At 43.2% G+C, this 72,089-nt stretch overlaps 2 protein-coding genes across 2 annotated transcripts; both read right to left on the reverse strand.

The window, feature by feature from the left end:
• Nucleotides 1-13,102: 13,102 nt before the first annotated feature.
• On the reverse strand, nucleotides 13,103-47,006 carry slc25a10b (solute carrier family 25 member 10b). Its single transcript, XM_060899209.1, has 11 exons — nucleotides 46,641-47,006; nucleotides 28,918-29,037; nucleotides 27,190-27,298; nucleotides 25,763-25,811; nucleotides 25,404-25,445; nucleotides 22,637-22,680; nucleotides 22,467-22,537; nucleotides 21,922-22,014; nucleotides 19,926-20,003; nucleotides 17,129-17,185; nucleotides 13,103-16,826 (listed from the first exon to the last, which is right to left on the reverse strand). Exons 1-11 carry the CDS (start codon nucleotides 46,728-46,730, stop codon nucleotides 16,725-16,727), a joined length of 855 nt encoding a protein of 284 aa, XP_060755192.1. The 5' UTR covers nucleotides 46,731-47,006; the 3' UTR covers nucleotides 13,103-16,724.
• Nucleotides 47,007-62,654: 15,648 nt separating this feature from the next.
• Nucleotides 62,655-65,632, reverse strand: cldn31 (claudin 31). The gene is made up of 2 exons (XM_060899592.1): nucleotides 65,573-65,632; nucleotides 62,655-63,714 (listed from the first exon to the last, which is right to left on the reverse strand). Exon 2 carries the CDS (start codon nucleotides 63,520-63,522, stop codon nucleotides 62,851-62,853), a length of 672 nt encoding a protein of 223 aa, XP_060755575.1. The 5' UTR covers nucleotides 63,523-63,714; nucleotides 65,573-65,632; the 3' UTR covers nucleotides 62,655-62,850.
• Nucleotides 65,633-72,089: the final 6,457 nt, after the last annotated feature.

Raw genomic sequence — 72,089 nt, forward strand, 5'->3', positions numbered from 1 at the left:
TCCCAACTTTTTTGGAATTGGGGTTGTAGTTTAAAGGTCATAATGAATTGCCAAGAGACACCAATATGAAGAGGACAGGAAAGGGTACTATGAGCTTGTGAGAAGTCCCAGTACGCCAGGGGTTAAAATCTAGAAGTGACGGTACTGCGTACCGATGCGTACTGGCCCACTTAAAACACTGCTGATACCACAGCTGTGCACATCCCTGAACTTGTGCCGCTCTCTGACCTCCAAGCTCACTACACCAGAACTTTCAGTGAAGCCCCTGATTGTTTGATATTCTCCACGGTGGTGAGAAAACATGGAACAACTCCTCATCCAACTCCGAGATGCTCGATTCCTTTCTTCCATTTCTCAATTCAGCACATTGTTCTCCACACTTTGAACAGAAGATCAAGCTCTTCCCATCATCCTTGAGTCATGGTGGCGCACAGACACACACACTCATAATTCAGGACCGACTTTATTAACTTGGAAGCCACTCACTGAGCTCCAGTCTTCTTCTTTTGTATGATGTGCATGTGCTACAAAACCTACAAAGTCAAATCCAGGCAAGGGCCGCATCGGTTGGCTCGTTGAAACCCCCAGTGAAAAGCTGTATGTGGCAATCACCAGAGTGATCTCCAGTGACCTCCCAACATAACAGACCACTGTGTTAAACGTGTTAGTCTGGTTCCTTGCATCTTCAAGTCTGCTCAAGTCACAACTGTAATTAAAGCAACGGTCAACTTCTTTTCATTTTCAGTCTTGTCGGCTTTTTGAATCAGAGGGTTTCGGGTCATGCAGCTTCTTTTATCATTGATATGCTGATGACTCAGAAATTCTGTTTTCCTCCAGCCACCATCCAAATCTGAAGATATTAGAGCCATATTCTGAAATGAAACACAACCAATGTACCCTGCAGCTACCCGAGGCTTTATTGATGGCAGCAATATTCCTGGACTTTGTCTAAAAACTCCAGTTTAAATGACAGGTCTGTGGTGTTTGTTGCTAGAAATGAAGACACAGATGAAATGTTCATCAGAGCGGCTGGAAGAGAGGAGATGCTCTGAATGGGGTGATCAGGCTTGGAATGTGTTTATTTGAGGATCTCAGTGTAATATTTTCTTAGAAGGTCAAGGATTCCTATCCTCAGCCCTGCCGGCTGGAGCTATAGGTTTCAGGACTAATGTTATTGGCCTCTGTTTGGTTCTGCTGCTCACGGCATTTTGGACAAGAATAACAAAAACAGATCAAACTCATACGTCGTATTTTGATGTGGTGGTATGTTGTTAACTTTTTTCTTCTTTTAATAAAGACCTCCTGACATTATCAATTCATCAAACATCTGTGCAACACGAGAATTTATAAGCATTGTACGTATTGTACATACCGTATTCACCCCTTTATAACAACACACTTGTTCTAATGCATTTTTGCTTCTATAGTAACAGCTCATTCACGGGAACATGTTCAGCAGATGCTCCACATAAACATATGTAATTATTGATCAAGTGAAGTTTTCTGTGGGTGGCACGGTGGTGTAGTGGTTAGCACTGTCACCTCACAGCAAGAAAGTTCTGGGTTTGAGCCCAGCAGCTGATGGGGGCCTTTCTGTGCGGAGTTTGCATGTTCTCCCCGTGTCCACGTGGGTTTCCTCCGGGTGCTCCGGTTTCCCCCACAGTCCAAAGACATGCAGGTTAGGTTAACTGGTGACTCTAAATTGACCGTAGGTGTGAATGTGAGTGTGAGTGGTTGTCTGTGTCTATGTGTCAGCCCTGTGATGACCTGGCGACTTGTCCAGGGTGTACCCCGCCTTTCGCCCGTAGTCAGCTGGGATAGGCTCCAGCTTGCCCGTGACCCTGAACCAGATACAATTATGGATAATGAATGGAAGTTTTTCTGTCATAATTGTATCCGGTGCAGGGTCACGGGCAAGGTCCTTCCCGTGCCAGGACCTGGTCTTTCCAGGCAGTCTCCTTTCTCAGTACTAACCAGGCCATTAAGGCACATTGAGCAGCACCAATTTCCACTTCTATAGCCCTCGGTCTCTTGCCTGTACACCTAGGGTTACAGTGTGTGTGTGGTATGGGTGGTGGGGGAGTCCTCTGGTAACCACGAGAGTTTGACTCCCCACTCGCATCTGTATTGCAGCGTGCCTTGCTAGATGGCAGTAGGTACCATTTTTATGATGGTCTTTGGTAGGACCTGCCCACTAATAGAACTCACGATCTTCCGATCGAGAGGCGCACATGGTAACCGCTAGTCCAGCTCGCGGTGAAGTTTTCTGTAAGGAGATGTATGTTTAACATTGATGGAAGGAGTCTCCAGTGTCAGGTATATTCAAGACAAAGGGGTTTATGCTTTGGTTTCCTGAAACACATGACATGTTTTAACTTCTAAGGAGAATAAAAAGAGAGACTGGTGACGACGTGACTGGTTATAGGTACTGTAATGTAATCAGGTATATCAGGGTTCTCACTGCAGTCAAACTGTTTCAGGGTTGAAAGCACACTACAGAGCCTCTCATGGGGATTTCATAATTGACAATTTCACACCAGCACAGAATGTAAAATTGCATACCAGAGTTTGAGTCAAACAGACTAAAGTCCTCAAATATAAAGGTTACAACAGGGTTATTCAATTACAAATTTAGTTGGGCCAAATTTTCAAACCAAGATATTGAGCTGGGCCAGATATTCTCGGCAGCCAGTAAGCAGCAGGTAATAATACGAATGAATGTATTGAAAACCAAGTAATATTTATTCATTGTTTCTGTTAGGACTGGGACTGTTTTGGCCTCTAGAGGCCGCTGTTATTTCCTTTTCATGTCATGTTTGTTTTGGCCTCTAGAGGCCGCCACTGTTCCTGTGTCTTGTGTTTGTGTTGATTGTCTTCATTAGTGTCACCTGTTTCCCATTTATTGTGTGTATAAATACCCCTCTGTTTGTTCCCTTGTCACGGAGTCTCTTTCCTATGTTGTGCTGTTATGTTTAGCTCCAGTTTCCTCTGTACCGTGTTCCTTTTCTTTTTGGACCGAAATATTTACTGTTTTTTTGGATCTTCTGAGCGTCCAGCATTTTGCCTTTTCTTTTGTTTTTGGACTTTGCACCTTTTTGGATATTTTTATTTTTGTTATCTTCTGAGCTTTTGGATTTTTTTTTTTCCAATCGGATTGTAAATATTGTACATAGTGTAAATAAACTGTTTTTTTTATACTCTACTCATGCCTCTGCACTTGAGTCATCCCCCTGGTGGCCTAGTGGGTGTTTGCTGGATTATCACACCAGTGACCTGGGTTTGAATCCCAGCAAAACCTTAACAGTTTCCTTCTTAAATGTGGTCACATCTAACACAGGCACATCAAAAGTACATGCAAAAATAAAAAAGCTATAACTAAGCAAAATCTTTGGCAGTAGCAACCCTTTTTTCCACTTTTGAAATAAAATAAACATTTTGGTCATACCTGACCGAGGAACATCTCAAAGTGCATAAAAGCAAACTAGCGCACATTAACAGTCACGGTTGTTTCCCTTTTGGAATAAAATAAAAAATGTGCTCACATCTTACCCAGGAACATGTCAAGGTACATATAATTAAATAGTGCAAAGTATTACAAATAACACCAGTATCCATTTTTAAACAAAATAAATATTTTGGTCATATATGACCCAGGCACATCACAAAGTGCGCGGAACAGAATTAAAAGGAACCATCAATTCTATCAAAGCTATCAGTGCATAAACCACAACAAGTGATAACAGTAACTAACAGTAACTAACACATGAATACAACATCTGCTACTGCACACTGAGGGAACACGTGATTAGGCGTGGCTTTGTTACACATCCCACATACACTGATCAGCCATAACATTATCTCATCTCATTATCTGTAGCCGCTTTATCCTTCTACAGGGTCGCAGGCAAGCTGGAGCCTATTCCAGCTGACTACGGGCGAAAGGCGGGGTACACCCTGGACAAGTCGCCAGGTCATCACAGGGCTGACACATAGACACAGACAACCATTCACACTCACATTCACACCTACGCTCAATTTAGAGTCACCAGTTAACCTAACCTGCATGTCTTTGGACTGTGGGGGAAACCGGAGCACCCGGAGGAAACCCACGCGGACACGGGGAGAACATGCAAACTCCGCACAGAAAGGCCCTCGCCGGCCCCGGGGCTCGAACCCAGGACCTTCTTGCTGTGAGGTGACAGCGCTAACCACTACACCACCGTGCCGCCCCCCCATAACATTATGACCACATTAAATTAATTTGGTGATTACTATTGTCTCTATATGTAATCTATATCTATAATCTGATTACCTTCTTAGTGGGAGAAGTGACATTTTTTGTTCTGAACAAGAGCATTGACTTTTGGCTCATACCATATGATGTTAATGCAATCCGAAGGCATTGGTGAAGAGTGCTGTCAGTCAGAGAGCAGCGAGAGCAGCTTTTTATTGAGTTCATGTGTGAAAAACTTGATTCACAGGTGTATGTTGATCCAAACATACTGAGCATGATAACTGCTACTCTCCTAACATTAGGGAACTGATGGACGTTGACATCAGTCCAAAACTTCGCAGGCCCGTGAGTGCGAAGCTCCCGTGCCATGGTTATGGGGGACTGAATGTCAACTAGCTCGAGAATGAATTTCCCCTCGTCGATGGAAGGGACCACTTCCTTGGCTCTGATGGATAAGTCCCGTCCTGTTGCAGCGGTGAACGGGTCTCTGGCAAAGTCCATCACCTCTGTGGGCAGAGGAAGTTCATCAAATCGACTGACAAAGTTCTCTTTCAACCTCGCAATAAATTCTTTCATCGTATCCGGGGATGAGATGCAGTTGCAGAGTGTCGGAAAACACAGCATTCGGCCTGTGGTCAAGTCAGTCGTGAAAAGGTCCAGTTTGACTTGGAATGCATGCGTCTGTTCCACAAGTTCAGTGAGTTTTGTCTCTGCCTTGTAGTCCCAGATTTAGGTCGTTGAGGTGTTTGAATATGTCGCTCAGAAAGCAGACATGGGCCATGAAGTTGTCGTCCAGTATGCGATTTAAGTGTTTCTGCCTTTTTCTGCTTGCTGCTGCGGAGAAAAGTTGTGATCTCCTCTCTGAGATTGCAGAAACGCTCCAGTGCTCTGCCTTTGGACAGCCACCTGATGTCATTGTGGAGAAGCGGGTCGTGGTGCTCAGCGGACATTTCTGACAGCAGCATGCGGAATAAGCGGTGTTGGAGGCTTGATGTGGAGTGGATAAAATGTGCAATGCAGTGCAAGGATATCATCCTTGGTGTAACAGCAGACCAACGTGCTGCCAGACCATTCACTTTTCCTGCCATAGATGGTGCCCCATCAGTCACAAGCATACACATGCGCTTCATATCCAGACCACTGTCTTTGAAAAAAGCTGAAATTTTCTCAGACAGTATCTTGGCAGTTGTGCGCCCTTCTAGCAGCAGTAGACCAAGCAGTTCCTCTCGGAAGCAATTCCCATCAAAAAAACGGACATATATGCACAACTGTGTGGTATCCGTTTTGTCTCTGGACTCATCTACAGCTATAGACATTACCTCAGGTCTTCCAACAGTGTTTCAAACACATCTGCGGCAAGAATTTCCACCCTTCGAATGTTTGAGGTGTCTGACATGGGTACATTTTTAATAGCTGATGTCACACTCGTTTTAATTTTGTTGTCATTTATTACTTCATCCACTATGGCCAGCATGCAGTCTTTGGCAGTTTCTGAGTCTGTAAATGGTCTTTTCTTTTTGGCCGAGATCCAGGAGACTCGAAGGAAAGCTGCTGTAGCTCTCTCTTGGGCTGTGCATGACCGGACCATGGTAGTACAGCTCCGGTTGTACGATGCAACCAAGCTCTGCACTTTTGCCGCCCTCTCCTGGGATGCCTCGGGAAAGTTTGCGCGGAAAGTCGGGTGTTTCTCAACATGGTGCCTCCGCACGTTGTAATCTTTCAAAACCGTGACACACTCATTACAAACTAAACACATCGGTTTGGCATTTAAACTTGGTGGTAATATGAATAGATATTTATCAGTCCAGCCGGGGTTAAACCGACGGTTTTCATTTTCAGTTGTACATTTCTGCTTTGAGAAAGACATGTTGTTTGCTTCTACCGGTGACTACTACCATTTCTGTCAACAAAAATGCACTGACTTATGAGGTGAGTGTTGCTAGGATACGCGGAGTGTTGCATTCATGGTCTGTACTACTGTAGGAATTTTTAACGGTTCCCGAAATTTTTTTTTTTAATATGCGGCTCTCACTCTGCCTTTCTGGTGGGACCACGGGCTGGGCCACTCGGAGGTTGCCTCTGGGCCGCATGTGGCCTGCGAGCCGCCATTTGAATAGCCCTGGTGTAGCGGTTCAGTGTTGGTGGGTGGAGCACAGAGGACGGCAGGACAGAGATCAGGTTCAACACTAGCATTTATTGCTATACTTTTCAGTTTTAACAATCTTTTCAACTAGACACCCACATGACTGGCGTCTTGTTCGGGGATGAGCTCTCCTCTGCTCTCTGCTCTCCCTCTTTAAATAGGGTGCGGTCACTGGGAAGACACACACAAACACAGGTTAATTGACGTCAGGTGTAGTGATTCTGCCACTTACCTTCCCTGACTCCGCCCTCCTGTCACAGACCGGTGCTTGACCACACCCTTGCTGCCACACCTGGGTTACAACATTGATTAGAGCTTTAGTAGGAATACCAGAGTGCAGGGGCAGCACGGTGGTGCAGTAGTTAGCGCTGTCGCCTCACAGCAAGAAGGTCTGGGTTCGAGCCACATGGCCGGCGAGGGCCTTTCTGTGTGGAGTTTGCATGTTCTCCCCGTGTCCGCATGGGTTTCCTCCGGGTGCTCCGGTTTCCCCCACAGTCCAAAGACATGCAGGTTAGGTTAACTGGTGACTCTAAATTGACCGTAGGTGTGAATGTGAGTGTGAATGGTTGTCTATGTGTCAGCCCTGTGATGACCTGGCGACTTGTCCAGGGTGTACCCCGCCTTTCGCCCATATCAAATCAAATCAAGTTTATTTGTATAGCGCTTTTAACAATAAACATTGTCGCAAAGCAGCTTTACAGAATTTGAACGACTTGAAACATGAGCTAATTTTATTCCTAATCTATCCCCAATGAGCAAGCTTGTGGCGACAGTGGCAAGGAAAAACTCCCTCAGACGACATGAGGAAGAAACCTCGAGAGGAACCAGACTCAAAAGGGAACCCATCCTCATTTGGGCAACAACAGACAGCCTGACTATAATATTAACAGTTTTAACAGGTATAACCCTCAACTGTCCTCATGGGGCCGTCCTTCACAGGAGCGGTGCGATAAAACTCCGACCAGACACAGGGCACCAGGATGGATCAAGCAGGTCCGAGGGGCAGAAGAGGCCAGCATCTCAATCCCAGGATCAACATGTAACTCAGAGGGACAGATTGGGGGGGGGAGAGAGAGAAAGAAAACACGTTGTTAGGTATGCCCTAAAAATGACAAGTATTAAATCTGTGTGGTAGGCTCACAGAGATGAGAGTCTTTACATCAGGCATAACACACAACAATGGCATGTTAATATGGTAAAATATATCATGACCTGCTCTGGCTGGATGCTTGATTGGGTGATGGGAGCACACTCCTCAGCAATGATGAGATGCAGATGGGACCCTTAGGGCTGGCCAAGACAATTCAGTTACATTTCACCGGGTCTGGGACATGCGACAGAATGTCTGACGGCCGATTCCCTGCAGGCTACGATAGCCAGTCGAGGTCTCCACCCTCTCCACCAAAAGATTTCCTGTTGACTCCATGTAACTCAGAGGGACAGATTTGGGGTGGGGGGGAGGGAAAGAAAACACAGGTGGTTAGGTATGCCCAATGTCACCTGAACAAGTAGGAACAGTATACATATTGCACCGAGTACAAGCAGGGACTCCGGCAACTAACTATGACAGCATAACTAAAAGGGGAGAGCCAGAAGGTAACACAGGCATGAGGGGCCCCGGGACATAAAGCAGCCAGCCACTACACCGTCAACAAACTCGAGTGAGCAAGCAAGTGGGGACTGACAGCATCCATACATCCCAGTTTACCAAAACACTCTATGTCTGAGGACCCTCCAGATCTACTCCTTTACCTCATAAACACCATTAACAAAAGGCTTGACTAAACAGATATGTTTTCAGCCTAGACTTAAATGCTGAGACTGTGTCTGATTCCCGAACATTACTTGGAAGGCTGTTCCATAACAGTGGGGCTTTGTAAGAAAAGGCTCTGCCCCCTGATGTAGCCTTCACTATACGAGGTACCAGCAGATAGCCTGCACCTTTTGATCTAAGTAGGCGTGGCGGGTCATAGAGGAGCAGAAGTTCACTCAGGTACTGTGGTGCGAGACCATTTAGTGCTTTAAAGGTCAATAGTAGTATTTTATAATCAATACGAAATTTGATTGGGAGCCAATGCAGTGTGGATAAGACAGGCGTGATGTGGTCATATTTTCTAGTTCTAGTAAGGACTCTTGCTGCTGCATTTTGAACTAACTGGAGCTTCTTTATGCACTTATTGGAACATCCAGACAGTAAGGCATTACAATAATCCAACCTGGAGGTAACGAAAGCATGGACTAGTTTTTCTGCATCATGCAATGACATTAAATTTCTTATCTTTGCAATATTTCTGAGATGAAAGAAAGCTATCCGGGTGATGTTATCAATGTGAGTTTCGAATGAAAGACTGGGGTCAATAATCACTCCGAGGTCTTTTACTGCTGCACGTGAAGAAACAGAAAGGCCATCCAGAGTTACTGTGTAATCAGAAAACTTACTTCTAGCTGTATGTGGTCCTAGCACAAGTACTTCAGTCTTGTCAGAGTTAAGCAGAAGGAAATTAACAAGCATCCAGTGTCTAATGTCCTTAACACATTCCTCAATTCTACCAAGCTGGTGTCTTTCATCAGGTTTTGCAGAGACATACAACTGTGTGTCATTAGCATAACAGTGGAAACTAATACAATGTTTACGAATAATATCGCCCAGAGGTAACATATATAGAGAAAAAAGCAGTGGACCCAAGACAGAACCTTGTGGAACACCAAACTTTACCTTGGTACGTCTAGAAATATCACCATTTATATCAACATACTGATAACGATCAGTTAGATAAGACCTGAGCCAGGAGAGGGCCATTCCCTTAACTCCCACAACATTTTCTAGTCTATCCAGAAGAATGGAATGATCAATGGTATCAAATGCTGCACTAAGGTCAAGCAACACAAGTAGCGAGACACAGCCCTGATCAGATGCCAACAGTAGGTCGTTTACTACTTTAACCAGTGCTGTCTCTGTGCTATGATGAGGTCTAAATCCTGACTGATACATTTCATGGATGTTATTCCTATGTAAATATGAGCATAACTGCTGTGCCACAGCTTTTTCAAGGATCTTGGAGATAAAGGGGAGGTTTGATATTGGCCGATAATTGGACAGCTGACAGGGATCAAGGTCAGGTTTTTTAATCAGGGGTTTGATAACTGCTAGTTTAAAGGATTTGGGTACATAGCCAATCATAAGAGAAGAATTTATTATTTTTAGAAGCGGTTCAATTACTCCAGGCATTATCTGTTTGAATAGATGTGTCGGTAAGGGATCTAGTACGCAAGTTGAGGCTTTTGATGTAGAGATTAATGAAAGTAATTCAGTTTCTTTCAGGGGAGTAAAACATTCTAACTGATGATCTGATACAGTTATATTGTTAACTACAAGGTCACTTTCATTGTCTAACCTTAAATTAGCAGTTTGAATTTTTTGTCGGATATTCTTAATTTTGTCATTAAAAAAAATCATGAAGTCGTTGCTACTACATACTGCAGGTGTGCATGTGTTGATAGTGGACTTATTCCTGGTTAATTTTGCTACAGTATTAAATAGGAATCTAGGATTATTTTTGTTATCTTCTATTAGGGAGGAGAAATATGTTGATCTCGCAGCACTAAGAGCTTTTCTATACTTCAGGAAGCTCTCCTTCCACGCTAATTTGAACACTACCAACTTTGTTTGACGCCATTTACGTTCCAATTTTCGAGTGGTCTGTTTTAATGTGCGAGTGTCATCATTATACCAGGGTGCTAATTTTTTGTCTCTGACCATTTTCCTTTTAAGAGGAGCTACATTATCTAAAGTATGGCGGAATGTTGACTCTAAGCATTCAGTTGCCTGATCAAGTTCTGCAGGGGCTGACAGTGACCCAATCAAAGTTGACAGCTCTGGGAGATCATTTATAAAGCTCTGTGCAGTAGTTGACGTGAAAGTACATTTAATACAGTAGCGTGGTGAGGTGCATATATTATTACTCAGACATATCTTGAATGAGATGAGACAATGATCTGAGATAACTTCAGACTGTGGAAGTGTGACTATATTGTCTACGTTTAATCTGAATGTTAGTATTAGATCGAGGGTGTGACCACCATTATGGGTCGGTCCTATGACATACTGCTTAATCCCGACTGAATCTAAGATGGACACAAACGCTGTTTTTAAAGGGTCTTCTGGGTTATCGAAGTGAATATTAAAATCTCCGACAACTAAAGCTTTGTCTAAGGAAATAACCAGATCTGAGAGAAAATCTGCAAATTCAGAAAGAAACTCAGAATATGGCCCCGGGGGCCTGTAAATAATAAGCAATGGAATTAACTGGGTAGACTTATTTTTCGAGGCTACATACATTATATGAGTATGAAGAACTTCAAATGTATTAAATTTATAACCAGGTTTGTGTGTTACACCTAGATAATCGTTATAAATAACCGTGACGCCTCCTCCTCTGCCAGTTAGACGAGGCTGGTGTATATAACTGTATCCAGGAGGACTCGCTTCATTTAATGCTATATATTCATTTGGCTTAATCCATGTTTCTGTTAAACACAGTACATTAAACTCCTGATCAGTAATGAGTTCATTAACCATTAGCGCTTTAGATGTAAGAGATCTAATATTTAATAGCCCCACCTTTAGATCAAAGGTGCTGGCAGCAGCTGTACAGTCAGTATGATCTAATTTTATATTGATTAGGTTACTGGAACAAACTCTCTGAAAATTTCTACCTTTTTGTTGAGCTCGGGGAACAGACACAGTCTCGATGTAGTGGGCCCTGAGTGACGACTCTGTGCAGCTAGCAGACAGTCGGTTTAGCCTGTTCGTCTGCTCCCTGGCCTTGGCTCTGAATTGTCAGAAATTAACTAGGCCTGTTCTGAGACTATGACCTATGCTGCAGGAAATGAGAGCAGCACCTTCCCGAGTGGGATGGATACCGTCCCGCCCTAACAGGCCAGCAGTGCCCTCAAAATTAGCCCAATTATCTATAAAGCCCACACTGTTTTCAGAGCACCACCTGGACAGCCAGCAGTTCAGCGACCATAACCTGCTGTAAGCTACATCGCCACGCCACATTGGGATGGGGCCAGAGCATACTACAGCATCGGACATCGACTTCGCTAATTTAAACACCTCTACAAAGTTACTCTAAGTAACCTCAGACTGACGAAGGCTTATATCATTAACTCCTGCATGGATAACTATCTTTGAGAACCTGTGCTTGCCTAGGACCCTAAGATTACCTGCTATGTCCGGCACCCTGGCTCCCGGTATACACCTGACTAAAGCTGCTGGTGCCCCTAAAGGCTGAGCTAATTTCACGTGCCATATGATAGAGTCCCCTATAACCAGAGCTCTTTCAGGTTTCTCAGTGGGTGCATCACTAAGGAGAGCAAACCTGTTCGACACATGAAGCGGAGAGGAGTGGTGCTCCCGTGGGCGAGCCTCAGCGGTAGCTTTGGCTCTACGCTTATGCTGCCGAGCCGTCACCCATTCGCCCTGCTGTAAGGGCTCTAATGCCGGAGTTGGGGGATTGCTAACTCCACCTAGGGCATCCAGACTTTCCCTAACAGAAACTACACTGTTCTCACGCTCACTAACCTGCTCTAAAGCCTGGACACGCGCTTCTAGCACTGTAATCTTCTCCGTCAGAGAGCTAACTAATCTGCACTTATCACAAGTAAAGCTAATAGAGCTATCGCTAGTGACGGAGGAAGAATGACTAAACATCCTGCACTCAGCACACTGAACAGGCTGAAGGTGTGCCATGATGAAAAGATTCACATACCCTTAAATGAAGATCTGTTGATATTAAAGCAGATTAGATGTGGATGGCCTCCGCTTGTGGACTTTACACAGGAGGAGAGAAAAAGAAAGCTTCCGGTCTCTGCGTTCTTCCGAAAAAAGAAAGAGAAAAAAACGGGAAAAAAAAAATGGAAAAAGGAAAGCGAAAGTGAAAAGTACAAAAATGAAAGTGACAGTACATAGCCCATAGTCAGCTGGGATAGGCTCCAGCTTGCCTGCTGGACATTATCCTGTAGAACAGGATAAAGCGGCTACAGATAATGAGATGAGATGGGAACTTTTGGTGCTGATCTGGATCACTGATCCAGAATGATCCATGAAAATTTTTTTTTTTTCAATGACTTACCATATAACGCTGCCAATTTTCATTATTTTTTTCCATCTTTTTTTGTTGTTGTTCAGGGCAACTTTTCCTTGGCCTTCAACTGACAGAGGTCAGCTAGCGCAAATTACTGTGACTCTAGTCAGTGTCTATCTAGTTTGTTTGTGACAGACTCATTTCATTAGAAAATATTAGCATACGTTTGGATGTGTACCAGCGAACTAATAAGAGCAGGCTGTAAAACTTTCATTTACAAAAAATCTTTATTCATTTCCGACAAAACAGAACGACACACAGCATAAACTCCAGCAGTCTGGATCTCCCCTATCTACACACCCACAGCGCCATCCACAGGCCACAGTTAGATTAGCGTCCAAGTTCTCCCAATGACATGGAATAAGCTGGTGAAGAGACACATGATATGGTATCTAAAGCTCCTTCTTTAGTTTCGTCAAGCTGGAGATATCGAGCCAGTGTAGGTGAGAAGGGATGGAAGTGTTTGACAGTGAAATCCTTTTTTCCGTAAATGAGAGATTTTGCAGCTTTAAGTGTTTGAGATGTAGATCATGAGTAATGGAGGCACATCAACAAAAGCAAACGCTGGACAAAATCGAATGTCAACAAACTTCCTTTAATGCAAAATCTAAAACAATATTTCATCTACATTTTGCATTGTTAGTCTTAACATGAACAGAACGAAGATGATAAATCTCAGTGCAAATTAATTCACTAAATTCTCTCCAATCTTCTCAGATAAACAGCACTACAGCATTAAGTCCTCCAGCTCGAAACCCAGTCTGGATGGAAAAGTGTCATTAGAAATCACATGGTTCAGGGTTTGTTAGATTTGTTTTTTCCCCTGCACGTGTCATTCAGCATTATTCTTCCTATAAACTAAAGCAGCTTTTACTAAAGTAAACTCTTTTCTCTAGGACAGATTGGTCCCAACTTTATAGAGAACACACACACACCAAATCAACTCACATCATCATCATCATCATCAAACCCAATCAGGGGGTCACTGAAAGAAATCTGCTCTGCTATCGAGCGATAATAACGACTCTGGTGTGTTTATTCTCAGGTACTCCGTATACTGTTCGAGGCAGTGGAGCTGAATGATTTAACACACATGATTGATGAAGAAAAGTTAGCTGCAGTTATGAATCTGAATTATTGATGAACGGGTTTTCATTCGTGGCCTGGAAACGACCAAACCCCCTCCAACTCCCGACCTCATTAACATGTAGAGGTTCATTATAGAACAGCAATAGAACACCTCAAGCTTCAGCCACTGGTCATTCTGTAGGTCTGGACTTACTGACTGTAGTCCATCTGCTGTATGACTACAAGTATTGGCACCCCATATACCCTGTCCATCAGTATAGATCAGTGAGTGTATCAGGAACGACACTACTACTGATAATAATAAGAATATTATAGTAATACAGATGTTTATCAAATAAAATATCAATAGCTGTAGAGTATGGGTTATGCAGAATTATTTTAATTGCATTCAAAAGTTTTTAACCTCTGGCAATGTTAACAAAATTACCTGATTCACATTCATGAAACAAACAAAGCAGTCATTTATTTTTCCTCGATACGCATTTGATAAACTGTATATCACAGGCTGTGATTGGGGAACTGAAGAAATCTTGGACCCTACACACACACACACACACACACAGATTGGTCTTCAAAAAGACACCTTGAATGTGTTGCTTCTTTACAGCATCATACCTCATTTTCAAAGAACTGGAAGAAAAAAAAAAAAGTAATTCAAATGTCACTGAAAACCACACACACGCACACAGTACCAGTCAAAAGTTTGTACACCCCTCCTACTCATAAGTTTTTTGTTTTTTTCCCCTGTATTTGGGCAATTCTTCAGCAGAGGCGCCAAAATGATGAGATGATTAAGATTGCTTTAACTTGTCAGCTCAGCGATTTTGCTAAAGTCTGGAATCCAAGGCAAAATGTACCGAAAACCAGATTTAAAAATCATCACAACTCCAGTTACAGCAACGTCGCTTCAGAGAAATCCAGGTTTGAATTTTAAGAAATCAAAGCTGGTTTTTTCTCTGATGTAATTCCGTTACTGACTTTTCTTTCTTCGTAAAATATTTTGTGTTCAGAGTTAAAGGAGACCCCATACAGCGGGAAATTTTTATTTCATTCCATTATCTTGAGGACTGCAACTACAAAAGTTACCACGTTTTGCTGTGAATGTGATTCTGTTACTGAAGAACGACCCATTTATTTTCTACATAACAGAACATTACTGAAGACATCAAAACTGTGGAATAACATCTGGAACATCTACGGAATTATGTGGAAAAGTGTTTAAAAAACCCAAGTATTTAATATTTTATTTTAGATTCTTCAGCGTATCCAGCGTTTCCCTTGACGCTTTCCACACTATTGTCATTCTCTTAACCAGCTTCATGAGGGAGTCGCCTGGAACGCTTTTCAATTAACAGATGTGTCTCATCAAAAGGTCATTAGTGGACGAGTTTATTTTGTTCTTAATGCGTTCAAGATCAAACAGTAAATAATAATAATAATAATAATGTAAATAAACACCACAGCTGTAGTAATCCATGCAGTATTCTATCAAGAATTGAACAACTAAGGAAAGAGAAACGACATCCAGCATTACTGTAAATGTAACGAACGTGAAGTGACGAACAATAAAAATCAAGAAAAGCATTTAATTGAATTAGAAAGCGTGTCCAAATTTTTAACTGGTGCTGTAGAAAACGAATGCCCACATGCTGCGTTCTCACTTCTTAGTGCGTTTAAAGCCCTACGGTTCCTGTGACGGTTCCTTTTTTGGTGCCTCTGCATGGTCCCACTCGCCCTAACTGACCTGCACACACCGAATTTCAGCTGCTGAAGAAATTAATGACAATTATTTCATTACAGCCTTACACCAAATCGCCATTCGAGTGATTTCAAAGTCGGAATATCATCATGAAGGATTTGCAGAGTTGTAACGAGCTCCCATCATCCCTATCGTTCGGTGTTAGCTGCTCAGGTTAACCGGCTCAAGTCACTTTTTCTATCTTGATGTTCTGATAAAATAAACTGTAATATTAATCAACCGTTCACCTCGGCTCACGCAAATAATGATCCTGATGCGAGCGCGCCAGTGTTCGCAAAATCGGTGCTACATCACTTGAAATGTCTTTTCCAGTTCAACTGAATGGAAAAGAAGGCGGGGCTCAGACGATGTTTGACGGTGTTAAATTAGACAATTAAAGGTGGTGATCTATAGAAATGAACCTGTCAGTCTGAGGAGGGAAAAACAATCATGGAATGAGATTCTGATGTTACGCTGCTTCATACATTTCAAAGATATGGAGTAAATGAAGTTAAAGGGTTTTTAGTAATCAGTTTGCACAAGCAGCAGTCGCACAAATTGTTCCTCTCACTCAGGCTCTTTCTACTTTCATATTATTATCATCCTAATGTTTTAGGACGCCATTTCTCCCTCAGTTTTCAACCAGTCAACACATGAAGAATACATCCGGGCTGAATTAAAGTTGCTATGACTTTTGGTGCTGATCTGGATCACTCATCCGGAATGATCCATTAAAAATGGGATTTTTCAATCAGGTTTTTTTTTTTTTTTCAGGGCGGCAGGGTGCAACTTTTCCTTGACCTTCAACTGACAAAGGTCAGCTAGTGCAAATTACTGTGACTCTAGTCACAGTCTCTATTGAGTTTTTATTCTTGTAATAATTGGAACAGATGTTGTCGCTTGGGGAAAAACCGAAAATAGTTTTGAATCTTGTAAAATTCAAAGCAAATTTTTTATCGTAGTAAAGGAAACTTACAAAATGCTGTAGTCCAGATTTATTTCTGTTCTTGTAAGGTAATATCGCCTCAGTGGTGGTCCCTTATCACTGAAACACAGGGGTGGGGTGCCAATACTTTGTGCAGCATAATAGATGGGCTACAGTCAGTAATTGTACACAGAGAGAAAGGGCGCACCGACTACACTCGTGTGTGTGCGGTGATCTCTCAATCTCTCTCTCACACACTTCATGCTGTGCAGGTACATCTAATGCCCCTTTATTTAAAATATATATATATGTGTGTGTGTATGTATGTATGTATGTATGTATGTGTGTGTGTGAGAGAGAGAGAGCACATCCGAGTTCCAGCTCAGTCCAGGATCGTCACTGTTGCAGTGGGAGTGGCCTAATGGGCCGAGGTCACGGTTTGAGGCTCAGCTGACCACCCTGATGCCGAAGTATTTCCTCAGCTGCTCCAGAAACAAGAAGGTCAGAACCGTGTGAGGAATCAATCGGATCCCTGCCGGAACTAAACCCTGTGATGTGATTGGACGGTTAGTGAGATAAATCCAATTCATTTCGGATACAATTTATTAAAAACAAACAAACAAACAAACAAACAAAACCACACAAACTTTATACTGAACATTAGAATGCGCTAACATTAGCTAGCTAGAGGTTGGATTTGTTCCGTGACCCTTTAAGCAAATATGACCTTCTAATTAACCAATTAGCATGCAGGCTAACGGCTAGTGACATGCTAAGTAATGACAGTGTAACTCGAGAACTCTGCAGAGGTAACGTACGTGTGTACGTGTGTGTGTGTGTGTGTGTGTACCTTGTAGAAGGCCAGTGGTCCCAGTTTGGCAGTCTCAGTCAGACAATGCAGCACTCCCTACACACACACACACACACACACACACACACACACACACACACATACAATTAGACCGGAAGATCTATTACAGGTTTCTGCTGATCAGGGACGCGGCTGGAATTAAGGCATTCACAGTTTCACTTCTAAACTGGTGATGTCACAACTGGTGATGGGCGGTACGGCGGTGTAGTGGTTAGCGCTGTCGCCTCACAGCAAGAAGGTTCCGGGTTTGAACCCAGCGGCCGGCGAGGGCCTTTCTGTGCGGAGTTTGCATGTTCTCCCCGTGTCCGCGTGGGTTTCCTCCGGGTGCTCCGGTTTCCCCCACAGTCCAAAGACATGCAGTTAGGTTAACGTCGGGTGGCCTTGGGCTGAGGTGCCCTTGAGCGAGGCACCGAACCCCTGACTGCTCCCCGGGCGCTCTGGTGTGGCTGCCCACTGCTCTGGGTGTGTGTGTGTGTGTGTGTTCACTGCTTCAGATGGGTTAAATGCAGAGGATGAATTTCACTGTGCTTGAAGTGTGCATGTGATAAATAAAGGTTTCTTCTTCAAACATGGGCGGAGTCTTTTCATCCCCAAGCTGAAATAACACGCCGGTCTGTCCATCACAGAAGTGTTACATTAACGCACCACACTATATTTCTTTCCTTGTGTTTATAAATAATAACACCCCATGTTGTGCTGTAAATGAAACAGCGTTCCTGTTGGCATGGCAGCGCTGATTATTTTCCTCCAGCAGCACATCCTGAAGTGTTTTTGGCACAGCAGCCATTTGGTATTATGCATGTCTGAGAACGTTTGCAGGGCTCAACATTAACGGTTGTCCGACTGTCCGGGACGACTAAATGTTCGATCCGAACGAGTCAAATCTGCATCTCTGTCTGTCTGATGGGACGAGGCGAATGTTTGTTGAAAATTACCATTTTTATAGAAATCATTCAAAAGTTACATCAATAAAGTTCCAACAAAACCAGTGCAATCCCCTCAGTGATCCGGCCATGTTATTGTTTACTACATTCTGGTGTGTGTGTGTGTGTGTGTGTGTGTGTGTGTGTGTACAAATAATCACGGCGTAATCTCGAATTATAGATTATTAGACTTCATTGAAAATCAGCGAAATGGTGATCAAACACCTCAATAAAATAAATCTCTGTGGTGAATCTTCATTTCATTCAGACATTCACTGTATTTTTCTTTTGTTTGGTTCACATTAACCGTCACAAACGTGGTAAAATATTTCAAGGGAATTTTACGACGGTAAAAGCCGAACTCACTCACGGTTTGTTTTCATTCCCAGCGTGATTCGGTCCCCCTCATCACGTCCAACTCGTTTACTTTAAATTAATTTATACTTCAGGATTTAACTTTATTTCTTGCAGAAGCTTTGAATTTGGGTGAGTCTAACTCTTAAAACTGCAGATCAGGGCCTGGGTTAGAACACACACACACCATAATGGCCAGTCCCCCAGGATTTCGCGGGCCTTTTTTGTGATTGTTGCGGGCTAAAATGTCTGATGTTGCGGGGGGTTTTCCAAAAAATTACGATGAAAGTTGCGGTGTTTTTTAGGTTTTTGTTGCGATTACATTGCAGGAGGAAGTGAAAGTTGCGAGAAATTGTTGCGATTTTCTCTTTTTGTGTTTAAAATTGAGTGATATGTTAAATATTAAGTTATTACTGAAAAACTATTGATTACAAAAACAAAGACACTGAGAAATTGTCCTATAAACAACTTTACCAATATAAAAGATTACCAGAACTACAAAAATGCAGAAAAATAGGCTTTACTTATCCAAAAGCACCTGTTGGTTCAAAAGTTAAAGTGCAGAGAACCTCACAGCACAACATGAAGTTACCTTAAAATATAATATAAATGCCTCAGCTTTCATGTAAGAAAAAAAAAACCTTAATACTAGTACCGTGTGCAGGCAGTCTCTCCTGAAGACTAAATTAAACAATAATTATAAACTAATAAAATAAATGGCTCAGGCTTCATAGAAGAAAAAAAAAAACAATTTGAACAGAATCTCACAGGGTGATGCTGAAGCTGCCTAAACAATGGAAAATAAAATACCATTTTGGCAAAAATGTTGGCATCCATTAATTTCTTGTATTAAGTAAAAAAATAAAGTGCGCACAGTCCTTCACTGTAAACATAACACACTTTCAGTAACAGAATTTAAGCCTACATAAACACTGACTCGCACATGCTGCTCCTCTTGAACGTATACACGGAAGTAATGCGGAAGGTAGTTTGTCGACGTCACCTCAAGACGACGCCAACGATTGGTCAAATTTGCAGGAAAGTTGCGGTGATTGGATATAATCGCAGCACCGCCCTGAATTCGTGGGGATTGGTTGAATTTGCGTTGAAGTTGCAAATCGCAACATCGCGAAATCCTGGAGGGTCTGAATGGGGCACTGTATAGTTTCTGTTTATTGTTACAGTTCAAGTTTTAGCTTTGTTGAAAAATTATTAAATCATTAAAGCATGATGATGATGATCAGAACTCTACCTGCTTACTGATCAACTTTGCTAATCACTGAACTCAAACACAGAGGAATAAAAAGGTTCTGGTCAGGACGAGCGGAAAATCTCACTGCTGCTCCGAGTGGATGACTGGATTAGAGTTAACGTCAAGTCCTCGTTTGTGAAGTTCGTTTCTCTTCTCCCTTACGCTGTCGTGGTTATAAACAAACAGTCGTCCACACACCAGCATCCATTCTGTACATGCAGTGAGTTTCTGTTTGAGTCTCACTCACCCTGTACTCGCCTTTAGCATTCATCAGTCGCGTCTTCAACACATCCAGGGGCTGGCACAGGAACGTAGCACATCCTCCCTGAGAGAGAGACAGACAGACAGACAGACACAGACAAGACAGAGAGAGAGTCAAAGACAGAGAGAGAGAGAGAGAGAGAGAGAGAGAGAGAGAGACAAAGTAAAACTCAATGCCAGCAGCATGGACAGGGACGCCTCCTCCTCCACCAAGTCGAGTCTTTCTTGTTTTAATTGTTTAAAATATCCTTCAAACCAGAAGGAAACGACTGAATAAGCAGGAGACTGGCAGGGAAAAAAAAAAAATCTGAAACTCACAAGAGGGCCAAAGGCCCGTCCTTAAAACATGGGCAGGGGGTTCGGGGGCCGCTTCGGCCATTTTTGTGCATGCCGCGTAATTGACAGAATCTGCATCTCGAACCGTGATTCGTCAAAAATATCCCAACAGACCAATCGGCAACATCAAAACACACTGTGGGCTGGGAACCAATAAACACCACAGCCAGTCTCAAAGCATACACTGTCAGGACGGAACAGAAATACCGACGACCCAATCACAGACCCAAACCAACCAGCACCCCCCCAACCTCTCTCATCAAATTTACACTGATCTCATGAATGACCCACAGAGACGCCTAAAAATCAGAAAAATCTCATGTCTGGATTGAAGAACAACTTTTTCCAGACACCTGACCTTGCTGTGACCTTGAGCCCATTTGGATCAGTTACGACAACATTAATGATGTACAAATCCCACAAACATTCAACCACTCAATTCAGAGATATCACACAAGAATACTGGGCAGATGGACGACCCACAAACTTAATAACTACCCAACAGAGAAATTATATCATGTGCCAGTTCCGTAGGTTAACGCCAGATCTGGCAACCTTCGCCCTCCAGCCTGGTATTTACCAGGTAATAAAGGAGAATCAGCTGGATTAGATAATAGTGTGAACTCCTGATGTATTCAATCTCACTCTCACACACCATCATCTACATGTAATGTACAGTGTCACCACTAGTGGGAGACATTTCTCTCTTTAAGGCAACAATATTCAGAAACTGACTGTTCTCATCTCATCTCATTACCTGTAGCCGCTTTATCCTGTTCTACAGGGTCGCAGGCGAGCTGGAGCCTATCCCAGCTGACTACGGGCGAAAGGCGGGGTTCACCCTGGACAAGTCGCCAGGTCATCACAGGGCTGACACACAGACACAGACAACCATTCACACTCACATTCACACCTACGCTCAATTTAGAGTCACCAGTTAACCTAACCTGCATGTCTTTGGACTGTGGGGGAAACCGGAGCACCCGGAGGAAACCCACGCGGACACGGGGAGAACATGCAAACTCCACACAGAAAGGCCCTCGCCGGCCCCGGGGCTCGAACCCGTTGTGAGGCGGCAGCGCTAACCACTACACCACCGTGCCGCCCGAAACTGACTGTTACTATTCATAATAATTTATACAGTAGAAACACTCCAATCCTACAAGCCCCACCCTCTTTTTCTCATGATACAATCATCTGACTGGCATTTATACTGCATGATGTAATAACCATTTCCTGTCACATTATTCTGAACACTCACTGTTTAATCTGGAGTTCCTCACCACTAGAGGGCGCACTTCACTGTTACTCTGTTCATCACAGAGCTCATGAGGATGAGCATCGCCTCAATTTAGTCCTTTATTCACTTCAATTTAAGGAGTTTTAGAACAGGAGCAAAATTAATAAATCAAGGAGAGTTTACAAAAAATGGTACGCGAGTAAAAACTAAGCTGAAGTAAATAAAGATTAATGAATAAATAAATAAATAAATAAATAGGTTTAAAATTTCCAAGAATACCTCTGTAATTAGTCTGGTTATAATGTACTTCGTTTAATGCTTTATTGTTGATTGAATCCGTCCCATGAGACGTGATCATCACTTCGATACTGGTCATGATCGGCCAATCAGAGGCCTCGATACTCACGGCGATGAAGCTGGACAGGAAGTGAGTGAGAACGTTGTCTCCCAGGAATCCTGTCGTCAGCACGAGCTGCTTCGCCTGATCATAACACGCTAGCTACACACACAGAGAGAGATACACTGTATGATCAAAAGTATGTGCCCCCCTGAGAGATCACCCTCATACCTGGTTCTTCCCCAAACTGTTCCCACACAGTTATATAAAATGTCTCTGTATTCTGTAGCATTACAGTTTCCCTTCACTGGAACCAACAGGTCCAAACCTTGTTCTAGCAAGACCACGCCCCTGAGCACGGCTTATTTTCCTCGCAGTGTAATGGTCAGGGGTGCACATACTTTTGTCCGTAAGATGTTGATCTTTAAATGATACATAAATCATCCAACAAACACAAACACACGGCTCTGATCCAGAGTCACGCTGTAGTGTTTAAAGAGAATTCTATCAGTTTGTTCTGTTTATGTGCAGAAACGGTAGAACGTCGACGTTTTCTAGAAAATGAATCAACACCAACATCAGCGTGGTGTAAAGGCGTTCACACGCTCTCTGACCTGTCCTACAGTGACCAGAGCTCCTCTACTGCTCGCCATGGTGGCTCCTGAGAACAGCTTCCTCGTTCCCTCTGATGGACACACACACACACACACACACACGTCATTAACACACACAGGGAGACGTTTGTGTAAAAACCATTATTAATAAAGTCCTGAACTAAACTCACCCTCACACCACACCCTGTACAGCCCATCCAGAGCGTGCTTATAGCTGAGGAACACACACACACACACACACTTACTTCTCACCTTTTCCACATAAAACCATTTAGATTTTTACAAGAACTCATCCAGATTAATTCTTTTAAAATTAACTTGACTTTCTAAGATCAGATTTTTTTTTTTTTAAATTAAAATAATGTCTAAAGTTCGTGAAGTCAGGAATGAAAACAGAGAACATCTGAAATGTGATTGGGGTAAAATAAAATAAAACAAAATTAAAATGAATAAATGAAAAATAACTTCAAAACTCAGCGTCTTGGGTCTTAATCAGATCACAAAATATCCATATTTTTCCGAAAGCATTTCTGTCAGTTTTATTGTTTTTTCTAAGTGATGCGAGTTCATTATCTCGGCGTTTACGGTGCGGTTTGTTCGTTTCTCCATCCGTAAGCAGGATTGCGCAAAATCTACCAACCTGATTTCCATAAAACTTGGTCCAAGTGTGTAATCTGGGCCAAGAAAGAACTCCTTACATTATGCAGCGGATCCGAGTCATGGGACGGATCCACGAGTTTAATTTCTCTTGCACGAACGTTGCGAGATGCGCCATTCAGCCTTCGCGGAAACCTGCACTCAACGATGCCAAACCTCTTCCATTCCAGTAGGTGGCAGTAAAATTCAAACAGTGACACAGGGTTAATATAGTCGATAAACTAAAACTCGCAGTAGAAATATACGTTTGTTAACTAACAATTAAAAAAAAAAAAAAAACAGCAGTTTTAAAAAGGAAAAACGAAACAAAAAATTACAATTGAGGTATTTCACTCACGTGACCAAGTCATGTGACACTGCCATTTTGGACGTCACGGCTCGAATCAGTTTGAATGCGAGGAAGGCGACAAACGAAAAACATAAAAGAAAAAGGAGCGAGATGCAGAAAACACCTTCACTATCCAGCGACGTAGCGATACAGGGCGAGCAGAGGGAGAGGTATTTGCAAAAATTGAGGTTAGCAGGCTTAGAGAACGACGTTTACCTGCTTCCACCAGGATTGTTCACTGACAGCTAAGGTTTGTTCACATTTTCATTTACTTTCGGTCCTCAGGATAAATAAAATGTTATTAAATGTCATTTAAATAACTTCTTAGTCTGTTGAGACATGGCCCGTTATAAGTTTTTCCTTTACTGTATTTACTAGTTTACTGAGCTAGCGCACTCCGGGGCAGGCTGGCACTAGCTCCGGGGCAGGCTGGCGCTAGCTGGCGCCAGCCTGCCCCGGAGTGCGCTAGCTCAGTAAACTAGTAAATACAGTAAAGGAAAAACTTGAGACTGAAAGGTTTTAACAGTCATCCAAATGACTGAACGTAAATGTTGCTACAGTAACATACTAGGTACTATGTTGACAGTAGCTAGCTTGATGGTCAAAATGGCGGACACCGAGGCGTCACGTGACCCTGTGACGTCAGGTGAAAAACCTCAATAAACAACGAGACATGCACTAAAACAGAACTGCGGGTAAAATCAGCTTCGTTTTCATTTTTGTTTCATTCCCCCCCCCGAGGCACTCACGGACTAATTCCAGAAGGTGGCAGTAGTGTGATGCCGGCTGCTGTTAAACTCCAAAGAAGAAGAAAAAGATGACGATGATGCTCACCGTAAAAGACCTGAAAGACTAAAACTAAATAAACACTAAACTAAAAGTCAGTTTCTCAAAATAAAACTAAAAATACTTATGCACTTGTAAAACTAAAATTATTAAGCTGGGAAAAAAAAAGTCATCAGGCGGGGACATCCCTTCGGCCCCCACTCGAAACCCGACTCCAGAATTTTCCTAAGTTGAATTGGTTGCCATGGAAATATGGGGGGGGGGGGAAAAAAAAATCACAGAAATCCCAAAATGTCAAAAAGCACAACTCCTCTAGTCACTGAACATAACTGTCAGGTTTCATGAAAAAATTCCTAATAGTTTTTGAGTTATGCGCCGGAAACTAAAATGTTTACAGACGGACAGAGCGTTAGCTGCATGCCCCCGCGCTGTGCATCAGATAAAAACTGAAAGACTACATGAAAAAAGTAATGAAGTTTTCAAAATTATAATAATACAGTCTCTCTGGTGATAAAACACAGCCACTGTAGAAATACGACGACTCCATTTCGCTCTCCGTGTTCGTGGGTCTCAGTAACAGTCCGGGACACACACGTAGCTGAACTAGCTGTTCTACAGGAAGCAGCCGTTATGGAGTCCTCGGGGTCGGGGCTTTCAAAATACGCCTTGATGCGAAGCGAGCAGGCTGCGGATTCGACGACGGCGAGTTCGACGCGTTCAGACGGAGAAAGCGGCTGCAGATTTGCACATCAGAGCAGCGTTCGGAGTATTGACCTTGGCAGAAGTCTGCGTTCTTTGAGAGTTTGTTTATTCTTCTGGAAACGCGTACTCCTCCGTTATTTATCTCTCCATCACCTCATACACAAGGGAACATTTTTCCTGAGATATTTAGACATAAAAAAAACCAAACAAACAGTTTTGTGGTTTTGAAATAAATCTGCTGACGACAGAATCACGTCGGATTTTACATCATCAGCTTTCTGAATCTTTTAAACTCCTCAGTTTCCATCAGCTCTCGGGATCAGAGCGAGAGCTTAAGAGACTGTGGGTTTATAATTAAAAAAAGTATTTTTATGACCCAGAGACGAACGCACTTATAAACCTAACGTACATATAAACATGAAAAAAAATATAAAAAATAAGATTTTAATTCTAAAGCCACTCACTTTCTCCTGAGCTCCGGAGGAAGCTTCATATCGTTCTGCATCCTATCACACACACACACGGTAACAATCACAATCAATAGTAAATTTATTTCTAAATGTTATTCCAAACGTGTTTATCAGTCATGTACACAGAGACAGGATAACAATAATAAGCAATAATGTCACGTGGCTCCGCCCCCTCTGTCCAAACCCCAGTGAACATCCTGAACTTGTTTCACTGGACAGATCCGACCCGACCCGGGTTTTACAGGGTCACGCAGTCTTTAAACACAAACGCTGGCACAAACTACACACAGTTACACCACTCCACCGCACTCACACACTCATTAAATAACCTCCCTGTCTGTGTGTGTGTGTACCTGACGTTAACCAAGTCTGCTGGTGTCCCAATGAAACCTCCTGTAAATCCTACAGAGCAAAAATACATCAATCAGACACAGACAGCTGGACAGACAGAGATATATATTGACAGACAGACAGCTAGACAGGAATACAGACAAAGACAGACAGATAGCTAATTAAACAGAGACAGCTAGACAGACAGACATTGAGACAAACACACACACACACACACACACACACACACAGCTAGTTGGATAGTGAGACAAACAGAGAGACACAGCTAGACAGATAGTGAGACAGACAAACAGTAAGACAGATAGCTAGTGAGACAGACAGATAGCTAGACAGAGTGAGACAGCTAGACAGGAATACAGACAAAGACAGACAGACAGCTAATTAAACAGAGACAGCTAGACAGATAGTGAAAGAGACAGATAGCTAGACAGATAGTGAGACAGACAGACACTGAGACAGACACACACACACACACACAGAGACAGCTAGTTGGATAGTGAGATAGACACAGACAGACAGCTAGTGAGAAACAGAGAGACACAGCTAGACAGATAGTGAGACAGACAAACAGCAAGACAGAAACACAGACAGATAGCTAGTGAGACAGAGACAGACAGATAGCTAGACAGGAATACAGACAAAGACAGACAGATACCTAATTAAACAAAGACAGCTAGACAGATAGTGAAAGAGACAGATAGCTAGACAGACAGTGAGACAGACAGACAGACATTGAGACAGACAAACACACACAGAGACAGCTAGTTGGATAGTGAGATAGACACAGACAGACAGCTAGTGAGACAAACAGAGACACAGCTAGACAGATAGTGAGACAGACAAACAGCAAGACAGAAACACAGACGGATAGCTAGTGAGACAGAGACAGACAGATAGCTAGACAGATAGTGAGACAGCTAGACAGACAGACAGTGAGACAGACACAGATCAACACAGACAGACTCATTAGCAAGATTATCCTGATGCCAGGCGTGCCCTTTAACTGGAGTCTGAACTGTGCAGTGCATCAAACACCACACGCACAAAAAAGAGCGATACGGTTTCAGGGTCACATGATCATTACTAACCCACCAATCAGAATACGGTTAGAAATAAACCCAAACATCAAAAAGGTGAATTTTTTTTTTTTTGTATATTTGATTTTAAACCGCCACTTCGTCTGTAGCTCCACCCACCACTGCGTCTGTAACTCCACCCACCACACCCGAATATCTGTGCCCGTGGCAGGAGTTACTTCACCAGTGTGGTTTACAGGAAGTGCAGATATTAGTAAGTTAAAGCAGTGTGTGAGAGGATAGAAACCGTTCTTCACTCTGCTGCTCAGTCACTTACACTTTATTCCCTAAAATAATCACTTTAACAGCAACGTTTCTGTGTGTGTGTGTGTGTGTGTGTGTGTTAGTGTTACCTCCGACTGCCCCCAGCAGGACTTTCTGGTAGAAGGGCATTGGCCCCTGACTGCCCATCATGTCCCTGACTGTCTCATAGATCGCAAACCTGGTCAGAGAGTAAGACATCTACAGACAGACAGAGGGTTAATTACATCATGTCAAACAGAGAGAGAGACAGAAACAGCATCACTGATCATCTCACTGTTACAAACTGCGCTCTCACACGCAATACTCAGCTCAGCCACTAGAGGGGGCGTGTCTTCATAAGAGTGTTTCACATCCAACAGTCAGCACTTCAGAGTAAGTGTGCACAAACTTTTGCACCCAAGTGCAGGGCTCGAAATTCGCGGTGGTCCGGTCGCCCGAGGCGACCTAATTTGTCATTTGGCGGGTAATTCCTGTCACTAGGCAGCCCGGCTGGCTAGCTGAAAATAAAAAATATATATGAAGCAAAGATTCAGACTAGGGCTGTGCGATATATCGAACTCGATATAGCTCTGAAAATTCTGTGTGAAATACATATAATTATTATATCGTAACTATCGAGTATTTTATGGTCATCTGCCGACTTGCGTTTGTTTAAAAGCTTTTCCGGTGGGTTTCTCCCTGTCCCTCAGGCAGCAACGTGAGAGGCTGCCTAAGGGAAAAAAAAAAAAAAATCACGCACTCGCCAACCAATCCCGGGCGACATCTCGGTGCTGAAAGGAACTTGCGGGAAAATTTTCTAGTTTCGGTTTACAGCGCTGACTCAGTTCGTGCGATCGCTGGTGTTGCATAGGCTACCGTGTAAGCTCTGCCAATTTCAGCGACAAATTAAAAATGGAAGCGGATGAATTGGTTCCTATAAAAACGAGTAAGGGGTCAGTCATCTGGCGTTTTTTTTGGATCTCGCGAGGAGGACGTGGAACAGCAAATGCCAATTTGTAAAGTGTGCAAAAAAAAAAAAACTATCAAAATACTCGGGTCTTGAAATAAATGCACATTAGTCATGAACAATGGTAACGACTCTCTTTTGCGTTATTTTTGGCAGAAGTAAAATTCAGACATGAACAAATTTTGGCGAGTTGATTTTCTGTTTGGCGAGTTACTTTGGAAGGGAACTAGTCCGGCTGGCTGGTGAAAAAATATATGAATTTCGAGCCCTGCAAGTGTATTTCACATTTACTGCATGTCAGATTTACTCAGCGTCCTTCATTATTTTACTCCACCAAAGTCCAAGTTCTGAATGTGTTCATGGGCGAGTACTGAAGAAAGCGCTGAATCAGGTGTGGAACAGCTTTAGCAGATTTAATACGACGTTAATCTGTGCTTTATACGGAGGTGCTGAATCACTCCCAAGTGCTGAATCACTGCAAGATACTGAATCACTGAGGTACTGAATCACTGAGGTACTGAATCACTGAGGTACTGAATCACAGCAAGATACTGAATTACTCTGAGGTACTGAATCACTGCGAGGTACTGCAAAATACTAAATCACTCCCAAGTGCTGAATTGCTGCGAGGTACTAAATCACTACTGCAAAGTTACTAAATCACTGCGGTACTTGAGCATTGTGGAGTAGCGAGCAACTGAGGTACTGAATCACTCCATGCTACTGAATCACAATGAGTTACTGACTTTATATTTATCATCAGTAATATTAGCTCATGATCTCCATACACTGTGGGTGCGTTTAAAGATATAAAGAGCTATGTCCATTATTTCTGGCACCTGATATTACCCCCCCCCCCAAACACACACACCTGTCTGCAGAGGGAGGCACTGAGACCGTTGTAGAGCGCCAGAACACCATCGTGCTTCACCACATGCATTGCCATCCCCATCATCCTCATCTTCACCTCCTGCTGCGTCTGCAGGTGCACCTGAGAAAATCATCATCATCATCATCATCATCATCAGGATGAGCACTCAAACAGAATCTCAGTATCAGGGGCACAGATAGGATTTTTGAACTGAGGGGGACTGAGCTGTCAGCAAATGATTCCATTTTGTTTGTGTGTGTGTGTGTGTGTGTATGTATGTGTGTGTATATATATATATATATATATATATATATATATATACATACACACACACACACATACACACACTACCGTTCAAAAGTTTGGGGTCACTTTGAAATGTCCTTATTTTTGAAAGAAAAGCACTGTTCTTTTCAATGAAGATCACTTTAAACTAATCAGAAATCCACTCTATACATTGCTAATGTGCTAAATGACTATTCTAGCTGCAAATGTCTGGTTTTTGGTGCAATATCTCCATAGGTGTATAGAGGCCCATTTCCAGCAACTCTCACTCCAGTGTTCTAATGGTACAATGTGTTTGCTCATTGCCTCAGAAGGCTAATGGATGATTAGAAAACCCTTGTACAATCATGTTAGCACAGCTGAAAACAGTTGAGCTCTTTAGAGAAGCTATAAAACTGACCTTCCTTTGAGCAGATTGAGTTTCTGGAGCATCACATTTGTGGGGTCGATTAAATGCTCAAAATGGCCAGAAAAACGTCTTGACTATATTTTCTATTCATTTTACAACTTATGGTGGGAAATAAAAGTGTGACTTTTCATGGAAAACACAAAATTGTCTGGGTGACCCCAAACTTTTGAACGGTAGTGTGTATACATGTTATTTCACCTCCCTCACTGCCATCACCAGGAACTACCTGCAGGCCAGGACAATGATAACATTTTAACATAGCCTATGGAAATCCAAAGTTTACACATTATCATCACGCACAGAAATTGCAAAACTAGTTTTAAAACCGCTACGTTCCAACTGTTAACCATAGCGAGAGGCTGGGCTACGTGTGTGTGTGTAAAGTGTAAACCAGTGCATCCTGACTTTCTAACTATGCCTGTGTGTTGCGTGAGCGGCAGTCAGTCAACAACTCTTCGCAAAGTTTCCTTATGAAACAATATGCTCGCTGAAATTATGGCAGGGAACGCCAGATTAAACATTAAAACTGCCTTCTGAGCACTGTATCTACAGGCTACCACCGAAAGAAGGAGGCTACCAGAAAGGCATCTCTACTCCGTACGATTTTACTTTCACTACGACATTACTTTGAACAGACTATCAAAAAATTGCAAGGTGATATGATAAAGTAAGGCACAGTTTACTTACAGTCGTTTTTTGTTTTTTGAAAAAATGATGCAATTGTTTTCTGCCTTTTGGCACCCTTCATCATGCCGTGTTGGGGTCCTGAACTAGGAGGCGCTGTCCCCGATATGCCTGTCAAACTTGTTGTGGGTAACCATAGCAACCAAGCTCAAGCTCGCAACCTGTGCAGTCTGCACAGTTGCAGCTATGTCTGTACTGCTGTGCACCTCAATAAACCGAATGGTAATTAGTCTTTTGATTTTTCCGTGAGGTTTGCCTTGTGCAAAGAAAGACAGCATAGACGTTTTTTTCCTCCCTATAAGTGGGGGGGACCGAACGAGGTGAATTTAAATCTGGGTGGGACGAATCCCCACCCGTCCCCCCCTCTATCTGCGCCCGTGCTCAGTATAAACACACACACATTCCTGGGAAGGAAGAACTGTGTGTGTAAGAGAACACACCTAAACAAACAGCATCATGCCCAGGTTCTAGAAAAGTACAAGTCAGAGTTCAGTTCTAACAAAATATCCCGAACTCTGAACCTCCCACACAGCAACACAAAATCTATTTATCATGTGACCCGCATGGACCCGCCCACATGTGCACTCTTAATAAAACCACTGGGAAGAGTCATGTGACTGGGCAGATATGGATTGTTGAAGCTGGTCTGGAAAAAGGCGTATGTGGCCCCGGACCCGTTGCCCCTTGCTTCCTTCCACTGTTTTCATCGTGCTCAGAACGGTTACGAGTGTCACACTCATTACTCGGGGGGGGGGGGGGGGGGCACCCACGACATTTTGTTATCGAGTCATCATCAGATGAAGACTGAGCTGACTCGCCTCCATTTTGTTTTCAAATCAAAGTTCTTTTGTTAGATTTAACAGGCTTGTGTTGACGCCGTCTCCATGAGCTGAGCCGAGCCTGAACTGGCTTTTACTGACGATGTTCTCTTAAAATCGTCTTCATTTCGAGAGAACAGTAAAGTCAGGTGCATTTTATAGAATTCAAACCGTTATTTCAAACTCGTGCAAAGGTGATTCAGCGTATAAATGGTTTGCTGTCAATCAAAAAAATTGATTGGTTCATTTTTCATACATCGTCGGTCATTGTCTTCCGCCGTATCTGATAGTTAAAAAAGGTCACGTGATAAAATGCTTATTGACCGAGTTAGGTCGGGCCAGACGGGAAAACACTTGGCTCTTGGTCATTTGTACGGACTGAGCGCCACGAGGTCCGTACGGCGTGACCTCGAGCCAAATATTTTCCCATCCGACCCGAACTAACCCAAGGCCATCCATCAAAATCCAGCGAGCGTTTAAAGCAGGGGTACTCAATAGGTGGACTCCGGTCCGGATCCGGACCCAAACGCAATGAAATTCGGACCAAGACTAAATTCAATATTCCAATTTCATCATAGTGATCCAAGCGAGACTTCATTGGCGCATGATTACGCGTTATATCTATCTTCCCCCCCTACTGGATGCGATTCCGATCATGTATTTACCTCGTGCCCAATCCAGTGTCCAATCAGCAGATGTGTATAATAACATCACTATGACAACTCAATGTTACCGCGAGCTCTGCGAGTGTTTTTCCCCACCGCTGTCTGTGGATCACGCAGGTCACCATTCACTACAACGCGGGCAGATTTGAGAACGGTACCCGTTTGTTTAGCAAGCAAAAATCATGGCGTGCTCCAAACATGACAAAAAGCGAAAGGTGGATTCCGAAAAGCGTGAATTTAAGTTCGAGTGGACCGACAAATATGCATTTGTGCTGCCTGCGGGGAGCACGAAACCAGTGGGTTTAATTTGAAATGAGACAGTTGCCCTGGTCAAAAGTGGAAACGTGACACGTCACGACGAAACAAAACATGGCCACTTCGAGCGGAATTACCCACAAAACTCCGAGGTAAGGACCAGAAAGATGAGCCAAATGCAAGCATCATACCGTACCAAGCAGTGCGATAGTCAGGTCAGCCACACAACAGGAGCGTGCGAGTGGCATGGGTCTTTGGTTTTTTGTGCTTGCCTTTCACTGACGCGGAAATCGTGAAGGAGTGCATGAATGAAGTAGCGATTGCTCTGTTTGAGGGAAATCAAAGAGATGACATCATACCAAAAAGAAATCAAATACCCCTCTCTGGTTCCACTGCAGTAAGACGAACTGAAATCCTTGCTGATGAATGGAATCTGCTATTAAAAAGGCTAAAATCCACAGACAGCACAGATAATGCCCAACGTCTGGTGTTTGTCAGAGTTTTTGATGAAGAGAAGCGGGAATTCTTTGAAGATGATGTGGTAGGCCTCACAACCCTTGATGGGCACACAAGAGGGGATGACATTTATGAAGCAGTGATGGAGATGTCGAGAGTCCGAGAGATAGACCTGAAGCGTGTTGTTTCAACTGCTACTGATGGAGCCCCAGGTATGACTGGGAGAGACGGGGGTTAGTGTCCTGCTTAAAAGCTCATCACCCTGACCTCATAGCATACCACTGCGTCATGCATCAGATGGTTTTGTGTGCCAGCTTTGGAGAGAGGTATTCAGAAGTCATGACAACAGTAATGAGACTTGTCCGTTTTTTGAGGGCATCATCTGCTCTGCAACCTCACAGAGGTTAATGCAGAACTGAATGATTTTGTTTCTTCACAACAACGTCAGGTGGCATATGCCGCTTTTCCACTACCAACGCAGCTGAGTCGGGCTGAGCCGTGCCGTGCTGAGCGGGGCTGTTGGAGTTGCATTTCGACTACAACCGCGCTGAACCGTGCTGGCTGGAAGTGGGTGGACACATTGGGTGGAGTTAGCGAAAGTGGGTGGACGTCACGTGATGTCGTTAGGCGGTGCAAACAGTGACATCAGTGACCTTTTAAGCGGTAGTCTCACGACCCGGAGAGTAAACAATAAACATGGAGGACATGGAGTCGTTAGTGTTGCTGGTCTTGGTGCTGTGGCTTGTTGTCGCCGACAACGCCAACAGATACTGGCAAGAGCGTATAGATGAGGCGAGGCGCATAAGGCTTCAGAAATTCTCGTAATTCATAATTCTTCTTCTTTCGGGTTTACGGTGTTTACAGATCCCAGCGTGCTCGCGGGGCGTGTGTGGGCATGTGAAGACACTCGTCCTCACCAATCAGTGCACAGGGAGTGTCTGCTCACGCCCCTAGCCTCACTCGGCTCGGTTGAGCTCGCTTCAGCCCCACTCCAAAACCGTGCGAGTTTTGGGTGCTGAGTAAGGCTGAAGTGAGCTCAGTCGTGCTGTTCTGAGGTAGTCGAAACGCGACCCGTGTTGGGCTGAAGCGAGCTGAAAAAGGGTCATGGAAAAGGGCCAACAGTTGTTCTGTTTGTGGTAAAGTTCAGTCACGAGTGACATCTCCAGCCACGAGACGTGAGAAGACACTGGACAGTCGTTGTAATTTGTGGAAAAGGGTTCAGTGATTGATGTCCACAGACAGTCTCAGAGTTCTAAATTGTATTGTTGTATCAAACATGTTGTTATCTCGCTCTAATTGTTGTTACTTTGCACTTTGTTTCTCCGGGTACTGATCTTTGAGAAACTGGATTGGCAGAATGTTGCCCGTGAAGACAAGAATGTCTTTATTAGCCTGCGCCAAGTTAATCTTTACTTAAGTGCAATTTTTAAGAGCCATAGGTTGCATTTTATTTATTGTGAGTGGTTTTGTTTGTTGTTTTATTTATTTAGGTTATTTATTGATATACGTATACTTTTACATTCCACTGCTGAATTGAATTCAGTTCAGTTGGTCGGGTTCGAGGCCCGAACTGATAATCCGAATCATCAGTTTTTCTCTGGCTAATCAGACACGAGGTACGCCACCACTCTCGCCGGAGCGGTTGGGGGTTAGGCGCCTTGCTCAAGGCCACTTAAAGCCAGTCCTGCTGGTCCAGGGAATCGAACCAGTAACCTTTTGGTCCCAAAACTGTTTCTCTAACCATCAGGCTATGGCTGAACTTGATTAAAAAAAGTGCACTGTTCTTTGAAAGGGTGTATTTGCATGATCATTATTATTTTACTACTGACATAAAATTGTCTTGAAAAGACGTCAACGATAATATCATTTATTAATAATAATAATAATAATAATAATAATCATCATGGCACCGGTACCAGTAAAAAAAGGTGTATGATTTCTGATAACTGATATCAGCCGACTGAACTTTACCACAAACAGAACAACTAAATGCTCCCTCCAGTAGGATTTTTCTTTTTTTTTTTTGTGTGTGTGTGTGTGTGTGTGTGTGTGTGTGTGTCTCTCTCTCTTGAGGTGTCCAATTTCAAGACAATATATCATCCAACAAAATTTGTTATCGTGACAGGCCTATGCCTGTGTGTGTGTGTGTGTGTGTGTGTGTGTGTGTGTGTCTGTGCCCTAGAGCTCACACAATAAGGGATTTTTGGCACCGATACCAATAACAATAAAAAAGGTGTATGACTTCTGATAACTGATATCAGCCGATACCAATCCCTCGGGAAAAAAAAATGAATAGAAATGTAATAAAACATCGTGAAAAGGACAAAATACAAATTCAGGCCTAAATGTACACAGGAAAAGGAAAAAAAAAAAAAAGACATTTAACAACCGACAACAGAATGACTTTAATTAGGCCTTTATACACAACTATTCTCACAGACTGAAATACTTTTTGGGAACACTCAAACAAAATTAAAAAAAAATAAAATAAAAATAACACACCAGTGAGACAGAGAGCACTCCCTACACGGGTTTATCTGTTCTATAAATATTAAAGGTCTCTCTAATAGAACCGCCATCACTTTATCAGTTAAACAGCATGTTCCTTCACATGAGGTTCACGCAGCACGTTTCTGTTCACAGCTCGTCACACAATCATAGCCGTGTGTGTGTGTGTGTGTGTGTGTGTGTGTGTGTGTGTGGCGACTCCTTCAGACTAAAGGACAGCTGTGTAACTCAGAGTAAAGCCGCCTTATGGGCTCTCGATCGGCTTCTTATCTGCCGATATCGGTAAGGTTATTAAACGCTTAGACTGACCTCATCAGTCTCCTGATATATCGGTCAGGTCAATAGTGCACACACACTTTATATCTGCACTGCTGCTTTCAAAGCGCACACACACACACACACACACCCTTTTCATAACGATCCAAAATTGTTTTCTTTCTCCTTCACCCTCATTCTGCCCTTTATCTTGTTCCAGACTCTCATTCAATCAGCACACAGCGTTTTATTTCTCTCACACACACACACACACACACTCTTGTGTTCTCTTGCTCTCTCATTCACTCAGTATAAAGGTTACATCTGCATTCATTCCCTCTCTCTCTCTCACACACACACACACGCACACTTTAGGGAAAATTATGAAGCAGAGCTTTAAAGCTGTAAATCTCTGATCTCGGCGCTGAGTCACAGCCATAGAACAAACACTTCAAATCCAAAAAAAGGAAAAGAAAAACATCACAGGGTACATGACTGTGTACATGTTGTGCGTATATGTTCTGTTTTTCCATGAGGGAATGAGTTCCCGATCCCAGAGTTACATGAGATTTAAATTCCATTAAAACTGGAACGCTGCTGGGTCCTACAGGAGCATCTGCCATTATTTAACAGCGAGTCCACGAACACTATCGCCAACATCAGATCACACTCACTGCAGCGGAAGTGAGCTGTGGGTTTAATTTCCGGAAGATTTCAGACTGTTCAGGTCTGTTCACACACACACACTGTTCACACTCTCTCTCTCACACACACACTGTTCTTTTTTTTTTTTTCTCTCTCTCTCACACACACTGTTCACACAGATTATAGTGTAGTGCACAAGGGCACGTACAGACATATCAGGAGGGAGAAGGCAAAGGGTCGAAACACACAACACACAATAGTGAGACACGCATGATTAGTGTGTGTGTGTGTGTGTGTGTGTGTGCACGCACATTAGGCTTGGCACGGTTATGGGAAAAAAACCGAACCGTATGATACGCCTGTTGTGGTGCAATACGCGTATAAACCGCGGTACCCCTATTTAAGACGTTCGCCAAAAAAAAAAAAAAAAGCCAAATGCCCGTATGAAACCACGTGGTTCTCTTTTGCGCGAAAAGAACTGAAGTGACAGCGGAGTGTGGATGGCAAGTGCAAAAATGGCAAGTGGGAGTGGAGAAGGCAGGTCGTCGTACATAGAGGATGCCCCCGCGCCATTCAAATCAGGTGTGTGGGAACATTTTGGTTTTCCCATTACATGCGATGACGCCGGCAAAAAATCAATTGACAAAAACGTCACAATATGCAAGCTTTGTAAAGTAAGTTCATTTTTATTTCTTCCAATTATGAAAACTCTGTATGTGACAAAAGACACCTGGTTCCTCTAGATGCCACAACATGGCAGCAAACACTCCTGACACTTGGTATAAATACTGTAGTAAATAAAAAAGCTGTTGAAATCATCCATGTCTTCCCTCTTGCTGTTTCAAAATACTACCTGGCTTTTCATCAGAGATTGTTCATAAAATGTGCTTATGTCAACTCAGACTCAGTTTGTGCATGATTATTTCATTGTAACTATAATTTTAACCTCTCTTAAATGCTGTATCCTAAACTATGTTTACTTAAGGTAAATAGTAGGCTATATGCCCAAATACAGAGTACTTAAGATTAAAAAAAAAAAAAACGCAATACGTACCGAACCGCAGACCTCAAACCGCAATACGTACCGAACCGCGACTTTTGTGAACCGTGCCACCCCTAACGCACATGTGCAATAAAACACTGTCTTTTAGAAGGCATTCATCTCATCTCATTATCTGTAGCTGCTTTATCCTGTTCTACAGGGTCGCAGGCGAGCTGGAGCCTATCCCAGCTGACTACGGGCGAAAGGCGGGGTACACCCTGGACAAGTCGCCAGGTCATCACAGGGCTAGAAGGCATTCATTTAAAGTGTAATCACTGTCCTCTTTGGAACGTAAACTCTCTGTCTCGCTTATTGACCTGACTTGACCCCCCCACACACACACACAGTTTTACAGCACCATAAACATCCACAGAATTCCAATAAACCTCACTGCATAACTCTCACACTCAAACACACACACACACACACACACACACCCTGCATGCATACAGTGTGCAATTACAGTATGTCCTATGTGGGTGAAACAATGTGTGTCATTAACTCCCCTCCCTACACACACACACGTTTCAGGCCACAGTGAGTTGAGCATGGATCGCCACGTCATCCTTACACACAGAACCCTGAACACAGGAAATGTTTATAGAACACGGGAATTCACACGGGCTGCTCAGTGTGCGTGATGTTTTAAGGCGTCTGCATGCTCTTGCGACAAGGCTTTCGCAGATAGCTTTTCGCAGACAGTTGTAATTTATCGTTGAGCAGGGATAATAGGCGTGCGCAGTGTTATTCACCGGCACAACGCAAGGGGGCGCGAGGTCGCTAGGAGTAGTTGGTGGGTGTGGTTAGTGGAGTGTTTATCCTCCGGTTACTTATAATGACTAGAACTGGAGTCGTATAGATGTACGTACTTCCTCACTTCCTCGATCAACCGCTCTTCGTGCTGCTCCATCTTCGCTCGTGTTTGTAAAAATGCCGGTCGTGAAAACAAACCAAACCAGGAAAGTAGGGAAGCGGAAGTGCGTGTACAGCGGATGTAGAGTGGACCAATCAGAGCCCTCTTGTCTGCGACGCTGTCTGCGAGGCTTCTGCGGTGGTCACAATTTTTGGGAGGTGCGCGCAGAGCGTCTGCGAAGGTGGGGGGGCTACGCAGACACTGTCTGCGACGCTATCTGCGAGGACTGGGTTGTCAGCATAAATTGGCCTTTAATGTTCACAGAAGGGGGCGGAGTCAACACCGCTCCACCCTGTTGGGTGGAGGCTTAAAGGTTGAGGCTCCGAGTTACTGATCAGAACGAAGGTCAGGGTTTGAGCCACTGTTGGGCTTTAACCCTCTCTCCTCCAGGGGGCGCTGCATCACGGCTGACCCCGGACTCTGAGCCCAACGTCCTAACAAGCGGAGATGTGTGAAGAAAAGAAGAAGTGCACTGTGCTGTACTGTATACGTGATGAATAAAAACTTCTTCCTGCACGTACTCCTGCTGACTGTCACTGCAGTTGCACAATTATTGCAACAATCACAAGTCAGTCAGTTATTTCCTGCGAGACTGTAACGGCGAGCCAGCAGCTGGGCAGCGTTCACCGTCTCCAAACGTTTCGATACGTTTCTCAGAACACCCTGGAATACCTCATCCTTATCACAATTACAAACCTGAGACAACCCCCCCTCTCTCTCTCGTCTCTCTGTCTCTGTAGCTCTCTCCATTTCTTTTTGTGTTTCTCCCCGTCTCTCTCTCGACCCGTCTCACTCTCTGTTCATATCCTTCCTGATTACAATTAAACATGTTTACTCAAACTCAATCTTGGACGAGTTTCCCACCGATACGCCTTGTACTGATGAACAAGTTCAAGGTGAGACACGTCCACACTTGTGTCCCAGTCAGAGGATCAGGACAAAACAAAACACACAGAGAGGCAGTGAGGACGCAGCCAGCCATTCACACCAGCTGTGTCGAGTGCTGTTCACAGGATACTGGACACCAACTGGGTCATAAACACAACCAACATCTACTCCACGTTCGTATAGAGATGAAAGTGGAGCAAATAAAAAAATAAAAACCTGAACTTTTGAAAGTTAAACTAAGGGCCCGTTTACACGAGGACGCTGTCGGGTAAAAACGACTAACGCTACGTTCACACTGCAAGGCTTAATGCTCAATTCCGATTTTTTTGTGAAATCCGATTTTTTTGTGAGGTCGTTCACATTAACAAATATATGCGACTTGTATGTGATCCTCAGTATGAACGAAAAGCGACCTAAAAGTGCTCTGCATGCGCATTGCAGGATACGACGACGTCACACGCAGTGAGCATGGCCAGTGTTTACGGAAGTAAAACCGCCCGGTTGCGGTATGACCCATCCAATCTAGCTTGAATAGCTGTATCCCCCCAAATGGAAATCAGCTCCCTAACCTCTGCGTCCTTCCATTGAGAAGATTCAGAACCTTCACAGCCCGATGCGTCCCTCGCATTGATGTCATGCGCAGGGGCGCAGATACGTTTTTTGAACTGGGGGGGACAAAAAACTGGGGGGGACAAAGCTGCCAGCAAACCAACCCCAACCCCGATATATGTCTGTCAAACTCGTTGTGGGTTACCATAGCAACCAAGCTCGAGCTCGCAACCTGTGCAGTCTGCGCAGCTCAACCAACCGAATATCAGTCTTTGTTTTGTTTTATGTGAGTTGTTGCAACTATGTATACACTGCCGTGCACCTCAATAAACCGAATGGTAATTAGTCTTTTGATTTTTCCGTGAGGTTTGCCTTATGCAAAGAAAGACAGCATAGACGTTTTTTCCTCCCTATAAGTGGGGGGGACCGAGCGAGGTGAATTTAAATCTGGGTGGGACGAGTCCCACCCTATCTGCGCCCGTGATTATGCGCCATGTTGTTGTAACTTTTTTTGAGAGACCCGCCGCCTACTTCAGCGCAGAATAGTGACGTTTGTGGCTTGTTGATGACGTGTAAGTCGGATGAATGCGACCTGGCGGTTCAGACTGAAGTCGCATATGAAAAGAGCGGATAGGAATCGGAATTAGGACCACATATCCAAACGGCCTGGGTCGGATTTGAAAAAAATCGGATCTGTGTCGTTCATTTTGTCAATAAAAGATCGGATACAGGTCACATATGGGCGAAAAGATCGGATTTGAGTCACTTCAGCCTGCAGTGTGAACGTAGCCTAAATATTTTATCGGAAGTGCCTTTCGTCTACACGGGGACGGCGTTTCCGAGGCTGAAAAACGGAAAAAATTGAAAACGCCTTCCAGAGTGGATAAGTTAAAAACAGCCCCCGTTGCATATCCGTCTAAACTACCCAATACGCCAAACTCTGCTCGGATCTGCTCACGTCGGGTACGCGTTTACGTCATACAGATGTCATATACTGTACATGCCAGCCCGGGAAGTAAGAAAGTAAGTAAAAAAGTAAGAGCATGTCTGATTACATCGATCCAACGGACCTTCAAGCTGCTCTGGCAGCTTTAATAAACGTCCAGGAGTCCTTCGAACATCTATACCGAATCTGCACATATACCGTTAATGAACAGAGGCGGGTATAGCACGCTCTTACTTTCTTACTTACCATAGTCAGAGTAGTCAAAGTTTTCGCGGCGCAGATGTGCAGATCAGACAAGACGGAAGACGTTGCGCATGCGTACAGACATAGCGGAGGTCTTTCACAGCACCACCTAGCTGCCTGGCATGCACATCCAATTGGATTCCAGACATTTATGCGTCACTGTATAGACTAGGGCTGTAACGATACACCCAACTCACGATTCGATTCGTATCGCGATTTTTGACCCACGATTCGATACACCCACGATTTTTTTTTTAAATGTATTTTTAAAGTAGTAAATTTGACTTAACATTTACTTACTTACATTAACTATTTAATAACAAATAATTCAGGCCACTGCAGAGAATGAGTAATATGTATGCAAAAATGAACAAATGTATATCCAAAGATTGTTTCATTTCTCAAAATAATACTGTTGAGCCGGAAGCTCTGTTTTTTTCGGTTCTGAAAAAGTCATTTTTCCAAATCATGTAAATCCGTTAAGATTTTTTTTTTTTGGGGGGGGGGGGGGGGGGGGGGCTCTCTCACTGTCTCACTCTCATAGGGCCAATGATTTTCTGTGATCGCGGAAAACAGATGGAAATTACGGAATTTTTATGGTGAAACGTTGCTCGCGTGTCAAAATGTAACTGCCGCAGAAGGCTTCCGCCCAAGCAGACATGCCTTCAGTGTTGCCAGATATTGCTAACGTTTTCCACCCCAAAATATGTTCAAAACCAGCCAAAAAGCACCTAAACCCGCCCAATCTGGCAACACTGCATGCCTTTCCGGTCAAGTGATTGTGATTGGCTTGTGGCACACCTAGCCAGCCAATGAGCTGCTTGTTTACAGATTCGCTCCCCGCATCGCAACCAGAATGGCGACCGCTTAAAAGAAATGAATGCTCTGCCAGTGGCGAGTGTGGACGTTGCGTGACTCGCAGAAGATTGTCGCAGGTCGGCGAAAAAATGACTTACTAATAGATATAAAAAATAAAAGTAATTTAAGTAAGTTTAAAATGTAATTTAAATAAAAAGTAAAGTATTCATAAATTGAAGTTTGGAAGCACCTCTGTTTTTGGGCTGAGGAGAAGTTTGAAAGGGTGTACCGCGATTCTGCCTTCTTGTATCGCGATACGGATCGTGGCTCTGCGTATCGCAATTTTGATTTCGATTTGCATATTGTTACAGCCCTAGTATAGACGCAGATTTCCTCCTTGAAAACGGTCGTGTAGACGCGGAAAAAAGTGAGAACGAAAATGGACTTTTGCATTTTTGTTTCAGACCATCCCCGTGTAAAGTGGGCCTAAGATATGGGGGGGGGGGGACGTCCCCCGAAAATTTTTTAATAACAACACGCAAACCCCTGCATTCTCGTGCATTCTAGTACTTATTTTCACTAAAACAAGTTATAACTTTTAAGCCTTTTTCTTTCATGTACATTAATGATTAACATGTCAAAAATATCAAATTTAATTCCCCGAGTTAATGAGTAATTTTCAGGAGTGCGTTTAGAAAACGTGGTGGTTTTCCTGCTGCACAGTTCAGTACTTTGAAAAAAAATCAAACAGTTGAAGGTAAACTCAGCAAAATCCCAAAACAGTGCTGTTAAACAGTAAAGGTCTGTTAGAGTTTCTAAAGCTTTCAGGTTTCAATGTTGGGGACGTTGAGCCTCGTTTATCAATCTTTTAGTAGAGTTGTGCGTTTGCAGAAGCTAAAGTGAACTAAACATTTCCAATTCAGATTTATGCGAGTTGAAGCCGATTGTTTACATTAGTTCGTATTGTCTGTAAATTTAAAACACACCAATGAATATCAAATTTCTCATGTAAATCAGGGGCGTAGGGTGTGTGTGTGTGTGTGTGTGTGTGTGTGTGTGTGTGTGTGTGTCACACACTGACTGGCAGCCTGAGTGCATTATGTAACAAAAAATAAATTACCATTGCTAGTTTTAGGCAGCTTAGAAACCGGCTCTTCCATTACTGCTGTTTCTTCCACGTTTCCTTGACATTGTGTTCTAGAAACGGCACTAAAACTCAGCTTCGAAACCACAAAATGCAACTTTGATGGAAAAAAAAATATATATATAATAAATTGCTGACCTCTCTTCACGTCGAAAGAAGGAGGAAAGTTTTGCTTGTTTTGACATGGCAAATTATTAACACGAGGAAATACTTGTAATTCATAACTAAAAAGCCTGCAGCTACACTGGCAGCTTGAACACGCTTTCTAGTGCGATTGTGTTGCACTTGTGCAGAACGGTGTCAGTCCTGCGCGCCTTAGCACGTGCACCTGAAGGCGCACCGAACGAGCTCCGGCACGCGCACCGTTAACAAAGAACACCTGTCTTTAATCAATGAACTGTGTTTGGGCTGTTTAAGGACCGCGCCCATGCAAGGACGATGCGAAGTATTACGGCGCGTCTAGGAACGCGAAAAATCCGAAAAATAAATACATTTCTCCATTTGGAAAACCGGAGATTTTCAAGAGTTTTGTCAAATATCCGGATTTGCGGGTATTTCGTCATCAGCGGAAAAAATCCAGAGGAGTTTTCATGAAAATCTGAAAATCCAGAACACTTTCATGACTATTTGTAGTAAAATGGTTTAGAAATGCAGTTACAGGGATGTAAAACTTGTGCACTAGTCAGTGACTGACAGTTTGTTCATAAAAACAGCCGCGAGGTTTGCTTCATTAAAAGCGTAAGATTTAAATTGAAAGACGTGCTGAACTCCCGAAAGGCTACCAAAACTTCCCTGGATATTCTTCAGGCATATTTACGAGAGAAAAACACATCAACGGACACCGAAAAACTGGAAAAGAGAGCAATAGGGGTTGTTTTACAATCAGGGTACGCAAGCTAAAAATCACATTTAACACTTATCTTCAATATCAAAAGGCTTAACTAAATAAACTTGGTTGTTTATTGTAGCCCTGTGATGGCTCTATTTACCATGCAAAAAAAAAAATATGTGGTGATAACGTTATTTTTGGTGAATGTATGGCAATATATGTCATATTTCGCAAAATTACTCGTGTCATTTAGGAAAAGTGCTTTTTTGACCACAAGTAGCTCCAAAAGGGATGCACTTACATCATTCTTCATACCATAAAACACATATTTGGTTCCATATCATTGGAAACATAGTTAAGTTTTAATGTTGAATGCCAGTAAGTTTTCAGACTATTTTGATCAAATTAGTGTCAAAAAAAAGTCCTCTCCGAGACAGCTAATTTTTCAATATAAAATAACATCTAAAATGATTATTTTCATCCTAAAATGTGGTCAAGATATTGGGACATAAATATTAGAGACAACTAACACAAAGCTTACAGCCAGCGTTGCCAGATACTGCTGACGTTTTCCAGCCAAAATATGTTCAAAACCCGCTAAAATGCACTTAAAACAGCCCAATCTGGCAACACTGCTTACAGCCTTATATTTAAAAGCACTGTGGAAGTAGCGGATTCTCATCTCATCTCATTATCTGTAGCCGCTTTATCCTTCTACAGGGTCGCAGGCAAGCTGGAGCCTATCCCAGCTGACTACGGGTGAAAGGCGGGGTACACCCTGGACAAGTCGCCAGGTCATCACAGGGCTGACACAGACACAGACAACCATTCACACTCACATTCACACCTACGCTCAATTTAGTCACCAGTTAACCTAACCTGCATGTCTTTGGACTGTGGGGGAAACCGGAGCACCCGGAGGAAACCCACGCGGACACGGGGAGAACATGCAAACTCCACACAGAAAGGCCCTCGCCGGCCACGGGGCTCGAACCCGGACCTTCTTCCTGTGAGGCGACAGCGCTAACCACTACACCACCGTGCCGCCCTGCTACCAAAAGTTTAAAAAAAAAAAGTTGATTAAATAAACTTGGCTGCATAAAACCCAATGTTTTGACTTTCTTCTTTAAAAACACTGAAATTAGCGAGAATTAGCATGTATTTCTCGTAATTGACGCAAGGTAATTGGGTCGTTCTTCTAGACAATAAAAGTTGATATTCTACGTTTCACCTCCGACCCTTGCCTATGACCTTTAAACACCGAGCCCTGGGGAAAGAGCACTCTGTGCATGCAGAAAAGCCCAAATTATGTACAGTAGACCCCCGCCTATTCGCGAATTCACATATTCGCGGGATTTTATATAGAACATATCTCCTATACATTCGCGGAAATCTCAGCGATTCGCGGTCATTTGTGGCGAACGTATCAAACGTTTACGCACTGCGACATTCTCGGACCCGAATGCTCGCTCGCTATTGGCTGAAGTTTGAATGGCGGGCTGCTGCTCATTGGCTGATACGAATGAGCGCATTGTACAGTACAGTCTCGCGGTTCCTGTAGTTCAGACTTGTTCACGTGTTGTGCGTTCTTGGTATTTTTGGATAATTTTTACACCCTACAATGGCTCTGCATCTTCTAAGGCTCCTGCCAAGGAACCGAAGTGCCAGAAGAAGGTAATGACGCTGCAGGAGAAGGTAGGACTTCTTGATACGGCATCAACGAGAGTACCATGCGGTACATAAAGAGCAGTTTTATGGGGGGGTTACAAGTATTCGCGATTTTGGCTTATTCGCGGCCATGTTCGGTCCCTAACCCCCGCGAATACTGAGGGCTTACTGTAATTGAAAAGCCTGACAGGCTATTTGGACTTGTTCTGTTTTTATTGCGAGAACTTTGACTTTGTACAGAACACTGATTTGCATTCGATCAGAATTCAGTACTGGTCAGTTCCCCCCTTGTAAAATCTATAATTGTTCCATCAAATGTGTATGTATAATAATAATAATAATAATAATAATAATAATAATAATAATAATAATGGCTTTTTTCATGGTCTATCAGATGCATTCCATTCTGCTCCTCGTCTTCGACTGGTTCAGCATCACTCGCTGAACGGAATGTATCTGACAGACCACCAAACCAGCCAGGATTATTTATGTGTATTGTACAGGATGATTATAACAGTTACTGTAAAGTGCATATTTATTATATTATGTAACGTCTATATTGTACATTATATAAACATATATACATTTTTCTTATATTATGTATATTCACACTCCCCCTCCCCCGTATCGCTACAGAGACACCGTCTGCCAGAACTAAATTCCTTGTGTGTCGTTAAACACGATTCTGGTTCTGGCTCTGGTTCTGAAATGCGCCCGTCCACACTAGTACATTTTTGTCAAATCCGCATAAATACTTTATCGTTTCGGCTTCGCGTCCTGACGGATCTGGCTTTTTCGAGGTGTGAAACCGGTATTTTTTGAAAACGGGTCCCAGAGTAGGAAAATCCTAAAACGCCGGATAGCCCGGAGTCGTCTGGACGGCGAATGTGGAATTTTTTCAGAAATGATGACGTATAAGCCCCGTCTCTCTAACCTTTAATCTCAGCCGCCACCGCTAGACGCGTCATAACAACAACGATGGCGGACTACAGGCTTGCGCTCGTACTGCAGAAACGTCCAATGTGACATGAAGTAGAAGTTCCACACAAAATACTCTCCTCTTCCTCTCAGAGTCGCGCTGGCCACGATCATCATCTTCTCGTGTTACGAGCTTGTTTGTAAACAGCGCGTGACCTTTATGCGCATGCTCCCTGGCTTCTCTTCCGGTTTTAGTGTATTGGTGCGGCGGCGTCACAGCGCCACATACAGGCCTGGCATATGTACTACAGCGTTTTGGGTCGTTTTCAGTGAATCTGTGCAGACGCAGATATTTCCGCCATGTTTACGGAGATTTTTTTCAAAACGACAGCGTGAGGCCGTGATGTTTGCTGTAAGAACACCTGAACATTAACGTGGCGAGTTGTACGCAAATATTCCTTCGACGTTTTGGCGAACTTAAGGCTCTGGACTGTCGGACACCTGCGCGGTCTTTAGCGACAGGACGCCGCCGTATTTGTTAGCCAGACTTTGAGTGCATCATTCTATTTGAAAAAAAAAAAATTAAACGGCTTCAAATCACCAAAATGACGATAAAAATTCTTCATGATTTTTTTTTTTTAACGTTAATACCTGACCTTAACGCGCATGCGCAAAGTTGCTGAAGTGAACCCGATGGGAGAGTGAGAGCGCGAGCCGTGTGGATAACGGATACCGGTATTTCGGGCTTTTGGCCTCGGTGGCCTTCCACAACACGGCGCTGTGAGCGGAAGCGTCGCGCGCTCACCTTGAGCAGGTCCAGAGGGTGCGTGCAGCACGCCGCTCCGCACGAGGCGATGCCGCCGAAGTACCAGCGCGAGACCCGTTTCTCCGCCATGCCTCCGCGTCACGCTGACAGTGAGATACCGGAAGTCGGTCCCGGTGCGGTCAGAACGCGCTCTGCTCCCGAGTGAAGGCTCGCGCGCTGCTCACACAGCATCTCTTGTCGCAAAGTTCACCGGCGGCCAATAACCGGCGCGCGCTCAGGGACGGCCCCTTGTGCGCGCATGCGCGTGTCCGAAAACTCCAGTGATAGCGGTTGACCCGCGCGCTGCTGTTTCCTCTCCTTTCTTTCTAACGTGTTACAACGCGCGCGCGACCCGGCTACTTCCGGTTCCTAGAAATTCCGCCCATGATTTCTTAAAGGGCCAGAGACACTATAATACAACAGCAGCGCTGTGAACATTTCCACCACAGACAACCATTCACACTCACATTCACACCTACATTCACACTCACACCTACACTCACACCTACATTCACATTCACACTCACACCTACATTCACATTCACACTCACACCTACACTCACACCTACATTCACATTCACACTCACACCTACATTCACACCTACATTCACACTCACATTCACACTCACACCTACATTCACACTCACACCTACATTCACACTCACACCTACATTCACACCTACATTCACACTCACATTCACACTCACACCTACATTCACACCTACATTCACACTCACATTCACACTCACACCTACATTCACACTCACATTCACACTCACACCTACATTCACACTCACACCTACATTCACACTCACACCTACATTCACACCTACATTCACACTCACACCTACATTCACACTCACATTCACACTCACACCTACATTCACACTCACATTCACACTCACACCTACATTCACACTCACATTCACACTCACACCTACATTCACACTCACACCTACATTCACACTCACACCTACATTCACATTCACACTCACACCTACATTCACACTCACATTCATACCTACATTCACACTCACATTCACACCTACATTCACACTCACATTCACACTCACATTCACACCTACATTCACACTCACACTCACACCTACATTCACACTCACACCTACATTCACACTCACATTCACACACACCTACATTCACACTCACATTCACACCTACACTCACACCTACATTCACACTCACACCTACATTCACACTCACACCTACATTCACACTCACATTCACACTCACATTCACACCTACACTCACACCTACATTCACACTCACACCTACATTCACACTCACACCTACATTCACACTCACTCACACCTACATTCACACTCTCACTCACACCTACATTCACACTCACACCTACATTCACACTCACACCTACATTCACACTCACATTCACACTCACACCTACATTCACACTCACATTCACACTCACACCTACATTCACACTCACATCCACACTCACACCTACATTCACACTCACATTCACACTCACACTCACATTCACACTCACATTCAGGCCCTGTTTACATTATTTCGAATCAGCGGATCATCAGATTAACGTTTTTAAAACGATTCGCGTACACACACAAAATTTCTGTGCCCGCAACAAAACTGTTCCCCGTGCACACAGCAACGCCAATACACGAATACGCTAATCACATGACTAATTAGACGGCACGTCACATGATCCCAGTGCATATCAGGCATGCGCAAGTCACTCACCACTTGCAAGTGGAAGGATGTCATTGTAAAAAATGAAGTATGCCAGTCTGTTATCGGCGGTACTGGTACTACAATGACGCCTTTTTTACACCGTGTATGGCCTTCATGTTTATGCTAGAAGGATCTAACAGTGTTCGGTACACTCTTCACCTCGCAGAACGGTCGTTTTTTGCGATTACAACAAGACTATTTAGTGCTACGGTAACCAACACACTTCCTGTATTGCTCATTCACATGACCAACGCCAGCGAATCAGGAAGGTGGATGTCACAGTGACGTTGTCCAATGACGACGTCAGCTAGAGCTCAGCACTGCGTATCCTCGTTCCTCAATGTTTACACAGCACCGGATCAGATATGTACTGGGTTGAATACGTGGGCCCTGGCGGATTCAAACTGTTCCGCCTGTGGAGTCGTTTTCCGGCGTTTTAATGTGCACGGACAGTGCATCCGCAACGAAAACGATACGGATACGGTCTAATGTAAACACCACCTCAGTCAGTGCGTTTACATGCACATAGAGAAAATCAAATTTCTGCCGTAGCTCGACTGAAATCGAAGTTCTAAATGCCATGGAAACACCTTAGCTCGGCTGAAATCGAACCGAACTGGATTTCTCGTAATCGAGCTATGCGACCTAGATTATGCGATTGTAGCCGAGCTACTTAGTGCATGTAACCGTATCGAGCTACGTAGTCGAGCTACTTACTTCAGCACTGCCCCTTCCGGGAGTGACGAGTGACGAGACCACAAGCGGGAAACACAACAGCCTCGGTCGGCATGACACTTCACCTTAGCCGCCACTTTATTAGGAACACTTGTGTCTGGGCATGTACGCACCCATTTCCAATTAGTTGGTAAGTTATTAGCATGTTAGCAGGCTAACAGTTAATATGTTCACCACTACAGATCAACTTCAACTTAGTGGCCATTTTATTAGGAACACTTCTGTTCGTACATGCAAACACTCTTCTTGTGAACACGGAACTGATAACTTTGTTTATACTCTTGAATAGCTCTTCTTCATGATGACAACCGGAAGTGTACCAACACGATGGGGCGTGTAGCGCCACCTGTGGCTCGGGTGCACAATGTACCTCACACAATAGCTCGATTTCCTTGGGTGCATGTAGGATTGGATTTCTCTGGCACCCCTGCTGGGACCCTTAGCTCGATTACCGACAGTAGCTCGATTTGGATGTGCATGTAAACGCACTGACTGTCACCAATAGTTCTGTCTATGGAAGACTGTTTCTACAACATAAAAGGATGTTTGCTTAATTGTGACTTTATTTTGCAGAATTCTGACTTTCACAATCCCAATTTTATTTCCTGACAATTCCGACTTTATCTGTAAAAGATTTATTCTTGACCAAGAAGGCATTAATTTATTTTTGTGACCCTCTGTTTAGCTAGAAACCTTATTTTTGCTTAAAATTCCATTACTATCATATAAGAACATATTGCCCTGTGCTATCTCTGACCTAAGGCTGTGCGTAAGAAATGGCCTTTGATATCTGTCTGAACATTGCTATCATATCATAAGAACAGGCTGTGCATCAAATATTTTGTGTTCTATCTTAAGAACAGGCTGTACATCAGAAATGTCTGAATATTTTGCTTATTACCCTGTGATGACCTGGTGACTTGTCCAGGGTGTACCCCGCCTCTCGCCCGTAGTCAGCTGGGATAGGCTCCAGCTTGCCTGCGACCCTGTAGAAGGATAAAGCGGCTAGAGATAATGACATGAGATGAGATTTTGCTTATTATTGCATACCATCACCAAGGTCTTCTCACATACACACACACTCACTCACTCACACACACACATACACACACACAGACATATAAAAGCTGTCTGTATTTTTTCGTCTTTGGTAACTTGTAAATAAAGACTGTGAAATTATCTTCCTGTCTTTTTTTGCGACTTGCCCCAGAGCGGCTCTGGGTGGCACAAAGGGACTGATCTGCGAGAGTGTGATCGCTCCGGTTGGGGGCAAGAGGAAGAGACGGTGAATCTCTGACCTAACATTATCTCTCACAATTGTAACATTTATTTCTTGCATTTATAACTATTTCTTGGAATTTTGACTTTATTTCTCACAATTTCGACTTCATTTCTTGGAATTCCAACTTTATTCATGCAATTCTGACTTTCTTTTCATAAGTCTGACTTTTTTTTGCAAAAAATGTTTGTTTAATTCTGACTTTATTTCTTACAGTTGCAACTTTTATTTCTCAGAATTCTGACTTTTCTTTCACAATTCCGACTTTATTTCTTACAATTGTAACATTATTTCTCACATTTACAGCTTTATTCCTTGGAATTCTGAGTTTGTCTCAGAATTCTGACTTTTTTCTTGCAATTCCAACTTTATTCATGCAATTCTGACTTCATCTCATCTCATTATCTGTAGCCGCTTTATCCTTCTACAGGGTCGCAGGCAAGCTGGAGCCTATCCCAGCTGACTACGGGCGAAAGGCGGGGTACACCCTGGACAAGTCGCCAGGTCATCACAGGGCTGACACATAGACACAGACAACCATTCACACTCACATTCACACCTACGGTCAATTTAGAGTCACCAGTTAACCTAACCTGCATGTCTTTGGGCTGTGGGGGAAACCGGAGCACCCGGAGGAAACTCACGCGGACACGGGGAGAACATGCAAACTCCACACAGAAAGGCCCTCGCCGGGCACAGGGCTCGAACCCGCCCGGACCTTCTTGCTGTGAGGCGACAGCGCTAACCACTACACCACCGTGCTGCCCCGCAATTCTGACTTTCTTTTTATAATTCTGATTTTTTGTTTATTCTTGCAAAGAAAGTTTGTTTAATTCTCACTTTATTTCTTATAATTACAAATTGATTTCTCAGAATTCCGAATTGATTTCCAGAATTCTGACTTTATCTCTCACAATTGTAACATTATTTCTTGCAGTTACAACTTTATTTCTTGGAACTTTGACTTTATTTCTCAGAATTCCAACTTTATTTCTTGCAATTCTGACTTTCTTTCATAGTTCTGATTTTTTCTTTGCTTGTTTTTGCAAAAAGTTTGCTTAATTGTGACTTTATTCCTCACAATTCCGACTTTATTTCTCACAATTGCAACATCTCACAATTCTGACTTTTTATTTTCGTAATGCCGACTTTTGTATCCAGTCCGCCAGCGTCACCGCCTCTGCAGTACGTGAGCCAGAAAGTTTTCCGCATTGGAGCTGAGACCAGATGAACTCATACAGGATGATTTTAGGTGTGGTTTCACAAACTGTGAGATCTTTTTGGAAGAATCTCATGGTATTAAACGAAGCCCGATTCCTTCTTTGAGGATCTCTAGGAAGACAGTAAAATGGTAAAATCTTTTCAAAGTTTATTTTTGCAATAACTGTCCGCCATCTTGAAAATGCAGTATTTCTTCCTGGTTATCAGTTTGAGCTCCGGCTGACAGACTGGAGCTCCGCTGAACTTTTCCCCAAAGATTCAAAAACCCAGATTTGTCTTTAACAGCTGGATTCAGTGACGTCTGACCCTCCAGGGTTGGATCTTACTTTCTAAAGCTGAACGTGTGTAAATGTTGCTTTATCCAGCCCTGCCTGACCAGTGCAGGCGTTGAGTATCAGACAGAATACATCCAGAGAAACACACTGATTAGTTACACTGATGAAGGTTTTAACGTCCTGGATTTCATTTCACTTAACACCGGGTTTAAGATCAACCAGATCTGATAGAGTTTATCAGGAAACCACGCCCTACGGTTTTACATTCCAAATTTATTATTCGCAGAATTCAGTGGTCTGAGGTTTATACTGATATGTGCTTTCAGTTTTTCCTGTAGACTCCTGAGTGGCGCACCCACGCCACGCCAACAGACTCGGTTCAAGACCCACGTCAGTCCGGCCGTCGGTCCTCACTCTCAACTGATCATCTCCGGGTTCACTTTTCTGTCCAGTCCAGTACTCACCTTGTGACGTTTTCAGCTGGTTTACAGAGGGCGTGTCCAAGTGGGCACGCCCACTTTCGCTCATTCACATCTTAGCTGATGGAGTTCTGATTAGTTCTGTTTAAACAACAAATCTGTGATTTCAAACAAGGTTAAAGAGAGCCACAGCAAATTGTTTGATATAACAGAGGAAATTTTCTGTTTTGCAACTCTGGTGGCATGTGCTTTTATCTTCGGGACAAATTTCACCTCCACAAAGCCAAAGTGAGAACGTCTAAACCAGATTTGATTTTGTTTTGTTTTGAGGTGACTTTTTTTTTCCTTTTTTTTTTTGGCAAACTCCCTCACCAATTTAAAAAAAAAGCAAAAAAAAAAAATCAGTTAAACATGAGACGTTTTCATTCGAATCAGGAGCTCATTTAGACTTGCAGAAATCCATTAGCTGTGTTTCGCCTGTATTTATCATATATATATATATATATATATATATATATATATATATATATATATATATACACAATACCGTTCAAAAGTTTGGGGTCACCCAGACAATTTTGTGTTTTCCATGAAAAGTCACACTTTTATTTACCACCATAAGTTGTAAAATGAATAGAAAATATAGTCAAGACATTTTTCTGGCGGCGGCACGGTGGTGTAGTGGTTAGCGCTGTCGCCTCACAGCAAGAAGGTCCTGGGTTCGAGCCCCGGGGCCGGTGAGGGCCTTTCTGTGTGGAGTTTGCATGTTCTCCCCGTGTCCGTGTGGGTTTCCTCCGGGTGCTCCGGTTTCCCCCACAGTCCAAAGACACGCAGGTTAGGTTAACTGGTGACTCTAAATTGAGCGTAGGTGTGAATGTGAGTGTGAATGGTTGTCTGTGTCTATGTGTCAGCCCTGTGATGACCTGGCGACTTGTCCAGGGTGTACCCCGCCTTTCGCCTGTAGTCAGCTGGGATAGGCTCCAGCTTGCCTGCGACCCTGTAGAACAGGATAAAGCGGCTACAGATAATGAGATGAGATGAGATGAGATGAGATGAGATTTTTCTGGCCATTTTGAGCATTTAATCGACCCCACAAATGTGATGCTCCAGAAACTCAATCTGCTCAAAGGAAGGTCAGTTTTATAGCTTCTCTAAAGAGCTCAACTGTTTTCAGCTGTGCTAACATGATTGTACAAGGGTTTTCTAATCATCCATTAGCCTTCTGAGGCAATGAGCAAACACATTGTACCATTAGAACACTGGAGTGAGAGTTGCTGGAAATGGGCCTCTATACACCTATGGAGATATTGCACCAAAAACCAGACATTTGCAGCTAGAATAGTCATTTACCACATTAGCAATGTATAGAGTGGATTTCTGATTAGTTTAAAGTCATCTTCGTTGAAAAGAACAGTGCTTTTCTTTCAAAAATAAGGACATTTCAAAGTGACCCCAAACTTTTGAATGGTAGTGTAAAGTTGGCTTTTGCAGTGGTTTCTGTACATCTTTGTTCTTTTGTACATTCTTGAAGACAAAGTTTCAAAATGGAAAAAAAATGTTCAAAGGTCTCCCATATCTCCGAGCAAAAGAGCAAAGAATATGGAAAGGAGTAAAACATGACAGGGTGTGCAGTTAGAGGAAAATAATCAACACTGGGGTGGGTGGGACTACAAGCAGGGACTTTCCTAAATTTAACAACATCCTGAATATTTTATTCCTCTTATACCACAGGAGATGATTACAGTTTGATATCTCGTCGGCTAAATCAACATCGACATCAACACTGTGTCACGACTCATCGAGTCGAAGGTGTCGGAAAATATTGTGAATATCACACAGAGTCTTCTCCTGGAGAAACTGACCCACACCAAAAATACTGGAGTTATTCAGTGTCTTGATGTGCATCCAAAGGTTTCCTTTACAGTGTTTTTTTTTTTTTGTTCCTTTTAAACACCACCAGAAAGAAATGTAGCTGCAAGCAGCGATATATGGGCTCCAAGAACCGTTTAGAAATATCTCCTTCAGTGGTTCCTCCACTGTACGTTCACATGAGGAATGTGTACAATCCAACACTCACATGGTCGAAATCTCATCCAAGTCTCGTTATAGATCCTTCAAATGTTCTGCTGCTAAATCATTCAACAGTCTGGATTCTGTAGTTAACAATTCAAAGTGTGTTAAATCATTTTGCTCAAACTATTGGTTATGTATAGAACTAACAATGTTCTCGATTAACTCTAAACTGTCCAGTGTACTCAAACCTCAAAGTTATTATAATTTTCACACTATTTCTTAAAGTTGCAATTGTCAATACAAATCACTGTTTTAATATATTTATCCATTTTATTTTTTTATTTATTCTATTTGTTATTATTAACTCAGCCGGCTGATGGGCAATGAACTTATGCCATCATGTGTTGTCCGTCATTCATCTGGCGTCGTCCACGTTTCACGAAAATTGCTTCTTCTCTCTCAGTTCTTCACCATTTTTTTTCTTTTTGGCAGGAAGGTTGGTCTGCCTGGGGTGCATATGGCTTCTTCCCTAATTTGCATAATTGCAATTAATAATGAAGATATGCAGTAATTAAGCCCTAACGAGCAGTTTCCACACAAATCAATTCTTCACCGATTTCGATTCTTTCTGGCATGAAGGTAGGTCTGCCTAAGGTGCATATAACTTCTACCCAGATTTACTTCATTACAATTATTAATGAAGTTATGGACTAATTAAGGCTTTATGAGCAGTTCAGCAAAAATCGGTGAATTCCTCGCCATTTTAGATTCTTTCTGGTAAATAGGTCAGTATTCCTAGGGTGGATATCGATTCTATATATAGCTTGTATATAGTGTATAGCTTACAACATTTATTGCGCAAGGTGGCTCACTTTAGATCGTTCTTTCTGGACTAGACGGGGCCGGAGTGAGCTACGCCCTTAATGACGGTCTCGTTTATATTTGTCATTAATTTATATTTATGTTATGGGCAGCTTTCATGTAAATAAGTTTGAAATCCTGTGCCTAATAGTTTATCTCATCTCATCTCATCTCATTATCTGTAGCCGCTTTATCCTGTTCTACAGGGTTGCAGGCAAGCTGGAGCCTATCCCAGCTGACTACGGGCGAAAGGCGGGGTACACCCTGGACAAGTCGCCAGGTCATCACAGGGCTGACACATAGACACAGACAACCATTCACACTCACATTCACACCTACGCTCAATTTAGAGTCACCAGTTAACCTAACCTGCATGTCTTTGGACTGTGGGGGAAACCGGAGCACCCGGAGGAAACCCACGCGGACACAGGGAGAACATGCAAACTCCGCACAGAAAGGCCCTCGCCAGCCACGGGGCTCGAACCCGGACCTTCTTGCTGTGAGGCGACAGCGCTAACCACTACACCACCATGCCGCCCACTAATAGATTATTATTATTATTATTATTATTATTATTATTATTGCACCATCTTGGATAGCAGGACCCTACAGCAGATAGTGAGGACAGCTGAGAAGATCATTGGAGTCTCTCTTCCCTCCATTACGGACATTTACACTACACACTGCATCCACAAAGCCACCAACACTGTGGCCGACCCCACACCCCCCTCACACAATCTCTTCACTCTCCTGCTGTCTGGAAAAAGGTACTGAAACATTCGGACCTTCACAGCCAGACTCTGCAACAGTTTCTTCCCTCATGCCATCAGACTCCTCAACTCCAGGGGACTGGACTGATACACACTCAGACTGTTGAACACACTGCTCACGCCACTCACACTGCAGTCTTTGCACAGTGAACAATAATGCACTATTGCTTACAATGTTTACAATGTCTACTACACCCATAAGGTTTACATTTATTTATTCCCTTTCATATGCTAGCTCAATATGCACACTCAGCTGTGCACTTTATATTGTTTGTGTCATTTATTGTCTATTTCTTGTTTGTTTGTTGTGTCGTTTACTTTCTGCAGTGTTGCACTCGTTGCTCTCTTGCACTTTATGTTGTATTGTAGATCTGTAGTCCGGTGATGTTTAATGTAGCACCATGGTCCTGGAGAAATGCTGTTTGGTTTTAACTGTGTACTCTACCAACTCTATAAGGTTGAAATGACAAAAAGACCTTGACCTTGACCTATTATTATTACTATTATTATTATTACTATTATTATTATTATTATTATTATTATTAATTATTCGTGTAATTATCTAATCAGTCAATCAGTTGGCAGCAGTGCAGTGTGTAAAGTCCTGCAGATACGGCTAGGAGCTTCAGGTAAAGTTCACACCAACAATCAGAATGGGAGAACATGTGATTTCAGTGATTCTGACCATGGCGTGATTTTGATTTGGTGCCAGATGAGCTGGGTTGAGTTTTTCTATAACTGCTGATGTCCTGTGTGGGATTTTCACACAACAGTCTCGAGATTTTACTCAGACTGGTGCAATAAACAATAAACATCCAGTGAACAGCAGATCTGCGTCTGGAAACACCTTGGTGATGAGTGATGAGTGAAGTGGGAGGAGAATGGCGTTGTGACCTGAAGCACATGACTGTCAGTCCTCTCAGTTTATGATTAGTTTTTTTCTCCTCATGCATGCACATGTGAAGTTGATTTAAAAGAAGGGACCAGCGTGAAATGCAGTGAGTTCTGCCAAGAAGAAGATGTGCAAGGCTGAGAATGTTAGTGGTATAGAGCAATACACACACACACACACACACACACACACATTCAAGTCAAAAAATATTCACGGCTTTTAATTGTAATTACAGTCAGAGGAATTTTCAATCACGTGGGACAATAAAAAAACAGTCGGACCGAAGGACATAAAGTAAAAACATCTGATCTTACAGCATCGTTCTAATAATTCTGATTAGCCAGAAGATGTTGATTAACTCAGCCGTAAAGGGTCTAGAGTCCACTGGATTTGTGCACCAGTCCCAAGCCTGGATAAATGAGGAGGGTTGATGGCAGGAAGGGCATCCGGTCATAAAATCTTCGCCAAACTAACTATAGAATGCAATCCATTCAATCCAGTGAGTGTCATGCTAGGGCGTTCTCTGGAAACAACATGCAGCCTGAGCACTGTGAGGGTGTGGCAAATAAGCTACGGCTACCGTATCAAGAGCAGATACGGCGAAAGAAGCAAGCTCAAAGAAGGAAAGTAAGGAGAGAAAGAAAAGGAGTTGTGCTTAATATTGCCATGCTGAATGTTGACACCATGACAGGAAAGAGTATGGAAAAAGTCAACATGATGTCACAGAGGAAAATAAATGCATTATGTGTTCAGGAGACTTGATGGTAAGGGATGAAGGCAAAGGAGATTGGTAATGGTTATAAACTCTACTACAATGGAACAAACTCAGCCAGAAATGGTGTGGGGATAATACTTGACCCTGTACTAAACTTGACCGCGAGTTGGCCTAGTGGTTAGCGTGTCCGGCTTTTGATCGGGAGATTGCGAGTTCTACTCGCGGTGGGGTCATACCAAAGACCATCATAAAAATGGTACCTTCTGGCAAGGCACACTGCAATACAGATGTGAGTGGGAAGTCAAACTCTCACGGTTACCAGAGGACCAGACCCCCACTGTAACCCTAGCTATGTAATAGGCGAGAGGCCGAGGGCTACAGAAATGGAGATCGGTGCCGCCTTATGCTCCATATGGTGTGGGAAGGACTTTAGACTTAGTACTCAAAAAGAATGTCCTGCAAGTCAACCGGGAATCAGATCGTCACATCTGGTTGAAAACTGAAATAAACGGGGAACTATTAAACCTTGCAAGTGCCTATGCCCCACAAGTCGGATGCAGCGACGAAGAGAAAGAGCAATTTTGGGAAGACACGAGGATCATGTCGAATATCCCTGAAAATTAACATCTGTAGCCCTGTGATGACCTGGCGACTTGTCCAGGGTGTACCCCACCTTTCGCCCGTAGTCAGCTGGGATAGGCTCCAGCTTGCCTGCGACCCTGTAGAAGGATAAAGCGGCTAGAGATAATGAGATGAGATGAGATGAACATCTGTAGATAGGTGGTGACTTAAATGGTCATGTGGGTTCGGACAACACTGGAGCAATAGAATGTATGGGGAGACTTGGTTTTGGTCAAAGAAATCTTGAAGGTGAAGCAATCATAAATTTTGCCATGGCAGGAGGGTTATCCATCATGAATACATTCTTGAACAAAAGTGACTCAAAAAAGATCCCTTACTCCAGTGGACACAGCAATACCCAAGTTGACTGTATCCTGTGCAGAAAGACACTGTGTAAGCTTGTAACAGACTGCAAAGTATTACCAGGAGAAAGTTTGGCAAAACAACACTAAAATGCCAAAGACATCCCAAACACACTGGTACAAAGAAAACCAAATGGTGGCAGCTAAAGAATGCAGGGAAAGCTTGGTACAGAATGTTATCTCATTATCTCATTATCTCTAGCCGCTTTATCCTGTTCTACAGGGTCGCAGGCAAGCTGGAGCCTATCCCAGCTGACTACGGGTGAAAGGCGGGGTACACCCTGGACAAGTCGCCAGGCCATCACAGGGCTGACACATAGACACAGACAACCATTCACACTCACACTCACACCTACGGTCAATTTAGAGTCACCAGTTAACCTAACCTGCATGTCTTTGGACTGTGGGGGAAACCGGAGCACCCGGAGGAAACCCACGCGGACACGGGGAGAACATGCAAACTCCACACAGAAAGGCCCTCGCCATTGAGGCCATCAGAAACACTGCAAGACAGGTACTTGGGGAAACATCTGGAAAAGTAAAGGAAGAGAAAGAAACATGGTGGTGGAACACAGAGTTTCAAGAAGCAGTAAAGGCAAAGAAGGATAGAAAGAAAGAGAGGGATGCAAATCCATCTGAAGAAACAAAGAAGGCATTCAAAGAAGCAAACAAAATGGCAAAAAGGGCAGTCGCAAGAGCTAAAGCAGCAGCATACAAATCGCTTTATGACAGTTTGGACACAAGATGGAGGAAAAAATGGCTATTAGAATAGCTATGTCTAGAAACAAAAACTCAGCAGATATCTTTCAGGCTAAACTGATCAAGGACAAAGATGGCAAGACACTCACTGATGATGAAAAGATCAAAGAACGATGGAAAGAATACTTTGAAAAACTCATGAATGTAGAAAACAACAGAATTAGAAGAGTGGTTAAAGAAATTGCAGAGACAGAAACAATAGCAGTCTCAAAAAGGGAAATGAAGAAAGCCCTTAAGAATATGAAAAAATGGCAAGGCTCCTGGACCAGATGATATACCAGTCAAAGCTTGGAAATTTTGGGGAGATTATGTCATTGAACTGCTCACAGAAATTTTCAACAAGGTCATAACTACTGGAAAAATGCCAGATGAATGGTGAAGAAGTATGCTAGTCCCAATAATCAAGAACAAAGGGGACAGTGGTAACTATAGAGGCATCAAGCTCACATCGCACACTTTTAAGATTTGGGAGCGTATTATAGATAATCGCTTTAGAACAATGATAACAATTAGTGACCAACAGTTTGGCTTTATGCCTGGCAGGAGCACAATGGATGCTATCTATGCACTCTGTCTTCTGATTGAGAAATACAGGGAAGGTTAACAGTGTCTGCACTGTACCTTTATCGACTTGGAAAAAGCATTTGATAGGGTACCAAGGGAAGAGCTGTGGAACTGCCTCAGACTGAAAGGAATCTCAGAAAACTATGTTCACATTGTCCAGGACATGTACCAAGGCTGCCTTACGCAGGGTAGGTGCTCAGGTGGATTAAGTGACCCCTTTGAGGTACAGGTGGGAGTACACCAGGGATCAGCACTCAGCCCACTGCTATTTGTGATCATCGTGGACTGTTTGACAGATGAAATAAGAAAGGGTTCACCTTGGGATATGATGTATGCAGATGATGTTGTCCCATGTAGAGAGTCGAGGGATGAATTGAAAGAAAATCTTGAGGATTGGATGAGAGCCTTAGAAATGAGAGGCATGAAGGTCAGCAGGACAAAAACTGAATACCTCCAAATAAGCAACAGTCATCAGGAGAATGGTACAATTACACTACTTGGAGAAGAGGTACCAAAAATAATGGAATTTAAGTACTTGGGGTCAACTGTACAAGAAGATGGAGGAAGTAATAGAGAAGTGGCCAAAAGGATCCAGGCTGGTTGGAACAGCTGGAGAAAAGTGACTGGCATCATGTGCAGCAGAAAGGTAGCCCCAAAAGTCAAAGGGAAACTCTACAAAATTGTCATCAGGCCAGCAATGCTATATGGAATGGAGGCAGTGGCAGTCACCAAGGCACAAGAGAAGCAGATGGATGTGGTGGAGGTGAAGATGCTGTGATTCTCTCTTGGTCTGACTAAACTGGACAAGGTACGGAATGAAGTGGCAAGACAAAAGTTAGGAGTGGGGCCTTTGAGTGGAAAACTCATGGAAACAAGGCTAAGAATGCATGGACATGTGTTAAGGAGAGACCCTGGGTATGCTGCAAAAAGAGTGAGAGAGATGTCCATCGGAAGGAGAGGAAGAGGCAGACCAAAATGACGTCTACAAGACTGTGTCAAGGAAGATATGAAAGCTCCTGGAGTGACGGAGGAAATCGCAACTGACAGAAGGTATTGGAGGGCACGGATTAGCACCGGCGACCCTACAACATGTGGGAAATAGCCAGAAGAAGAAGCCACAAGGTGTTGATTAATTTCCTATAACCGTTGTGCAGTTGCACATCACAGGTTTCACAGGAAGGAGTCTCCAGTGTCAGCGCTTTATATCAGTCAGAGCTGAAGGACAGACGAGTTCACACTTGATGGTTTTTACATGACAAGAAGCTTTTCATTGTCTGATTAATAAGAACGGTAAGGAATTGTTTCAAGGACGTTCCACAACATTAAATGTAACTATAAACGGAAAAAAGTACGGTGTATCACTTTGTAGCCTACGAGATATCAAACTGTAATGAACTCCTGTGGTATAAGAGGAATAAAATATTCAGGATGTTCTGTTATAGAGGAAAGGGTTAACCCTCACCCTATCCCTGCTTCTAATCCCACCCACTCCAGTGTTGATTATTTTCCTCTAACCGCACACCCTGTCACGTTTTACTCCTTTACGTTTTTTGTTTTATTCCTAAAACATAGTCATTCATTGAGGCGATCAAACGGGTGAAAATACAGGTGGAGTAACAGGCCACGCCTCCATTTCCACATCTCAGTGCTCAGTGGGTTAATACTGACACCGTGTGGACACACAGAGTACTGCAGACTAGGAATGGGATTAAAAAAATAAAATAAAATAAAAAACATTATTAATTAATTAAAGTATAACGACCAAAATCTGCCTACAAGCCAGGACATACATAAACACATCAATTAAAATAAATACATAAAAAGTTTAATTTTTCCTCCCCCCCTCCCCCTTCCTCTCTTCCCCATATCTTATTCTTTTTATATTTGTATATGTAAATACTTAATTTATTTTAATTTATCTAGAAGTTTTCCTCTATTTCTTTTCTCTGTTTATCTGTAATGATGCTGCTGGAATCTTAATTTCCCTGAGGGAACCCTCCCAAAGGGATCAATAAAGTTTTATCTAATCTAATCTAATCTAATCTAATCTAATCTAATCTAATCTAATCTAATCTAATCTAATCTAATCCCAGTACAAACGCTGACCGGGGGGGGGGGGGGGGGGGGGGGGAGGCTGTTTGGATAAGAGAGGGATATTTTTATTATTATGATCCCCACTGAAGAAAGTGATGACAGCTTTAAGGAGACATTTAGGTTTCAGTGTTTCTGTCCATGGAACAGGATTTCAGTGATGATGAACTGGGTTGGAATTTCAACCCCGTAATTTACATTTTCACCATAATTATGACATCAGTGGTTCTTAGAAAACACTGCACACACACACACACACACACACAGATGGCCATTGTGTCCAATGTGTACACACACACACATGCCATGCGTGCACAAGCAGCCCACAAGTAGTTTATTACATACACAAAATCTTGAAAATTATTTGTCAGTGATCTCATTTTATTGTTAGGAACGAGCCGTGTTTATCAACAAGAGTTTATTTTTTTACACAGAAGGAATAATCAGAAATAAAATATCATAATCAACTCATATAAAACAAACATAGGAGCAATTAATAATAATAATAATAATAATAATAATAATAATAATGAAAATGTCATATCGACTAGAGAATAAAATATTATAAAGAAAATAATTTTTTTATTTTACTGAAAAAAATAAAAACTCCTCCATATTATTTCTACGTAATCATTCAATTTCAAATGACTTTATGCACCAAAAACACACTTCAGTATAACTAAGTATTTTCAAAATACAACATAAGCTGGATAAGTTATTAAAACAAATTAGTTTAATATAATTACATTACAATCAACACAAAACCAGATCACTGTCTTTCAGTGCTACAGGAAATCAGATTGTTATTATTTTTTGGTCATGTTTAACCTTTTTTACTTTTCATCTCTGAAGTTTGTTTAACTTGTCATTCAGTGTCATTCAGTGTTTTCGTGACTTGACGATCCTCAGACATAAGCCTTGTCCTGTTTCCCTTCTGTCGTAGCTGCAGGATGAGGATTGTCCTTGGTTGGCCCCGCCCCTTTGCCAAAAGTAGGCTTGGATGAAACAGAACTAGGGGCGGAGCCTCCTTTGTACAACATGACCCCTCCAACCAGCATCATAAAGGCCACGCCTCCTCCGAGATACAGTGCAGGGCCTAGCTCACGCTTGAGTGGTGGTGCCACGTTCGGGTCGTAAAAGTCCCGAATCACAGCGAAGGTGGTCCAGAAAACTGGCAGAAAGAAAGCCACGCCAGCTGCCATGAAGACGGCACCGGCCGTACGCACCAGGCGAGCTTTCACATCATGTGCACCATCGAGGCAGTGCGTGCACTTCATCCCAATCACACCCAGCGGTAGGGCCAGCAACCCAAGCAGGAGAGACAAAATAACCATCACACGGCAAAACTGGGTGGAGCCTGCCAGAGCAAGGGAGGAGTCATACACTTTACACTGAATCCTCCCCAACTGTGATAGGCAGGTCATCCACAGCCCCTCCCACAGCACCTCCGATACCACGAGCTCATCACCAACGAAAGCTGATACGCGCCAAAACGGGGCAGCGCAAACCAAAGCCCCGCCCACCCATCCTGCGATCGAAACCACGAGACCAAGGACCTGGAGACCTGTCGTAGTCATGGTGCGATGAACAAGAACGAGCTACGAGGCTGAGATTGTGATCAGGGATATGAAATAAATATGAAATTGTTGTCGATTTTTCCTCCGAAGTCTGGTTAGTTTGTCTGTAAGTTCATTTTCTGCTCAATAAAAATGTCTTTCGGAGTCAACGAGACCGGACAGATGGAGAGGAAAGAAGGTGCAGTAACAGGACTGTGGGGGGAAAAGCACAGAAAAGGAACACGATTAGTGTGAAGAAACAAGAGCAGGATTCACGTAACAAACGTCCAGAAAGTTTCTGCAAATATTATACAGTACAGCGCATTAAACCAGGAGCTGTCAAGAGTTTTTTTTTTTTTTACCATAGTCCGATCTAAACTACAGTTTAATCAGTATTTAATCAGTAAGCTGAATCAAGTGCTTCAGGAAAAAAACAAACCAGAGCGTCAGCGACGCAGTCGCTCACACGGCTGTACCATGAGAAACCAGATTCGTTTATAATTAGCTCAGATGTTCTTCATGAGAACGATTAGATCTTCCAAACAAAACAATCAGAATCAAAATCCATTGAAAATTGAGGGAGGAGTAGCGATTTTTGTGAATTGTAGACGGACGGATGGATGACACGTGATGGCAAAAGCTCATCACCCTGTAGCCAGCGAGCTAAATATTGTCGCAGAGATGCTAAACTTGTAAAAAAAAAAAAGCTGTATTTCAGTGACTCAGTTTTCTAAACATAAAAAAAACCCTCTAGCTTGTTTTGCAGAGGCTCTGTAGCAGTTTATCCAATCACACGGCGGTACAGAAATTATTTAGCTGAAGGCAGATCATCAGACCAGACTAGCGACATGGCTAAAGACATCACGTCAAACATAGATTGTTTCAAACAGATTTTTCATTTCATTCACATTCTCTGGTCTGATAAGCAACCTCATGACATGACTTTTACAAATTCCACTTAAAAAAAAACTGAATATTTAAAGCGAGACGGCCTTTCAATTTCATCAAATCGGTGAAATTTAGTTCCGTCTGAAATGTGGTGATTGTGATATCTGTTTATTTCTGTAATATCACAAAATATCAGGCCATTCTGTGGCTGGGAAGTTATTTAATTTGAGGGGATTAAAGCAAATAATGTGCATGAAATCGCTCGCTTGGCGCAGTCAAGCAGACAGAGGAAGTCCGTGTGCGCATGCGCAGGTTTACCTTCTTCTTCTTTTGGGTTTTACAGCAGCTGGCATCCACAGTGTTGCATTACTGCCATCTACAGGTTTCCCTTTGAGCGTGCACTGACAGTTCCATCATTCTGTCGCTAAACGAACAGCTGATCACACCGAGGTGCTCGCTGAGCGCTCATATTTATTAGTTTGGTCCTGTGTTTCCTTTCCTTCGTATAGAACATAACGTCTTTTCTTCTCGCTTTCTTTCCGTTACTGTAGTTGCTCTTTCACGTTTCATTCGCACACTCACGTCCTCCATTTTTCTCTCCGGTTTCAAATCTGTATCCCACAATGCCTTGCGTGAACGGGGAAAGCCCACCACATAATGTGATGCATGATGTAGTATCTTGAATTGAGTCATGGTGAAGCAGGAAAAATTAGCGCAGAATTTAGGGCCATGTGGCCTGAAATTCATTAATTGTTCTATTTTAAAAAAAAATGAATAAAATTGGAAGTCTGTGATTTGAATTCTGTAGCTTTCGGTCACTAAAGAAAAATAATTGGGTGTCGGGAAAATTATTTTTATGACCTACACTTAAAAAATCTGAAAGGCAGTACAGCTTTAATATTTACGTAAATGTTGTCACAACGGTTTCAGTCGTGTTAGTCGATAATCTGGATGTTTGTAAGAAGCAAATCTGATGTATCCAGACTTTCACAACTGTTTGTGCTCCTAAACAATTCCACTATACTATAAAACTAAATACAAATCCACAGTCAATCACTGAAGCAAAGAAGCAAACATTATTGTGACATTAGGAACGAATAATAATAATAATAATAATAATAATAAACACAGCGTTATATATTTGAGGCCGATGACTGCAACAATATCTTACAGGAGCACTTACCAAACCAGCGTATCAGTGCTGTCCGTGTTGTTTGTGAGTGATGGAAGGGTGAAGATGTGGCTCTGAAGTGTGTGTGTGTGTGTGTGTGTGAGTGTTTCATTTGCTTTACCCGAAAACAACCCCTTTGTTCCTAAGGTGTAGGAGGAGAACAGCTCTTGGCTGAATTATATCATCTCACACACATGTATGTAAGCATGCATACACACACACACACACACACACACCAGCTACCCACATGTAGTAGTAATGCACCCGTTCTCTCAGTAAATCACAGAAAAGAACAACAAAAACCCTTCAAAACTGGACAAAGACCCTTCAGAGAGACAGTCAGCCAGTATGTCCATTATCTAACAGATACTGAATTAAAGATGGCTCGTACACTGAGGTGATGGATTTCACTCTACAGCGGCTCAGCTGCCTGGTAAACATAACCCAGAGCAGTCAGAGCTGTAAAACTGTTCATCCTCAACAGGAAGTGAAGTAAAATGATGTTAAATCCTGCACTCAAAGATCCAAGCTCTCTTCTCACCATATCAGATGACTTCTGGTCTTTAAAAGGCAAGGAGAAACCAATGGTCTTCATGCCATCAGAAGGTTGATTGGTGGTAGATGATAACCCGAACTCCTGCACCATCCTGGAGCAGAACTGATTAATGGTTGAACCAATGAGCTTTTCTGGATATTTTAGGGCTTGAAAAACTTTCAATTTGTCCAAATAATTTGTCTGATTGTGGTGTTGTGTTCAGGTTAGGGCTGAGAAGAGATCTAAACATATTGTTAATAAAGAAGAGAACATTTCAATATGAATATAAATTCTTTAATAGTTTTCTGATAATTACTGGCAGTGAAAGTCAAAGTCAAAGTAAAACGCTGTTACTGGAAAAGCCCCGAGTTACTACCAAGTATCCAGGTGTGTGTGTGTTGGGGGGTGGGATTGATTTTGAGATCTTTGTAACCTTAGTGACATTCAAATATCTCATCTCATCTCATTATCTGTAGCCGCTTTATCCTGTTCTACAGGGTCGCAGGCAAGCTGGAGCCTATCCCAGCTGACTACGGGCGAAAGGCGGGGTACACCCTGGACAAGTCGCCAGGTCATCACAGGGCTGACACATAGACACAGACAACCATTCACACTCACATTCACACCTACGCTCAATTTAGAGTCACCAGTTAACCTAACCTGCATGTCTTTGGACTGTGGGGGAAACCAGAGCACCCGGAGGAAACCCACACGGACACGGGGAGAACATGCAAACTCCGCACAGAAAGGCCCTCGCCGGCCCCGGGGCTCGAACCCAGGACCTTCTTGCTGTGAGGCGACAGCGCTAACCACTACACCACCGTGCCGCCCGACATTCAAATAATTATACTAAAATATCTGATTTGGATTTACATGTAAACATCTCTAAACGTTTATTTCCTGTCAAAATAAATTAACAAGTTCTAAGTATTCCACAGGAGCGATGTGATGGGACTCCAGCCAGATGTAGGGCATCAGGATGGATCAGGCAGGTCTGAGGAGCAGAAGAGGTTCAGCATCTTGATCTCAGGATTGACATGTAACTCAGAGGGACAGACGGAGTGGGGGGAGAAAGAGAGAAAACACAGTTTGTTAGGTATGCCCAATGTCACCTGATGAGTAGGAACAGTATACATTTTGTGCTGAGTGCAAGCAGGGACTCCGGCAACTAACTATGACAGCATAACTAAAAGGAGAGAGCCAGAAGGTAACACAGGCATGAGGGAGCCCCGGGACATAAAGCAGCAGCCACTACACCGTCAACAAACTCAAGTGAGCAAGCGAGTGGGGACTGACAGCATCCATACATCCCAGTTTACCAAAACACTCTGTCTGAGGACCCTCCAGATCTACACCTTTACCTCATAAACACCATTAACACAAGGCTTGACTAAACAGATATGTTTTCAGCTGAGACTTAAATGCTGAGACTGTGTCTGATTCCTGAATATTACTTGGAAGGCTGTTCCATAACAGTGGAGCTTTGTAAGAAAAGGCTCCGCCCCCTGATGTAGCCTTCACTATATGAGGTACCAGCAGATAGCCTGCACCTTTTGATCTAAGTAGGCGTGGCGGGTCATAGAGGACCAGATGTTCACTCAGGTACTGTGGTGCGAGACCATTCAGTGCTTTAAAGGCCAATAGTAGTATTTTATAATCAATACGAAATTTGATTGGGAGCCAATGCAGTGTGGATAAGACAGGCGTGATGTGGTCACATCTCCTAGTTCTAGTAAGGACTCTTGCTGCTGCATTTTGAACTAACTGGAGCTTGTTTATGCACTTATTGGAACATCCAGACAGTAAGGCATTACAATAATCCAACCTGGAGGGAACGAAAGCATGGACTAGTTTTTCTGCGTCATGTAGTGACATTAAATTTCTTATCTTAACAATATTTCTGAGATGAAAGAAAGCTATCCGGGTAATGTTAGCAATGTGAGTTTCGAATGAAAGACTGGGGTCAATAATCACTCCGAGGTCTTTTACTGCTGCATGTGAAGAAACAGAAAGGCCATCCAGAGTTACTGCGTAATCAGAAAACTTACTTCTAGCTGCATGTGGTCCGAGTACAAGTACTTCAGTCTCGTCAGAGTTAAGCAGAAGGAAGTTAATAAGCATCCAGTGTCTAATGTCCTTCACACATTCCTCAATTCTATTAAGCTGGCGTCTCTCATCAGGTTTTGCAGAAACATACAACTGTGTGTCAGCAGCATAACAGTGGAAACTAATACAATGTTTACGAATAATATCACCCAGAGGGAACATGAATGTAGCAGGTGGAATTACCTCTTACTCCGCAGTTTCCTTGGGGTCTGGCTGCATTGGGAGGGGCCAGTCCAATTAATCAATGGCGTGCGTCACGAGCCTATTTATGGTAGAGTGATTTTGAACTCTGGAGGCGTGACGACCCCCCCCCCCCCCCCCCTTGCTGTTTCCTGTCACACCCCTTCCCGTTTACCTGTGGCCGGTAAGCACGCTTGTTTGGAACTCTGTTACTCTGGCTAACTTTCGTTTGGTTTATTTGTGACCGGCTCTGGTTGCTTTTCAGTGTATCCACTGTTTGGCTTTCCCCCGGTCTTGTCCAGCTGCGCATTTTGTGTGCAGCGACTTCCGAATGTTCTCTTGGCATCTGTATTAAGTGCAGATGACCCATGGAATTCTGTGAGCCTCGCTGGGATTAGGCGAGAAGTTTTGGATCGTGTGGTATGTGCCCCTTCCCCCTTGAATTCCTACTACTCTGAGTTTATTAAGCGTGGCGTTAATTGAGTATTTTGCGTGGTTTTTTTAGGTGTTGCCGGTTTTGGTCCGGGTTTGCTGCTGTTCTTGCCAGCGCGTTTCTACTAAGTGCTGTTTTCTCTGACTGGTGCAGCTGCCTGCATGAGGAGGGCTGCGAAACCACCACAGCCCTTTAACACTAGTTTTAACTTTTGTAGGGGGTGTGTGTGTGTGTGTGTGTGTGTGTGTGTGAGACTGTTTGTGTGCCTGATCATCATTCATTTATAATCAATGTGTGTGTTTGGAGTGTGGTATGAGGGATTTTCTTTTCTGTTAAATTGGGTATTTTTGTTTATTTGTTTTAGTCCTGCTCAGGCTTCACCTGCTGGCAGGAGGCTCTTTTTCTAGCTTTTTCTTTCTTTTTCTTTCTTTAGCTGTGGATAGCCAGTGGGCTATCTTATTGGGCCTGATTTATGTTAATGCCTTTTTTTTTTAAATTTATTTTGTTTATTTGGTTTAATGCTCACGAGAGCTTATTTTATGTGAATTTGTGTGTGGCTAGTAACCACGTTTGAAATGAATGAAATGAAAATAGCTGCCGGATCCGACGACGGAGGTTCCGGATCTTGTTCCGTCATGTTCCGGCTCAAATTAAACCCTGCTCTTAACTCTGTAACCGAGAAGAGTTGAAGAGGCTGCCACACAATCGAAGAGAAGACGATCACTGTACCGTAGCTGATACTCCAGGGACCTGCGACACGTCTATGACTGAAAAAGAAGTTGAAAATGAAATAAAAAATGGATTCGTGTTTTCTTCTCCTGGTTCACATGTGATCAAACTGGGTGTGAGATACACAGAGGAGGAAAGAAAAGCAGTCGAGTGGATTCAGAAGAGCTGAGGAAAAGAAGCCAAAAACTACACCATGGTTCTGTTTACTTCTGGAGATTTACCGAGCGACTCGATAGACGATGTTCTGAATAACTGGCCGCCATTGAGAAAGCTTGTGGAGCAGAATGGACTTTACAGTACCATGTTTTTCCGAACACACAGCAGAACCAGGCACAAGTCACACAGCTTCTGCAGAAAATAGATGAGTTGAAACAGATAAATGGAAACAAATTTTACGCCAGTAAAAAGAGTGAGCAGAACATGGAGAAGAGAAGAACACTTGCGAAGCTTGTTGGTCTTGTGATTGTAGGATTCACTGCAGTAGCATTTGGCTTCACTGTGTTTCCTGGAGACCTTCGTGTCATTATTCAGCAATAAAAAATCTGTATTTCTGCATCTGATTTGATTTTTATTTCTGTATGTATATACACAAGTATGTGATGATGCATACTTAGGTACTTTCTAAGTAGGTTGAAGTAACTTGCAACCTTTTGACTATATTTAAAGCTAGTCGGCCTTTTGGTTTCATAAAATCAGTGAAATTTAGTTCCGTCTGAAATGTGGTGATTGTGATATCTGTTTATTTCTGTAATATCTCACAAAATATCAGGTCATTCTGTGGCTGGGAAGTTATTTAATTTGAGGGGATTAAAGCAAATAATGTGCATGAAATCGCTCGCTTGGCGCAGTCAAGCAGACAGAGGAAGTCCGTGTGCGCATGCGCAGGTTTACCTTCTTCTTCTTCTTTTGGGTTTTACGGCAGCTGGCATCCACAGTGTCGCATTACTGCCATCTACAGGTTTCCCTTTGAGCGTGCACTGACAGTTCCATCATTCTGTCGCTAAACGAACAGCTGATCACACCGAGGTGCTCGCTGAGCGCCCATATTTATTAGTTTGGTCCTGCGTTTCCTTTCCTTCGTATAGAACATAACGTCTTTTCTTCTCGCTTTCTTTCCGTTACTGTAGTCGCTCTTTCACGTTTCATTCGCACACTCACGTCCTCCATTTTTCTCTCCTGTTTCAAATTTGTATCCCACAATGCCTTGCGTGAACGGGGAAAGCCCACCATGTGATGTGATGTGATGCATGATGTAGTATCTTGAATTGGGTCATGGCGAAGCAGGAAAAAATAGCGCAGAATTTCGGGACAAGTGGAGATAAATTCATTAATTTATCTCAATTTAAAAAAACTAAATAAAATTGGAAGTCTGTGATTCGAATTCAGTAGCTTTCGGTTCACTGAACAAAAATAATTGGGTGTCGGGGAAAATTCTTTTTATGACCTCATCCCATTATCTGTAGCCGCTTTATCCTGTCCTACAGGGTCGGAGGCGAGCTGGAGCCTATCCCAGCTGACTACGGGCAAAAGGCGGGGTACACCCTGGACAAGTCGCCAGGTCATCACAGGGCTGACACATAGACACAGACAACCATTCACACTCACATTCACACCTACGCTCAATTTAGAGTCACCAGTTAACCTAACCTGCATGTCTTTGGACTGTGGGGGAAACCGGAGCACCCGGAGGAAACCCACGCGGACACGGGGAGAACATGCAAACTCCACACAGAAAGGCCCTCGCCGGCCCCGGGGCTCGAACCCAGGACCTTCTTGTTGTGAGGCGACAGTGCTAACCACTACACCACCGTGCCGCCCTATGTCAATATTAGAATATATAATTTTTTGACGGCACCCCTAACGAAGCCAGACGGCACCCCGGTTGAGAAAGGCTGCTCTAACCTTTAGGTCATAGCTTATGTCAATAAAAACAAATTTTTTTGTGTGAAATTTAACTAGACACAAGAAGTAAAGTTGATCTTCACACATGACAGCCTCTGAACTTGGACCATCTCTGATACTGGACCACAGATTTTCTCAAATTACATTCACGGCTCGAACTCGGACCTTCTTGCTGTGAGGTGACAGCGCTAACCACTACACGACCGTGCCGCCCTAAACCTGTTTTATATCTGTAAATTTTGCATAATTTAACTGATTTCATTTAAATTGTATATTTTGTTGAATACTAGTCAATGAAAATATGTTAATATTATGGAACACAGGCGGCACGGTGGTGTAGTGGTTAGCACTGTCGCCTCACAGCAAGAAGGTCCTGGGTTCGAGCCCCGTGGCCGGCGAGGGCCTTTCTGTGTGGAGTTTGCATGTTCTCCCCGTGTCCGCGTGGGTTTCCTCCGGGTGCTCCGGTTTCCCCCACAGTCCAAAGACATGCAGGTTAGGTTAACTGGTGACTCTAAATTGAGCGTAGGTGTGAATGTGAGTGTGAATGGTTGTCTGTGTCTATGTGTCAGCCCTGTGATGACCTGGCGACTTGTCCAGGGTGAACCCCGCCTTTCACCCGTAGTCAGCTGGGATAGGCTCCAGCT

The sequence above is a fragment of the Neoarius graeffei genome, chromosome 18, assembly GCF_027579695.1.
Source record: "Neoarius graeffei isolate fNeoGra1 chromosome 18, fNeoGra1.pri, whole genome shotgun sequence".
Taxonomy (NCBI): Eukaryota; Metazoa; Chordata; class Actinopteri; order Siluriformes; family Ariidae; genus Neoarius; species Neoarius graeffei.

What these genes read in the sequence shown, in the direction of transcription:
- slc25a10b (XM_060899209.1), bottom strand. Translation starts at nt 46,730, where the DNA reads ATGGCGGAGAAACGGGTCTCGCGCTGGTACTTCGGCGGCATCGCCTCG. An exon ending in GCAGACTTGGTTAACGTCAG is followed by an intron (nt 25,446 to 25,762) that starts GTACACACACAC and finishes TGTGTGTGATAG; the next exon opens with GATGCAGAACGATATGAAGC. An exon ending in GACCACTGGCCTTCTACAAG is followed by an intron (nt 16,827 to 17,128) that starts GTACACACACAC and finishes ATCACATCACAG; the next exon opens with GGTTTAGTTCCGGCAGGGAT.
- cldn31 (XM_060899592.1), bottom strand. Translation starts at nt 63,522, where the DNA reads ATGACTACGACAGGTCTCCAGGTCCTTGGTCTCGTGGTTTCGATCGCA.